We start from the raw sequence: 59883 nt of genomic DNA on the forward strand, positions 1-59883 counted from the left end.
AAAAATAATGAAACACCGAACAGCTTTACTTCAAATTCATTTTAACCATCAGAACTGCTTTCAGAGCAGCCACTCTAGTTTGAATTTTCTCATACATCCATACCTTATCATTACAGAAAACCTACATTTGACTGCCCCATTCATACCAAGAAAGCATAAAACAAATTATAATACAGCATTTGCTTGGATTTGAACTTGGGAAAAATGGAACATCCAAGAGTACTGGCCATACCCGGCATGCCTCCAAAAACCAGAACTGTCCCAGCCACCTTAATTTTTGTTGATTGTGTAACAATAAAGGCTGGATGTGGGGTGGACTGCAATAATACCAGCAATAGATAATAACTGTTGCACAGTTTGCAGTCAGCAGTGAGCAAAACAATAGCGCCGGTGAATTGTTTAGGCTGGTGATAAGAAAACTCCTAAACCAACAGACCAGGTGCCCAGAACGATCTGGAATTAGAAGCTACTAGAATCTTCTGCTCACCTATATAAGAAAACAACTGTGGAAGCGTGGAGTCACTTACCCTGGAGTCATTCCTGAATGAGTCAGCCTTGAGTGCATTAATCACGAGTGAAAGTAAGCAGGTTTCATAAGCTATAAATTTCAGTTTTGTTCCGTACTGAAGTGCAATTATAAGAAGTAAATTGACAATAAATTAATGGAATAAATTAAACAGATTATGTGATAACTAAAACATATATATACCAAAGACAATGTTGCAGGAATAATTATAACATTAAAATACATATAATAATAAAAAAAATATGGCTATGATCTTTTTGTCATAATATGATGTCTTTAAGTTGACTTTTGGACCTCAGGCAAAGAAGTAACTCTGGAAATGATAGCCAGAATCAGGAATGAATAAACATAATATAGAAACAAAATTAAAAAGGAGAAAAATTATTTATGGGACTCGCACTGACTAGTTTCAGCCATTTAGTGGCCATCTTCAGCCAAATAAAAAATTTAACAGATTATGTGATAACTAAAACATATGTATACCAAAGACAATGTTGCAGGAATAATTATAACATTAAAATACATATAATAATAAAAGTTATGGTTATGATCTTCTTGTCATAATATGATGTCTTTAAGCTGACTTTTGGACCTCAGGCAAAGAAGTACCGTAACCCAGGAAATGATAGCCAAAATTAGGAATGAATAAACATACAGAAAAGAAATTAAAAAGGAGAAAAATGATTTATGAGACTCGCCTCTAATGTCGGATGTAGAACAAGCACTGACTTGCTGGAGCAGGCAGGCCATGTAAACAAAAGAGTGGATAGGGAACAAGCACCGACTTATTGTAGGAAGCAGGCAATGTAAACAAAGGAGTAGATAGGGAGAGGAGGGGAGGGGTAAAGAAGGGATGGGAAAGGAAGGGGGGATGTGATGGGAGAGGAGAAAGAGAGAAGGGGTGTCTATTGTATTGAAAAGGTACACCCTCTTGTCAATTTATTTCTTATATGAAAGTAAGCAGGACGAAGCGGTCGCGAGACCATGACTAGTCATCCATCGGAAGTGAGTCCATCAGTCCACTACATGGAGTTCAATGAGGCTTGCTATTTTGAACTGTTTTGGAACAACTGCACTGTGAGAAGCTGTGCTCGGGACCAGGAGTTCAATGTGCTGGTGTTCACTGTAACAGTTACAGTTGTGAGTTAAAACTGTGCTGAGTAGGAAATTCAAACTCAACTGAACTTATAACTGTAAATAGTAGTTAAATGCATTTAGTGGGTAACAAAACAGGCTACTTCTCTGTGTTTTAAGGCAGTGCGCTGGCCTTTCACCGCTGGGTTCCGTGGTTCAAATCCCGGTCACTCCATGTGAGATTTGTGCTGGAGAAAGCGTAGGCGGGACAGGTTTTTCTCCAGGTACGCCGGTTTTCCATGTCATATTTCATTCCAGCAACACACTCCAATATCATTCCATTTCATTTGTCATTCATTAATCATTGCTCCAGAGGAGTGCGACAGGCTTCGGTGGCCAGCATTCTATCCTTGCCGCTAGATGGGGGCTTCCTTCATTCCATTCTTGACCTGGTTGAATGACTGGAAACAGGCTGTGGATTTTCATTTCATTATTCAGATCTCTTTTAATTTTAATGGTTTCATAATCATAAATAATGCAGTATGTTCAATATCCCTTCAATTGATGGAGATTCTAAGAGATTCTACAGTGACAGAATTTTGTCCTGTGAAATGATCTTTAACATGAATCTCTCAGATTAAATTTCTCTTTCATTAACTGAGTGCACATTTGACCTGCAATGCTAAGCATAGATGGATAACCAACTATGCTACACAGCTAATTGGTTTTAATAGTTTCTGTCATCTGCTTCATGGTGATGTGTTTGAGAAACAATGCAAGAACTACAAAATACAGGGTGGTCAGAATGGACCAAGAAAAAATGATAGGTAATGAAAGAGAATGTAGTAGGAAGTAAATTGGAGATAGGGACAAGATAGTTACATCCAACACATACTCAGATATTGTGAAAAGTTATAGTACAATGTCACAATATTCTCATACACTGTATGTATCTGTTTTTACCACATGAACATAGTCTTAAAATGAGGGAATGTATTATCAAGAATTTGTTGCTTTTATACCTGCTGTAGAGGATGAACAAGTTGCCTGCAGAGTGAGGGATGTAAACAGTTTCGCAGCATGTGGAGTGCAGTTCAAGGACATTTGTTTATGGGATGTGACATAATCACAGATGAAAGCAATATTATGTGTAGAAAGGAGATGAGCAGTCAAAGTGTGCATTGTGTTAGCATGTAAATACTTAGGTTTCATATGACTTAAACAAAACATTCAAATTCCCAATTTATTATTATTCTGTTTTTTTTTTTTTTCACTTTGCTTTATGTCGCACTGCCACAGATAGTCTTATGGCAACGATGGGATAGGAAAGGGGTAAGAGTTAGAAGGAAGTGACCATGGCCTTAAATAAGATTTGCCTCGTGTGAAAATAGTAAAACATGGAAAACCATCTTCAGGGCTGCCAACAGTGGGATTCGAACCCACTATCTCCTGAATGTAAGCTCACAGTGCACGACCCTAAATGCATGGCCACTCGGCCACTTACTCGGTTCCCAATTTAAATGAGGTGACAAATGTGATGATAAGAGTATTGATTCCTATCTTCATTATCCTCATTTTTTAAGCACGTTTTCACACCATGGTGAGTTTGCTTGGTCAATTCTGACCATGCTGTTTAGTACATATTGTAGAAGACTGTTGTGGTGCCACCTCACCTGTTTGAAGTCAGCACGCTACACAGTGAGTTTTTGGGAACATGACATATTTTCCAGCCAGCACACTGACGAGACTGTGATGACAGCCCGCCTGTGGTATATATAGGCAAGCAGGCGGAAGAGACGGGCAGGCTGTTAGCAGCTGTTCAACATGTAGCCTACACCGTAAGTTGTGTGTGGAGGTCACACCTCCTGAAAATGTGCACCGAACTGGTAGACTAACACTAGCTGGGAAGTTTTACCTCAGGATAAGCTCTTTAGCCTCATCCTATGATGGAAACAATACCTGAAAAAAAACACTGAAACAATACCTCCTGATCTCAGAGATGCTCTGATAGTTACAATCTTTAAAAGAGGAGACAGAACTGACTGTGGTAATTACAGTGGAATTATCCTTATGTCTATTGCTGGGAAAATACTCGCTTGAAATCTATCCAACTGCCTGATACCTCTCGCTGAAGACTGCTTACCTGAAACTCAGTGTGGATTTCGACCCAATCGCAGCACAACAGATATGATTTTCTGTGCTAGACAAATGCAGGAGAAACACAAAGAACATCTCCCTCTGTACATGGCATTCATAGATCTTGCCAAAGCCTTTGATTTGGTTAAAAAATATGACCTGTGGAAGATCCTAGCAAGAATAGGCTGTCCTCAGAAGTACATAAATATTCTTAGATTGCTGCATGATAATATGAAGGGCATGGTTCTTGTCAAAAATAACCCTGGAGAAAATTTTGAAATCACAGCAGGTGTGAAGCAAGGTTGTGTGATAGCTCCCACTCTGTTCTCAATATTTGTTGGGACTATACTTCATCTTGTTGATGGGAAACTACTAAAAGGCATAGAAATTGCATACGGGACTGATGGAGGTTTATTCAATCTCAGTAGACTACGAGCCAAGACCAAAAATTCCACTACATCCATCACTGAACTTCAGTATGCTGATGACAATGTTGTTCTTGCAAACTCTGAACAAGATTTACAAACAATTTTAAACACATTTGATGAAGCTAATACAAGTATTGGCCTAAGCCTTAACATCCAAAAGGTGCAGATCCTTTACAAGCCTGCACCCAACTCCACCTCCGTATGTCCTACAATCACAGTCCAAGGCAAAGTTCTGAAGAACATAGAACTTTTCCCATACCTTGGCAGCCATCTCTCAGCAAATGCAAATCTTCATGATGAGATTTAACACTGCCTCAAATGTGCTAGTATGGCTTTTGGTCGTCTTCAGATAAGGGCCTTTGATAATCATAATATCAGCACTCAGACCAAGCTTTATGTGTACAAAGCTACCGTTATACCATCTCTTACATATGGATGCGAAACCTGGACTACCTACAGAAGGCACATACGATGCCTGGAAAAATACCATCAACGTTGCCTGAGAAGGATCCTGAGGGTGAAATGGCAAGATCAACGCACTAACATCAGTGTTCTGGAAGAAGCTAACTCCATGATTATCAAGCACCAACTTCGCTGGACAGGCCACAGCGTTCGCATGCCTGAATTCCATCTCCCAAATGTACTCTCAGCTAAAGGATGGTCATAGAAAACTTGGAAGACCACGAAAGTGTTACAAAGATGCGCTAAAAACCAACACGAAAAAGTGTCAAATCAAACCTAACAACAGGGAAGCTACTGCACGTAACCGCACAGTCTGGCCTCATAATGTCTGGGAAGGAACTCAGTGCTTCGAGCAAGAAAGGTGGAGAATAAAAATCGACAAGCGCAATGCAAGAAAACAACGTAAGCTCATGAAGAAAAACCAAACTACACAGCCAGTACCTAACAGAACAAATGTGTGTCAAAAATGTGGAAAAATCTGCGGTTCTAGGATTGGCCTCTACAGTCACTTAAGATCTCACAAAAACTAGTTCTTCAGGAAGACAATCATACTCGTCTACAAGGGATTGCCCATCATCTGCTTTGCATGGCTCTGTCACGTGATACATTTTCTTTACTGACATCAGTCATATTAAGATTGTAAACTTATATAGCCTTCTGCTAGAACTCTTATCATGATTGCATTGTTACTCACTTGTAGTACTAAGTAGTTTAAGTATCTTAGTATAATTAAGGAACTATAGAATGGTATTTTTATTTTTATTTTTTTACACTTTCTGTATTGATGTCTCTACTTTTACTGTTTAAGTCACCTGATTATATCATTGTAAGTATTCAGAGTTTGTAGATCCGCCATTGAATATATTATTCATTGTACAATTCCTCTGTATGAGCCTTTGGCTCCTTGGAATTAATTATTGAAATAAATATCATCATCATATCATCAACTTAGGCAGTCAATTAAAGGGATATTAACTTGCATTGTGTTCTGGCAATGAGAAACTTATTGTACATGTTCGGTTAGATTTGTATATAAGTTATGTATCATTTCCCCAAAGCATCCTCAAGCTTATTCAGATTATGGATTTAATGTACATTCCGCAAAAGAGCAAGTAAGAGAAACTTTTATTTTGCACAGATTTAAAACGTTTCAACAATAAACATTTTATTTGTATTGTACAAATCTGCTTCTTTGTATACAACAAAGACCATCTTCTATGAACTGAAGATATAGACATTTATTAGATGACGCCCTTCTATAATAGATGTTACAGCTGTCTAGGATCTGGAAGATTGGAGGTTTCAGTTCTAAAGGTATGCACCATTTTCAGCTCATTCCTATTTAGAAATACTACCGTGCTCAATAGCTGCAGTCGCTTAAGTGCAGCCGTATACAGTATTTGGGAGATAGTGGGTTCGAATCCCACTGTCGGCAGCCCTAAAGATGGTTTTCCATGGTTTCCTATTTTCACACTGGGCAAATGTTGGGGCTGTACCTTAATTAAGGCCATGGCTGCCTCCTTCCCACTCCTATCCCTTTCCTGTCCCATCGTCGCCATAAGGCCTGTCTGTGTCGTCGTGGCGTAAGGCAACTTGTAAAAAAAATAAGAAATCTGGTAGAAATATCTAGAATTACAGAAAAGGTTTCCTTGATCATGCCTGTGGGATCAAATTTTATTCTTAACCATAAAGAGTACATGAATGAAGCTGAATTTTAGTTTAATATTGTAGCCAATCAAATATTCAAAACCAAGTATCCTTCATATCACTGAATATTTTCAAAACTAAAACAATGGAAATGCTGAATGTGTGTAAGTCTGTATAGAGACCAAGAGCTCAAGAAATTAATAATAATAATAATAATAATAATAATATTTGAACATTTATTTACACTTACAAGGGACTACAGCAATATTTACAACACATTCACGAATTCACACTAAGACATCTGCACGATTCCATACGAAGTAGTTGATGAAGAAATAATTTACAGAACCAGAAGTCCAAAATAATATGTGGATGTTTGGTACATATATTCTAGAACAGTGCATACAAGTACAGAAAATCTATTTTGGACATTGTATGAGCTCTGTCAAACTTAACAGAAAACTAGCAACGTGCATGTTTTATTTTGCTATTTTGAGAAGGACAATTCAAGGTTTAATTTGACAGATTTGCACAGTAAAACAGACAATTACAAATTCTTATAAATCTTGATTCTATTCTTTTCTCATAATTATTCCCTGATACTTATTCTATAAGAAAGCCAGAGGAGTTCTCACAAGGATAGTCATCTGAGATCACATTCAGTATTACTGGCATACCGCTTGAGGCATTTTGGGTGGCCCACTAAAACGTTTTGTTAACTGGATAATACGCTCTGCTTCACGAATGCCAGATAATCTAGCCCCATGTACAGTAGCATAGTGACCAGAACAAGTAGCTTCTCCAGCAAACAGTAAAATTGGGGGAATAGGATCACATGTTCCTGGTACAGGAGTTCCCAAATCACACTGATGACCTATTGTAGAGTCCATACCCATGTAACTATATGCACCACAGAAGTAGGGATTAGTACACCATTTAGAACGCAACACACTAGTAGGAAATGGAAGTGAAGGGTCTCCAGTAAATTTCCTTAAAATCCGAGTACATTCTTCTGCAACTTCCTCATCCGAACAATGTTCCATCTTTGCTGCTTCAGGGCCTGCTACCCAAGCACAAATTACATGCTGGCTTCCTTCAAGTTCCTCCAGTCTACAAAGTCCTTTGACCCAGTCTGTACGATCTGATAGCTCTTCTGCAGACCATGCTAGTCTTATATCTCCTTCACGCCAGACCCAGAAAGGCCTGGCGTATTCCAAGAAAATTTTATTTACCTTTCCAAAGCCCAGTTTATAAATTGCATCCATTTTCTCACATGGGAGAGTTGGACAGAACATGGATTCAGCTTGCTTCTTGAGAACTCCGAGTGACACAGTAATGAGAACGTAATCACAGGCAAATTCATCCCCATCACAGCACTTAACTAGGGCACGAGGTCCAGCTGTACCTGCAGTACCCCACCGGATACTGGACACAGGCTTGCAGTAGTGAACACAACATGAAGGAAGTTCTCTTAAGAGAGGTGCCAATATGCCTACATAACCTAAAGGTACACACACCGTCCCCCCTGGTATATTAATTTGACTACCATAGTGATTGGCACTAATAAGAGATAAATCATCTCCACATTTACAACGGATCACATTAGCCATTCCATATAGTACACGTGCAGCATCATATCGATGTTCTTCAGGAAAGTTATGTAACTCTTGATCTATACGCATAACTATGAAGTTGTGAAGACTGCCATGGGAATCACCACAACTAGCATTGCTGAAGAGAGAAGCTGCCTCCTGTTTGATCTGGCCGAATGTGTGACATGCCATTATGGTAATTGTGTTGTCAATAGCACGCCCATCACTGGTGCAGAACAGAGTTTTGCTGTTATCTGGACGGGTAAGTGGAGGCTTCAAAAGACCTTCTTGGGCAGCTAGAGTATAGATAGGGTTACCTATACATCCTCCTTGAATCCATTGTGCTCCCATCTCAGCCACTACATCTCCTAGCCAGCAAGACTGAATTCTGCCTCCTGGGCTAAAACAAATAACACCTTAGTTGAAACTAGCAAAGATACTATGCAGTAACATTAATTAAAAAAAAAAAAAAAATTCTCATAAGGTATGTAGCACTGCTAAACAAGCAAAGTAAATATCTATGAGGCTAATTTTTCAGGCTTGCTTCTTAGTTCCTTGCTTTTAAATGACTTGACTTAATGGTTGGCTTGTTATTTATGTGCTATGCACACACAAATTTGAGCAGGGAAAAGATGGGAATGTGCAGCTTGTCGTATATTATAGACCTGTCAATAGCAAATAGTTAGGATGGAGCTCTAGTTCTGTAATCACAAAATGATTTTATCAGGTTTTGTTCTTGAGGCTCCGTTCTCAACATTGTCCTATGAGGTTAAATTGAAAGTGAGGCACTTATGCAGGTCCAATGCATTATAATATATTATATTATAAATGGGATCCAAAATTTTGGAGACTTATTTATAGTTCTTTACTATAAATATTTCAGAACGCAGATGCATAACCACTGAAGCAAGTGCACCCATGCCAAGGAAAACTCTAATGTGGTCAGGCGTGTTACATTCAAGAAAATGATTTTAAAGTCGGTATTACGTAGAAGTGATAAAGGATACCATGGGTGGTATTCTACCGTGCGTTACAAGTCGCCATTCATCTTCCAAAATATTAAAAATACTACATCCCCCAGGTCTAGGTCCCCCCTACAATTATCCAATGGGTGTCCTTTCTTTGAAGTAATTCCCTTGAGTAACTACACATGTTTGCCTATCCCTGGACATTTTTTCCTAAACTATTTCTTCCAATATAATACTTTTCCCTTGTACATACTTTGTATTTCCATAAATAGTATTTTTTTCTCTTATGCATTCCATGTCAAAACTATTCTTCCCAATATAATTTACTTCCATACAATATTATATACATTTTTCTCTAAATACTGTACTTACCCTTGCATATTTTGTCAAAACTATTTTTCACCAATATCGCTTGTAATGGTCAAGGGAAAAGATGTTTGCTGTACTGAGGAATTAGTAGATTAGGGTACGGTTATTACAGGCAACCAAAAGCATTTATGTTGGCAATCGGATTGCAGGGAGAATTGATGGCAGAATAAGTTCTTGGTTCACAGTAGTCACACCTTTGTTGTTGATAGTATATATTGGCAGGGAGGAATTTAGTTGGGTGAAAATGTAGTACGTAGTTTGGGCTATGCTGATGACTTGGCTTTAATGTCAGATTGTGCTGAGAGCCTTCAATCTAATATTTTGGAGCTAGAAAAGAGATGCAGCAAGTATGATATGAAAATTAACATTTCTAAGACTGAAATTATGTCAATAGGGTAGATACCTAAGTGGACTGAATGCGATGTTGAGAATGCAAAACTGGAACAGGTGGATCATTTCAAGTATTTAGAATATGTATTCTCAAAGAATGGAAGTAGGTTATAGGAAGTGAAATTGATTCAAGCGCAACAAAGCTAATACACCAAACTACAGTTCCAAACATTAGTGTTCTAAAGGAAAGAAGCAAGCTCTTGTACAAAAATATCTTTACATCCATCTATTTTAAGACTGACTTTTATGTACAGGAGAAAATGCTGGGTGGATTATATCTTATGAAAACAGCAAGAAATTGTCAGTACAAACATGTGGGAACAATGGCAGAAGGGTACTTAGAATGAGGAGATAAAGACAAAATTAGAAATAAACTCAATGGAGAAAGCTATACACATAAACTGGCTTCAGTTGTTGGAACATGCAAGGCAAATGGAGAAGGGTACCTAGAAAAATAGTGCACTCAGGCAAGGAGATTAAGAGAAATAGAGGGAGACCAAGGTGATGATGTTTAGACACAGTTTTTAATGATTCAATGATAACAGATGTGGAACTAAGCAAAGCCCAAGAGCTAGAATCAAATAGAGGATTGTGGAGGCACTTAGCTAATTCACAGAGGTTTGCAGACTGAAAGATGAAACAGTCTATAATGAAGTATGTATGGAACAGTTTTACAAATGATATAGTTTGAATCAGCATATAAAAATTTCTGGTGTTTCAAACAGCATGTCAACAAATGCTAAAATTATCGTCTCAGTTACTTTGTTATGGATATTTATATTATAGGAGGGATATGAGAGGAGAAAAGAAGTACTGCCCTTGCCATAAGAAGCCAGAATGCACAACTGCTATTACCAAAGGTTCTGGAATTTTAATAAGTGTGTTGAAAGAATAGAATCATTTTCATGCTCCCAAACAAGAAAAAGTTCAGGCATAACATAAATTAAACTAGTGGCTGTCACAGAAAAAACTAAAAATGAAACTGATGATAAAGGAAGCATGAGAAAAGTAACAGAAAATATACTGAACTCCAGAAGACCATTTATTTACCTTTAAACTTACATTTCCATTATGACATTTATGGAATTTTTTAATCTTGGAAGCAGCGATTGCATTTTACCTCTGCTTTCCTAATCATGTACTTGAATAAAACAACGTTTTCCTGCAGCCTCCTGGAGCTTCTAAAAAACAAATATTCTGACTTGATTTCACAGAGCCATCTTCTTCTTCTTCTTCTTTTATGACCACATAGGATCACTTTAGTCAGTCCGTCGTTCAGGTCTCTTTGAAGGGATTGTTCGGGCTTTGCGGTCCTCCCAGTACTTCTTCAGACGCTCCGAACTTCGTGCCCTTTCCTCAGTTGAAAATGTGCGTGTTGTTGGTTTGTTTTGTGTAAGGGTAAAGCGGAGGTTTGTATTCTTGAGTTTTGTATTCAATTTTATCTTATTTTTGGTGTCTTCTGTTGTAAGGCCTATTTCCTTCAGATCCTCTCTTACTTCTCTGATCCATTTACATCCTGTTGTGGTATTTTTTGAGACGAGATTGTGTTGTACTAGTTGTTTCAGAAGTCTCAAGTCCTGCATCCTCATGATATGTCCAAAGAATCCCAGTCTCCTCTTACGCATAGTATCTGTAATGGGTTCTAGCTCTTTGTACACGACTTTGTTAGGTATTAACCGCCACTGTCCATCTTTCTGATATTTTTTGTTGATACAGGTTCTTCCAATCCTCCTTTCAATTTTCTGAAGTCTGTCAGTCTTTGATTGTTTATTCAGGTAAAAGAGTGTTACTGCTGCATATGTAGCTTCTGGTTTTATAACTGTGTTGTAGTGTTTTATTTTTGTATTTATTGATAGACATTTCTTTTTGTAGATATCCCATGTTAATTTTTGTGCTTTAGCTAATCTATTTGTTCTTACTTGGATTGAGATTTTTTCATTTAAGTTATGTGTTATTACTTCTCCAAGATATTTAAACTGAGTTACTGTTTTGATTTTATTACCATTAATGGTGACTTCTTTTAGCTGTGTTGGTTTTTGGGGCATAATTTCTGTTTTTTCAAATGATATTTTGAGGCCAATTTTATTTGCAATGTTTTGAAGTTCTGATATCTGGGTTTTTTGCTTCTTTTATGTCCACTGCTAGTAATGCTAAATCGTCAGCAAAACCCAGGCAATTTGTTTTGATTTTTCGGCCAATCTTTATTTTGGGGGGACATTTTCTAAACCATTCACTCATTACCATTTCTAGAGCACAGTTAAATAATAGTGGTGAGAGCCCATCTCCCTGCCGTATTCCAGTTTTAATTTCAAATGTCTCTGATGTTTCACCCCTAAACTTCACTTTTGACTTGGTATTGGTGAGAGTCAATTTTATCATGTTTATTAATTTGGGGTGTAGTCCAAGGTGTCTTAAAATTTTAAACAGAGATTCTCTATGGATGCAATCATAAGCTTTCTGGAAATCTACAAATGTTATCACCATATCTCTGTTTCTTCTCCTGTTATAGTCCATTATCAACTTAAGACTCATGATCTGATCAGGACAGCTCCTCCAGGGTCTGAAACCTCCTTGATATTCTCCTAGTTCTTTCTCAAGTTGTAAACTTATCCTATTAAGGATGATTATTGAAAATATTTTGTATGTTATGTCTAGAAGCGAGATTCCCCTGTAGTTATTAGGGTCAGTTTTGTCCCCTTTTTTGTGCAGAGGATGAATGAGGGCTGTTGTCCAGTGTTCTGGTAGTTCTTCTTTAATCCAGATAGAGACAAGTTGTTGATGGAGGGCAACTTTTGCTGAGGTTCCTGCATATTTCCAGATTTCTGCAAAGGTCTGATCTTCTCCTGGCGCTTTGTAGTTTTTTAATTTATTCAGAGCCATCTACTGAAGTAAAATAGAAAGATCTGCATAGACAACTTTCACAGAGCCCTCTATTGGGCTGGCATAGAAAGACCAGTGAAGACAACTTTCATAGAGCCATCTACTGGCAAATACAGTTAACTGAAATGACCTGAACATTGTATTATTCAAATAAATGACTATTTTATGCAAATAAAGGACTTGATAAAATAAATAATATTTTTTTAGTAATCCTGAAATGGAGACATTTCTTTTGATGTATCATGCATAGGCATTAGTATTACAGTTTGCTCACAATATTGTGTTACAAGTTCAAATTATATGTATATACACATACATACATACATACATACATACATACATACATACATACATACATACATACATACATACATACATACATACATACCAGTGGCGTCCAAGACGTGGGCTACCGCTAGACTTAGGTTACCCCTTTTCGATGGTTGGTTCAGTGAACGTCAAGCCTTCAGTGCTTTGAGCTGCAACCAATAGCCAACAGGGAAGCCTGCTGTGTTGTCAAGGCTGCTTCACAAGCTACTGCCCTGATCTCTGCTACTGTCAATGCTCAACACCTGATCAGTGGAGATGGTAGCGTAAGGTTTATCAAATTAAAGTCTGGCTTTGTGGCTAAATGGGTAGAATGCTTGCCTTTGGCCCCATAGCCCCTGTTCAGTTTTCAGAAACCACCCCGTCAGTGGTGATGGTGGTGATTATTGTTTTAAGAGGAAGGGGTCCGACACTTCGAAAAATGAAGGTAACGGGCAAAGGAAGACAAGGGCCATGAAGGGCTTGAAAATGAAAGACTCCCTAGGCCTCCATACGTAATACCATCGGAATCAGAAAAGAACAAGAGTTGAGCAAGAGAGGTCGGATAGGATAGATGAAAGTGAGGAGCCTGACACAAGTAGGTGGAAGCAATGGCAGGACTCACCTGAGGGCCCCATGGTCGCCAACCCACGCTCCAAAGTTCACAGCCCCTGGGGCCCCTATTAGTCGCCTCTTATGACAGGCAGGGGATACCGTGCGTGTTATTCTACCCCCCCCCCCCCACAGGGGGAAACCACCCCTTCATACCATTAATTCCCCTGGCTTGGGGACTAGGTATTTATGATATCCTCCCCATTAATTTTATCCTCATTAGGTCACAACCAAGCCTATACAGATGCCATGCACCATTATTATTGTTATTATTAAATTAAAATGTTCAATTTTACAGCGGTCGTATCAATCGTTCACTGGTTAATTAGCTTCCTCGGGAGATCAGTGGTGGTGTCCGATCCATGATCACGGGTTCAATTCCAACTAACAAAAGAGAACACTAAACCTGAAAGATTGCATTTCATTTTAGCAGATCTACCAATAAAAAGAAAACTACATTGCTCCTATAACAGCAGCCATGCAATGTCTTCCTACAAGGATGTAGAAGTAAATGGGAGTTAAATACCAGCACTCTGTTATCTATGTAATTAAGTCAGAAGTATCAGGTGAGGAAGTATATACGATGACTAATGCATGGTTGATAGCAGTGGTGATCTGACAAACCGAAGCCTAGCACACCTATTTCCCCAGATCCCCACGCCTGTCAGACATACAGCAGCAAGCCGTGTGAGGTGAGTCGAGAGGAAAGAGAAGAGAGTATGGCTGCAATATCAGTCTCCGATGCCTTGCTCTCAGAAGTATATGCAACGTTTTTCTTCACTGCTTTCAAGTTTTATAAATGGAGCAATGTGTCAGATGCTTACATTGTAATGTGCTTTAGATTTCCATCATTTGCATTTAGAGGTTTGGTTTCACCGATAGCCTTGGTAGCCCTCAGTATACGACACTGACACACACACACACACGCACGCACGCACGCACGCGCGCGCGCGCACACACACACACACACACTAGTGGCCTGTCGCAAGCGGCCATTGCCTTAAATTAGGTACCATCCCAGCATTTACCTGAAGAAAACAGCGGGGAAACCATGGAAAACCACTATGAGGATGATTGAGGTGGGAATCGAACCCCCTCTATTCAGTTGACCTTCTGAGGCTGACTGGACTTGTGGTTCTTGGTGGCTGGCTGGGAGTGTGCAAGCGTATTGGGGCTTGCAATAATCTTCTCTAGTGCTAGCGGCTACTAGCATTGATGTCAGTATCTTGGCGAGCAGTGAGTGAGTAGGCTGAGCTCTGGACTAGGTTCTCTGGGCTTGGTCTCTCTGGTGTGCTCTCTTGGCTGGGTGAGCTCCTGTGTCATCATCATCCTCCTCCTCTTTCCCCCTTATCCAGCTCCTGCCAGGTTAGGGCATTTATAGCACTTCTTCACCTTCCTGTCTCCTTGCATCATTCCTCTTCCATCACTTGTCCCAGTCCAGGTTTCTCCTTGTTCTTGCACTCCTCTTTATTGAATCGATCCACTTTATGCCAGGTCTCCCTCTCCCTCTTTCCTTTGAACTTCATCTCCATCTTCTATTTTAGTATTCTTTCCTTCTGCACCCTCTTTACATGTGTAAACCAGCTTAGTTTACTCCTATCAATTCTCTCATTTAGGCTTTTCATTCCAACTTCCTTTCTCCCATCTTTGTTTCTCAATCTGTCTTTCTTTATCTTTCCTATTATACTTCTTAGAAATTTAATTTTGCTGGCTTGAATTCTACTCTCCTCCCTACTTGTCACTGTCCATGTCTCTGCTGCATAGGTCAATATGGGTGCATAATACATTTTGTACATTGTCTCTTTACACTTCCTTGGTACTTCCTTATTCCAGAGAAGGTTTCTTACATTCTGGTAGAATGCATTGCCCTGTTGCACCTTCTCGATAATCACCATGCCTAGCCTTGTATTCTGCATTAATTCACTCCCTAGATATTTGAAACTATCAACAATTTCATGGCTTTTACCACCAACTTTCACAATGCCTTTCCCTAGTCTTTTTTTCTCTTGATACCACAATGATCTTGCTTTTCTCTGTGCTGATTTTCATACCATACTTTCCAATTTTCTAGTTCAGTGCATCAAGTTGTTCCTATACTTCTTTGCTGTTTATTCTCCAGACCACAATATCATGTGTAAATCTCCCTATCCCCATATGCTTCCTTTGTCTCTTTTACAATTTTGTCCATAACCATCAGAAACAAAAAAGGTGACAGTACACGCCCCTGTCTTAGTCCAGTTTCATTTCTAAACCAATCTGTCTTTCCAAACAGAGTCTGTACACTGCTCACACAGTTTCTGTACATTGCTTGCACCATTTCTAGAGTTTGTACATCCAGTCTCTCTTTGAACATCATTTCCCACACCTTCTCCCTGGGAACACTATCGTATGCCTTTGTCAGATCTATGAATGTCATGACCAGATTGTTTCCATATTCCCAATTCTTTTCCATTAATGATTTCCCACACCTTCCCCATGGGAATACTATCATATGCCTTTGTTAGATCTATGAACATCCTGACCAGATCATTTTCATGTTCCCAGTTCCATTAATTGCCTCGTGCTGTAGATTGGGTCCACTGTAGATCTTCCACTTCTAAAGCCATAACGTTTCTCTTGTAACTCTCCTTCAACTTTTCTTCTCATTCTTCTCTCTGATATTCTTTCCAGTAATTTTGTCACTTACGATAAGAGTGTGATTCCTCTATAGTTATCACACAATTTTTTTGTCCTCCTTCTTAATTAAAGACTGGTATTATTGTTCCCTTTCCCTAGTCTTCTGGCACAAGTTTCTGTTTCCATATGCACTTTAACAATCTGTACACCTATTGCAGTCCAACAGATCCAGCAGCCTTTATAATTTCCATACTAATTTCATCCATCCTTGGTGCCTTCCCCATTTTTATTTTATTGACTGCTAATTCCACCACTAATTGGTTATATCATCTTCTACTGCTGGATCATCACACCATATTACTACCATTTCCTCTGCACAATTTCTCACATTCAGCATTTTAATCAAAATGCTCCTTCCATCTTCTCTTCAGATGGCCACGAGAGTGGATATGTTAGATCAGATGGTGTGAAATCAGATCAATGACAGAGGGCTGATCATTAAGGAGGTCTGTGCCAAAAGCTCCTCATAAATTACACCACAGGGCAGCTTGTGTGAAGTGGTCAGAAACTCACAGTCCATGGAGCAGGAACAGTGAAAGTATATGTTCTTTTCTGATGAGGTCACCATTAGCTTATACCCATACAACAGGAGCAATAGAGTCTGGAGGCAATCTGGTGACATATGGAACAAGTCCTTCATCCTAGAGTGCTATCAACAGCAAGCAGGTTCCATTATGTCTTGGGGTGGGATCAGGGGCATAGCCAGGGGGGGGGTTACTGGGGGTTAGAACCCCCCCCCCCCCATTGAACTTTCACAAAAAGAAAATAAATAGAAACTGACAGTAAACAATAAACTTCTTTTATGTGATCAAGATAAACTCCCTGCAATCTACTGCTTGTTGAGAGTGTTTGCCACCCTACCTGTCACCACTGCAGCCAGTGAGAGATCATTTTCAACATTAAGACGCCTTAAAACCTACCTCAGAAATACCACAAGTGAAAGTCGACTCAACGGGTTGGCTCCCTTGAACATTCACAGAGACATAGTTGTAAAACCAACAGATGTGTTAAATTTATTTTCTAGGAAGCCTCGAAAATTAGATTTTAGATTGTAAACTGAACATACCGTTTGAGATAAAACTGCTGACCTCGATCATATTGTTCTTGTTCTGTATTTTAAAGTAAGAATTTTGTAGTGTATTGCAATCTGAATATCACATACAGTAATTCACTCTTGTATCAGTATCCTTATGACAGTCATGCATGCGCGTACCAGACACGCACAAGCACAAGCACAAGCACAAGCACAAGCACAAGCACTTTCATTATGTTATATCTTAATTTTGTAACTGTAACCCCCCCCATTGGCCGATCCTGGCTACGCTACTGGGTGGGATCATGTTTGGTTGACGTCTGCCTCTAATTCCTATCCAAGATAACATGACTGGTCTGGTGTGCAGAGACAACATCCTCCAACCTGTAGTTACAGGAGAGAAGTCAATCAGTTTCTTGAGATGCATGGCATGCAGTGGATGATGTGGCCAGAATATTGTGAGAACACAAACTGTGTAGAACACACTTGGTGGCTAAAAAGAATAACTGCCACTGTCCTAATCCTCCTGCTAACATTCAGTAACGGACTTAATCTGCTATCCAAGAGTAGGATAATCTACTCCAAAACAATTTGGATTCTTTAGTGCTGAGTGATGTGGTTATACACAGTACTGATCTGCTTCACAGTGAATTATAATTTTGGTTTCAAAATCCCACATCATGGACTTTGTACTTTTGTTGCATTTCTGTTGCTTTTGTATAGGTTACTGCATGTGCTTTCTTTTCTTGTATATACCCTTCATAATGTATAATGTAAGTACATATCCATAAGAAAATAAAATGTGCACTAAACCAGAATATGCGAAACTTTTTTTAAGCACTGTAAATACTACAGGCAGCATCCTTGAAGAAATCTGTTACTTTCAACAATGTTTATATGGAGTAAAACAGGAACATGAATATGAGAAGGGATCACAACTTATCAGTTTGGTGATATTTATTCAAATTTTGCCATAACCTAGATGTTAGGTCCCTTTAAACAACAACAACAATCATCATCATCATCATCATCATCATCATCAAATTTTGCAAGAACAAGACAGTTGTCAATGTAAGTTTCAATTCTCACTATGGCATCAACACAACAGATTACAAACCTACAGTGCTCTGATTTTAATATGAATGCTTTCAAACTCAACTATATCAAAGGATTTTAAGCCTGACGTGATGAACTACGAGAAATTATTAAGAATCTAGGCTATACAGGTACCGTAACTCAACAAATTATGCAAAAAAATTAGAGTTCAGTACACAAATTTTCTTACCGATCAGTAGCTTCAATGATTTTAAAATTCTTCATGCCACACTGCACTAATCTTTGAGCGGCAGATAGGCCAGCTATGCCTGCTCCAATGATAACTACGGAAGGTTCTGCCTTGCAGAAGTCAATTGAACAACAGTCAATTTGGGATGAGGTACTTGTAACATCTGTCTTGCAAGTAGAAACTAATGATGTTGCTGATGGTGATGACTTGCACTGGCCTGCTGATGAAGATGAACTAGTATGAAGAGATCTGAAACAAACCCAATTATTCAAAGAAAATAATAACTAGACTTCTGCATAACAAAAGCAAGCAAAGCCATCTCCATACAGGCCATGAAGACCCTCGGAAGGGTGGGCGGTACAGGCTTTCACTATCCGTAACATCGGCTCTTGGTGGGGTAGAGTGGTCAGCTCTATGCCTTGCCGCATTTGCCCCCAGGAATTAAGCTGGTAGTCATTTTCGGTGCAGGCTGAGTTAACCTCAGGGCCATGTGCACTGCCAGAAGTGGAAATCTCGTTTCTTAAATTTTTCGACTTCCTGACGGGGAATTGAACCCATGTCCTTCTGGGTGAACCGAGTTCACCTTTACCGCCTCGGTCAGGCCTTTTGCATTACACTGTACAGTAAATCAAGATGTACAGCTTCACAATATACTTGATAATATCTTCAGATGTGCAACTGCCAATTACTCATTTTATTTATATAGTGTGTGTCATACTGACAGATAATACACCAGGTCATTAATGATGGTTGAAAATATAACTCTCCCTTCAAGAATTTTGTTCTTAATCATAAAACTGGTGACTTTTGGGTTCAGAGATGATGTATAAGTGGATTGGGAATGCTTTTGGAATGGATTACTTGTTAGTTTTACTTAAAAACATAATTAAAAGGATGGCAAATATTAGCCACTATCCATTCCAGTGCTCTGTACCTTGCATTTGAATGGTGGCTAAATAATTACATAGTATTGGGTGTTATTTGTTTTTATTTACAATACAACAAGATTAAAATTAGAATTTTCATTGTTGGAACATCACAAAAATGCAATTTCAAATTGTATGAAATGGTACAAAGCACTTCAAACAGAGTGTGACCTCACACTTTGAACAGACAGGACTGGAGTGCTTTACAGTCTTTTTTGTGCTACAATGAGCACAGAGCCTGTTATTACCTCTCACAGGCATATGCTCATCTACACTGTTGAAAATTTGAGCCTGAAAGACAAAAATACCACAAAAAGCAAATATGAGATTATGTTCCATAATTAGAGTAACAGTATTATTAGTGCAAATATTATCTAAGCAGTTCAAATCCCATTTCAGAAATACATCAACTTTGATTCACAATTTAGTGCCTTGTTGTTTAGCTGAGTGTGAATTCACAAAACTGTGGATGTTGCCACTTTATGCAAAATAAAGTAAATGAAAACACAGAACTCAGCCTTGCAAGGCCAACTAAATATTTTAATAAAATAATAAATATGCATTAGATCAGCTTATTTGTGGCTTATGATGTAGGATGAATTTTGGATGATAATACACACATACAGTAAATACAGCTTTACAATTCAATTGCACTCAGCAATGAAACAGATTCTGAATGATTGTAGTGAAGAATCATTGAATCATTTATATTGCATTAAACAACAAGTTCAATAGCCTTTGTCATAATACATTAAAATATATATATTCCATATAGACTAAGTGAGCATACTACAATAATAAACCTATATACCTGTACACCTCAAATATCTTTCATGCCAATGGATACACTTCTGTATATTCAAGTAAATTGACAGATATGCAACTAACAACAAATTAATTATAATATTGTAAAAAAAAAAAAAGTCCATCGGCAGTACAGGGATGTTACAATTTCAAGAAAATGTACTTTTAACATTAGACCCTAAATGGATGGTAGCTAAATTGTCAGCCACCTTGACTTCATACTCTCCTACCGATTCATCACAACCTTCTAAATCCCATTATGTTTTCTTGATTCAGGCCTAAAGGTGTGTCATTCAGCATAATCTGTAAACAATAAAAGCTAATATGTAGGGTGGCTAAATAGTTAGCCACCATCCTATAACAAGCAATACAGTGTGTGTCATATGGACAGACTATACACCTGATCATCAACCATCATTACTGACACATTTCCAATGTATATTTTGTGTATCTAAACACTAATGAGCTGAAAAGGTAGTTATCTTCAGAATTTGAACTGGAATTCTCTTACTTATGGAGGTGAACATGATTCCATTTCACCAGAATAGTCACCTTTTGAGAGCTTCATGTTTTCAACTCATAACAAAAACATTTGAGTTAAGATAGTAGAAATTCTGTGACCAGGATACTCTGATCTGCCCTCACCCTACCCCCCCACACACAGACTAAGCCTGGAGGAAATCCATCCAGTATTCCTTTTCATTCCATATTTTAAAAGGCTTCCAGTCAAGGTGGTGATGTACTGGCCTCTCACCACTGTGTTTCGTGGTTCAAATCCCGATCACTCTACATGAGATTTGTGCTAGACAAAGTGGAGGCAGGACAGGTTTTTCTCCAGATACTCCAATTTTCCCTGTCATCATTCATTCCACCAACACTATCCAATCTCATTTCATTTCATTCGTCAGTCATTAATCATTGCCCCAGAGGAGTGGAACAGGCTTCAGCAGCTGGCACAATTCCTATCCTCGCTGCTAGATTCCATCCCTAAATCAATCAAATGACTGGAAACAGGCTGTGGATTTTCATTTCACTTCATTTCTAGTCAAGGTAAATATTTTTTCTACCAACAGGGTTCAAAACTTGATTCTAATAAGAAGACTTGTAGGACCACCTCAATGCCAAGTTTCCCAAAGAAATGACTGTGTCAAGAGATATTTGGCTTATACTGTATTTCAATAATTATGCAGCCATGAAACACCATGAATATACATAAACAGTACAAACATTCAGTTCCATAACCATAAGTGTTCTCTCCCTCATTAAAAATAACCTGTTCATTTTAAAGACATCTAGAATTTAGTTTAAATTCAAGAATATGAAGGACTATATGTGAAATGTTATACTACACTTTAAAACAGAATAGAAAGTTTTGTTACAGTGACTCAAGAGCTCTTTATGGTGCAGATCACTAGATATTTGTCCTTTAACAACCACAAGTCAATTTCATCTCTCAGTTTGTTCATTCACATAACCTCAGTTGAATCTGCCATTATTTTTTCTGAATTATATCTGGCTTAACACTCCCTCTCAACTCCCTATATGGTTAGTCATGTTGCCCAGCAATTTTTAGATGTTTCGCTAAGTAATATGTAACACACAGATTTAAGTTAGTATTACTCCTATACTATAAACCCTAAAATTCTGAAAATTTGTACACATCTTCATAGGATGATCTAGCATGACTTTTTACTTGACATGATGATTTATTTCATCATTCAGCACTACTTGAATTCCACCCACGCAGTTTAGAGACATCAGGACTGGCACATGTTCATTTAGATCACACATCTCACAATGCGGGAAGTCCTAAGCTGTACTATTATGTTCATCTGTCCACTGTCTATTTTGAACGTAAAAAGTTGGTGTGAATTAAAATCTGACTGTGGTTGGATACAGTATTTTGCACATCCAAAACCTAATCTGACCATGGTCAGATATGGGAGTGAATGTGTTAATTCTTTCGCCTTTCCCATCTGACCTCCCTTGGTGTATTTGGTGTACCATGCTCTAATGGTAATAGATTTGCAAAGCCTTGGATTCTTTCTGTATCCCACTTTCTTTGGCCTTTCTTCCACTTTGGAACTGATGATCTTGATGTTAACATCTCTATGAAACATCTTTAATCACAGATTAGTCCATATGAACCATTTACTACTATCAGTGGAAATGGGATAGATTTTCTCTATACTGGTGTTTTTCTACTCAAGTGTATTGCTCCATGATAATCCACATTAAATATGTCTTATTATATAATAATATAATCAATACATTGAGAGGAAGAATAACATGGTTTTCTACATTCTTGTATGTCAAGTTTTCTTAGGACATAAGTCGGGTTCAAATATCAGTTTGTCGATTCATGGGGCCAATGTGAAAAATATTTCCGAATGGACAACTTAGTAAGTGTATATGTCTACCTTCATAGAGAAGATGGGAAGCAGAAATGAGCTCATCGGTGTCTGGGAAGAAATGGATATAAAACTTGTATTGATGAGATGTGTAGACTGACTTTGTCCATTGGACCTTTACTGCTGCTTCCTGTTTCCTCACTGCATTCAATAATAATGTTATTGGTTTTGTACGGTTTTCGTAGATGACAAGATGCTAGCATTTTGTCCTGCAGGAGTTCTTTTACATGCCGGTTTATCTACTGACACAAGGCTGGCATGTTTGAGCACATTCAAATACCTACCATAGGACTGAGCCAGGATCAAACTCACTATCTTGGGATCAGAAGGCCAATGCTATACAATCTGAGCCACTCAGCTTGGCTGTAACTGAATTTATTTCAGAATGTGCTTCTATAATGAGGAGTGATTATTGTTTTAAGTATATGTGTTCCTTTCCAAGTTCCTATATTTCCATCAACAAATTTATTCATCATTTGTTTGTTCCTTCCCATTACCTAAATTTAATTTACTAAGAGAGTGGAACCATCTATAAATAAGGTAAAATATTATAATATCCTACTAGACCACAAAGATGAAAATAACTTTTTGTAGGCCTCTGTATATTAGAACTGAGTAATGGTATTTGAATCATAAAGGAATCAGTCCCTTAAATGAAGGGTGATGGTTTGATATTTGAGGTTGTTAAATATCTTTACCACTATCCTATCTTCCAGGTAGCTCCTGGTAAAATCAGTTGTAAAAATGAGAGTCAATAGGTTTTCCAATATAACAGACTCTTTTGTACAGGTAAATGCAGTCAAAATGTGACACTAAACAAATTAGCATCTGTTGATCTTGTTTTGTGTGTTTTGGATTCTTAAACTCATCATCACTGTCTTTTGCTAGTCCTGGGTGTCTTAAATTCACTTTTCTTTGACAATTAACACAAACATATCTTCTCATTCTCCTACCCCTGTTTCACCCTGAATGATTTTTTTCTGAAATCTTTTAATACTTTTACATTTCTAAGCACACAACAACCCTATTGACATGGAAAAAATATTTTTAAAAAGTATTGCATTATCCATGTGTAAAGACAACCAAGATGATCATGCTGGTCAGGTTTTTATTGATTAAGTAAACAAATAATTTACATAAACATACAGTACAAATAAGCATAATGCTTTACTCCTTCATGTGAAACAGTTCAAAACAATTCTGATACTTCAATAAACATAAACTCACATCACACATTTCACACCGGATTTAAGTGCATCTTTTGGAGCCTTCCAGGAGACAAATTCTGGGGAAAGGTATGTTAGAAATGACTAGCCAGTGGTCATATCTGTTATACCGGTACCTCTTCTCTGTTCATGGAAGTGGTGAAGGTATGTATATCTTTTGCTTTGTGGAGGGCACAGGGTTGTCTGTCTCTCCTTCATCTTCATCTGTTGCCTGGTCTTCTACTACTTCTATTCGCCTTTACCTTCCTGGGGAAGACAGAGCTTCTGACTGAGTAAGTTGAAACTTCAGGATATCTTGTATATCCCTATTTCTTGCCCAATTAGCATGGCTATGTTTGTGATACAGTGATACAGCATCTAACAATTAACCGTGGTGAGATCCAAGAAGTGTAGTACCACTTCAGAGCCCACTTTGGTTCTACACCATGTTCGGTAAGATTCAATCATTTGATCGCAGACATTTACTCCTCCCATGCATCTGCTGTATCTGCAAATCACAGTTGGACACTTCACCTCTACATATTGCCTCTCTACTTTGGACCAATGCCTTACTTTTGCTTCTGGTTATACACCATCACATATGGATGCCATTACAACCTTCTGCGTGTCTTTCCATTCAACAACCACTATTTTATTGTCACTCCTGACATACTCTCTCGAGTCTCTCTTAATTTTTTCTTGGGTACATTTTATACTTTATTCTATTTTATAACTGTTAGGTTCTTCAGTTTGCCAAAACTAATTTTGAATAATTACATGTATAAACCATGTTATAAAGAAATTTTTCAGGTATAATTCTGTTACCATATGTTTTCTTCTTTTGGTAGTTTATAAATTTACTCATTTAAAATTAGTTTCAGCAAACTGGAGAACCTAACAGTATAAATCACCTGAGTCAAAACAGAAAAAAAAATGGCTTCAGATGTCATAAACAAACTAAAAACCTGATTTTTACTATGACAGTACCTGAACCCTCAGTACCATTCTAGCAAGCTTGTCAAGGAGTGGAATTGTTGTTAAATACCTATTGAAATAGCCAGAGCTGTCAAGGCTTAGTGAACAAACTAATTGCATCAGAGTAGAGGGTCCAAGTTTTCATTTGCAAGAGGTGTAGGCTTGCCTTGATATATTTCAAAATAAAAAACCAGTCCTGAGGAAGAAGTTACAACAAAGTTTCTACGGCCTACAGGTCATGGCTCATTCTTCACATACTGCTTTAGTTTGCCCTGTCCCATGAAGGGTATCATTTGCTCATCAATTGAGTATGTCCTATTATCATAAGAAGTTGCAAACAGACATTTCTAACAGCATCAACAATGGGCTGAACTTTCCACAGTCTGTTGCTGCATCTTGTGGCCTACTGACTGTGTCCACAAAATATACATTTTTCCTTAATGCCTAGAATCTATCAATAACCATGCATGAGTTAATCACCTTCAGTTCAGTTCCCTTCTGCCAATACATCAACAACCTAGAGTATCATATGGATCACATAACCAAGTGATTATCTAAAAATTTCTCGAGTTCTGCAACTGTTGTCTTGAATGACTTTTCTGACATAGTTTACTCACTCACTTAGTCAATCCTCTTCTACCTGAAAGTGTAGAGGTTTTTCAGAGAGCTTTCTATGTAGTTCTGCCTTGAGCCCAACTCCTGACACTGTGCCAGTCTACATCCCCTTCTCTCAGACTGCTTCTGATGTTATCTTCCCAAGTCACTCATGGTTGACCCGGATTCTTGCACCAAGAGCTCTGGCTTCCCATACTCTGCATGGAAGTTGAGTTTTCTCCATCCTGACCATGTGCCCACACCACTGAAGTTGGGTTTCTTCAAATTTTGACAGCAATGACTTCGTGTTGAGCAAAGTCCTGATTGTCAGGTTGCATACTTTATCTCTCTTTGTCTATCCTTCAATTCTTCGAGGATAGTGCATTTCTATTGCTTGCTCTGACATAGCAATGGAATATATATTTGTTTTCCTTCACTTGTGTTTTCAAAGAAATCAGTATTGAAGTACATAATCATTGAAGTACATCAATGGTAATCTTACTACAGGTGGGCTCTGGAAAGAAAAAAATGAATAACATGCATTACCAAGGAGAAGGAACAGACTAATCAAACAACAGAAACTAAGAAAGTAAAAGTGTATTACAATATATGCATACTTCTGTAATCCTTCGGTACAGGGTGAATCTTGTACACAAATGGTTTCATCTTCTAAACAAATTTTCTCCCAGCAAAGGCCACTTGCTCAGTTGCAACTGGTAAGACTATTAATTCATCTGGTTCACTATCTCCCTTGCCCTGACATAGCAATGGAATATATATTTGTTTTCTTTCGCTTGTGTTTTCAAAGAAATCATTATTAAAGTAATCATTGAAGTACATCAATGGTAATCTTACTACACATGGGCTCTGGAAAGAAAAAGAATAACATGCATTACCAAGGAGAAGGAACAGACTAATAAAACAACAGAACCTAAGAAAGAAAAATTGTGTACCGGTATTACAATATCTGCATACTTCTGTAATCCTTAGGTACAGGATGAATCTTGTACACAAATGGTTTCATCTTCTAAAAATTTTTTCTCCCAACAAAGGCCACTTGCTTAGTTGCAACTGGTAAGACTATTAATTCATCTGGTTCACTATCTTCACTATCAGATGATGAGTCAGCACCTGTAGGGGTTTGAATCTCTAACAGAATTGGAATTTCATCTTCATCAGTTGATAGATCAGTTGATGTCAGAATTGTCCACTAATTCTAAAATTGTATTTTCATTAACAGCATTGCCTGAAATTATAAAATTGATTAAATGCACTAAAATATTAAAATTAATTCCTAACACAAGCATTTTCTATTTTAAAACACATATTTGAATAATTCTTAATAGATTTGTACTTAAGTAATATTCTTACATAGTGGAGCAAGTGATAAAAATCATTGTTGTCCGTATTGAAGATACTGAATGTAGGATGTTAAAAGGTTTGTTTTTTTCACCTATTCAATACTGAATATGTATTGAATAGGTGAAAAAAAAAAACCTTTTAACATCCTAGTGGAGCAAGCCGAATGTTATCACGTGTAAAAATATGAAGTAAAACCTAACCTGCATGGTCATGCTACCATATACCGTATTATTTACTCATGCATACAGCCACTTCTTCTTCTTCTTCCTGAAACATTTCTGCTTATGAAGGTCATTCATACAGCCACTTAAAATATAAAATTATCATTATATCAATGCACAATCACATTATTTTGTTATTTAAAACTAGAAAAGGCTAATAATGATTGAAATACATTATAATGCAAGAAAGGAAACAGTAATACCTTTCCAGCATGTCGAGCACGTGGTCGTACCCAGTTTAATAATAACTTCTGCCACTCTGTCAGTGTTGCAGGGAACTAAAAACACCTGAAAAGCATGTTGGGAGACCCACACAAACATTGCAGCCCATTTAGAAATAAAGAAAAGATACGGTTTACATGAAAATAACTTTATAACCGAACCCACATGATCATGTAGGCCAGAGCAGAATGGGTTACCAACTCCTCTCTTCCATGATCTTGAAGGTATCAACAGTTGAAAGGGAAAGAGACATAGAGAGTGTGAATGAAAGAGTCTCTAGGCTTTGCAAACCTAATACCATTATGCTCGGAAGAGGAGAACAGTTGACCAAGGGAAAATCATATTACAATGATAAAACTGAAGATCCTGGCACAAGTATGTGGAAATCATTTCAGACTCAGCTAGGGAACATATCATCACCACCCCAATCTCTCAAGTTCGAAGTCCCTATGGGTTCCCATTTTTTGTCTTCCCTTATGTCAGGCAGAGGATATCATGGACATATTCCCACATATTTACTCACAGGGAGTGGTCTACCATCAAGTCTTTATGGTCTGCTACCCAGGTTAGCTGGTTCAGATCCTGTAAGTGGAGAACATTTTCACCATCAGAATGTTGGCCAGCAGGGTAGGAGAGATGGTGGCACACAATTTCTAATCACTAGATTGTGTGTCAAAAGCCTAGGTTCAATTCCAAACCTCTCTGCAGTGTTCATATGGAGTGAGGGCATATAATACTGTCGATTATGATTCGTCAGTTGGATGGGGGGTGTTGTGCCTTGAGTAGACCCCTTGGTGTTTTTCAACAGGAGTAGGCTACATGCCGACACTGGGTTTGACCCTCTTTCTACCTTGTATATGTATGTATGTATATATATATATATCACAGACGTACATGTCATCCTCCATTAGCATTGATACAACCTTGATCAACCTTCTGTCGCAGCGATACATCAGCATATCCAGGACACAGTGCAATGACAAACATTTTGAACATTTCATGAAAAAAGTGTTTCATGTGGTATGCTGGTATGATTAATGTACTATATAGAGTTGTAGAGAATAAGCTCTAACATGGAAACAAAATATTTTCAGACCCATGTCCATATAACATAGGTTCTTCTTATGAGTGTGAGGAGGGTGTCCAGAGGCCATACCTTATTGTTAGACCCTATATATTAGATTGGCACCCCTCCATTAATACATATGGAATAATGCAACGTTAAAATCCTAGCTCCCAAAAAAAAGCATTTGTAGGTCAGTCATCACATAGTCAACATACAGTAGAATGGGGAGTGAAAGAGAACCATATTGCTATGATTGCATTACACAAGTGTAACAAGACTTGAACAGAGATTTTTCAGTTGTTATTGTCCTTACAAATAGCAAACAAATTTGTAAACTGGGTCAATAAAAGGTACAATGAGACCTCCTCTGTTGAGGGTAGGATCAGAAACTGTCAGCCACGTGAGACAAGCACGCCAGCAGCTGCCAAAACTGTCCCTGAGAAAGTTAGGGGAAATCCACTAACCAGAAGAAAAAACAGCCATATTATAGGAAATTAAAATTCTGCCTTGAACTAGGTCGCACATCATTGTGGAAGATCTTGGGGTTGGATCATATGGAAAAAGCACAGGCCAGTGAATGACAGCAGTTGTATGTCACATAAAAGCCACAAGAGTTAAGAAACTGTTGGAAAAGCATCCAAATGTCAGTCGCTGCCAAAATTCCCTCCATGAATGAGAAAACTTTTACTGTGGAAGAAAAATGAAAATGAAATAGCGTATGGCTTTTAGTGCCGGGAGTGTCCGAGGACAAGTTCGGCTCGCCAGATGCAGGTCTTTTGATTTGACACCCGTAGGTGACCTGCGCGTCGGGATAAGGATGAAATGATGATGAAGACGACACATACACCCAGCCCCCATGCCAGTGAAATTAACCAATTATGGTTAAAATTCCCGACCCTGCCGGGAATCGAACCCGGGACCCCTGTGACCAAAGGCCAACACACTAACCATTTAGCCATGGAGCCGGACGGAAGAAAAATAGAACCTCCAGAATGACTGAGAGTGTTTTCACAATGTGCGCCAACTTCCCAAAAGTAGAAAGAGGACATATCGTGGCATCAGTGATGATTTGGTGGGGAGTGCCAAGTGAAGGCATCAGATCACTGCATTTCTACAAAAGAAGGGTGAAAACATGTGACGAACTACCAAAGTGGATTCTGAAAAAGTTGTAAAGCACTTAAATACCTCAGATGTACTGGATATACCAACAAGACTGCATCTGCCCACAAGATGATGTTGAGTGTATTATACCTATGTTCATCACTCTTGTCAATTGGCTCTTGGAAAGTTTTGACTTCAAACCACCGGACAATAAATTGAAAAATAGCTACAGGAGAACACCTGTTCTGAATCTCATCTAAATGTAGTGTCCTTTAACCCTGACAATTACACCATACGACTTTCTGACGTGTCATGCGAATGAACGCCATTTAGCGCGTTTTTTCTCGTTTGCCTACATCAAATTCAGATTTATTATTGTAGTCACTTCTTACAAGGAAAGTTTTTAAATTGTTCAATATCAAATGGTAATATAGATATGCTAGCTGAAACAATTCTTTTACTTTTTCAGTTGTTCCATTTCTCTGCAAATTAAAATGATCAAATTCAATAAAACTTGCAGTTGGTGCAAACTATTTCTAGAGCATAACGCCTACCAAAACGTAACTTTAAATAATAGGCTTTGATTGGCACGTCTTCGAGACATGCGGTGTAACTAAAGAGATATTTATAGACGTGTTACTCTCACGGTTAAAACAAATTTGGTGATAACAACAGTCTCAATACTGCTAGAAATGGTGTGTGCCACAATAGATAAGTGGCTGGATTACTTGACGAAGTGTGTCAAGGCAAAGGGTGGACATTTTACATAATTTGTGTATGGTATACTATGTGTAGTCAGTAATGAACAAAGAACATATAAGTACTTGTTGTAGCTGTCATTTCTCAACACATTACCTGCCACTGTATGACACACAGGACTTATGGTATGACTAGGCAGATCACTGTCAGTGAGAAGTTACAGAAGTTTTATGATACTTTATGCTTTTATGGAATAATCTATCACAGTTTTGTAATAGTACCTATAGTATGAACATGCTAGGACATTACACAGAATAATTTAGTCATATACATACTTCAAACAGGTGGGTAGGGGTCTCAGTTTTAAGCGAACCATTTTGCCTTTATTGAAAGTAGTAACAAGTGAATTTTCTTTACATGTGGAATGTTAATACATGAAAATTTTGAGAATAGATGTTCAATTCCTGTTACCGTGGTAGCATACTTTTAAAAAGGACATACAAGAGTTATTGTTACAATTGGTAACATTGTTGATTTTGCTTACTGTACTGACTGTGTGTCCATTTAAGTTATTACAAGAAGCAGCTCAGTTGAGCCTCTGATACAATTAAGATATATTCTGTAAACTAGCTGATGTGCCCGTGCTTTGCTATGGAATTCTCAGAAAGACTGTCTTTGTGGTTTTCCCAGCTGAAGTCAACATAAATCATTACAATGACGTCAGTAGGAATGTAGCGATTAAAAGCAATGTTATCATATAAAATACTTGATCAAATGAAAATCCGCACATTTTCTCACTTTTAACGAACAGTATTTCGCTGCCGATCTAACAGTCCAAAGTTCCAGTGCGGTAATGATCATGAAGCAGACAGCTGCGAGCACTCCTCTGTCATTATTCTGTTAAATGTGCACACTGCTCATTTTAATCAGTAGGGACTGAATAGCTGGAATGCTATGATGAATCAGTGTGTTATGTACCAGTAGTACCAGAAAATTTATGAATCAAGAGGAAAGTAAGGGCAAGCTAAAGAAGAGAGATCTAACTCCACAGCTACTTCTGCCAATATTCAGACAGGCTGTTATACTTGGTACACAGCAGTAATCCCATCTATCAAAGATGAGTGGAAGCAGAAGACACAAAGCACATCACAACAAACAATGGTCAATGTAATGTTATTGTTGATCAATTTTATGAGCTTCCTATATTGTAGGCATTCACATTTAGTTTTTTTCCGACTCTGTGATATTAAGGCATCTTATAAAATCATTTATAGTGTAGACTGTAGTTCCTAATTTCCCAACTTTACATACCGATTTTCATTAAAATCTTTTACCCATTTTTCTCGTGCCTCAGCGCTGATATGGACTTGGCAACAAAAATCCAATTTCATGAATATCTCTGTTATCATAGCCAGTACAGTAAAAATGTATAAGACATAAATGATTGGAAATTTAATACTATATAACTTTAATTATGTAGTATTTATCGATAGGACCACTAGTAACATAAATATTTGAGTATTAAATTTTAGGCCTTCCTCTAAGCTACTATTTCACTCAGCATGAATACAATTATTTATGGCCTAGATTGTAGCAACTTATTTCCCGACTTTACATACCAATTTTCATTAGATTCTCTTCAGCTGTTTTCTTGTGATGCATGTACAGACAGACAGACAGACAGACAGACAGACAGACAGACAGACAGACAGACAGACAGACAGACAGACAGACAGACAGACAGACAGACAGACAGACAGACAGACAGACAGACAGACAGACAGACAGACAGACAGACAGACAGACGTGACGGAAAATTAAAAAGTGCATTTCCTTGATACTGTGGACACGACCGATACAGAAATACAATTATTTTTAAATTCTGAGCATTGAACAGACAAAACTCTTATTTCATATATGTATATAGATTACTTGAACAGTACAGTACATGATGTTATGCAATACAGAATGAATTAAAGCCAAATGAATAAAGTATTCCTTAACAATAAAAACTGAACTTCTGATTTACAACTAATCCTACAGTATGGAAGCTGCTGAGGTATGAGTGGTACTTAGCAATGATATTCGGAGCATGACTAGTGTTTTATAGATCTTGTTGTGCTGCAATAGCATTATCTGGCCCAGTGAGGACAGCAATGCCAAACTATTTCACTCCTCATTATGCCTTGTATGCCTCATTATGGTATCAGAATCTTATTTTACACTCTCCTTATAATCACATAACTACTGAGGATTCAACCAGCCTTTAGGCAGAAGACTTAACAGACAGTTCTATTATAGAAAAGATATTAACTCCTTAGTTGTAAAATTGGGCTCAAAGTGTACAGAGCCTTTCCAAATTTTGAGTTTTCAGCATCAAGAGTACAGAAGAAGTTTGTCCTCTTTTAGGATCTTGAACAGTATTAAGCCAAGTCAAGTGTCTGTAATATATGACTTCGTAAATCAGTTATCACATTTTTCTGTGGTAATAATAATGTGCTTTCAGAGCTAAAGCAACTTTGGCAGAAACCTTGAAGAAAAAGTTACACAACATAATATGGAGTGTAATATGAGGCTAATTGTAAAGCTTGAGTCTTTCACAATATCCTTCACTAATTATAATGAAAATTAAAATCCACAGCCTGTTTCCAGTCATTCCACCGGGTCAGGAATGGAATGAATGAAGCCTGCATATAGCAGTGAGGATAGGAATTGTGCTGGCTGCCAAAGCCTGTCTCACTCCTTCCTCTGAGGCAATAATTAATGACGGACAGATGAAATGAAATGAAATTGGAGAGTGTAGCTGGAATGAAAGATGACAGGGAAAACCGGAGTACCCGGAGAAAAACCTGTCCCGCCTCCACTTTGTCCAGTACAGATCTCACATGGAGTGACGAGGATTTGAACCACAGAACCCAGTGGTGAGAGGCCGATGCACTGCCACCTGAGCCACAGAGGTTCACTAATTATAAATTTATAATACTATTTGCAAATAGTCTTACCTTGAATTTTATTCTTTTTCTTTGAAATGAAATGGCGTATGGCTTTTAGTGCCGGGACTGTCCGAGGACATATTCGGCTCGCCAGGTGCAGGTCTTTTGATTTGACGCCCGGAGGCGACCTGTGCATCGTGATGAGGATGAAATGATGATGACAACACATACACCCATCCCCGTGCCAGCGAAATTAACCAATGATGGTTAAAATTCCTGACCCTGCCGGGAATCGAATCCGGGACCCCTGTGACTGAAGGCCAGCACGCTAACCATTTAGCCATGCAGCCGGACAGCTACCGGCTACCAGCAATGCATGTCATATTTTAAAGAAGTATCATTCAAATTTTAACATGTGAAGTTTTTTTACAAGAATTGATGGTCAGTTTTAAGAAAAATAGTGTTTATTGTCTTTAGTATATTCTCAAACAGTTCATAAAGGACATGGGTTCTTCCATTTTTAAAATTATTAGACAGCAACAATGATGTAATCGTAATCTGTTTCGAGACGCTATGGCTGAAGAGTCTTAAATTAGACGAAACATATACCAAAGAATATTTCAAAATATTTTAATATTGAATGTGTTCACTTGTAAAGTGAAGTGTAGCCTATTGATTGGGTGGACCATTAAATCTAACACTAGTTCTTAAATTAAACTGTATCAATACGGATCTATATGATGAAGTTTGTAAATTGTACTCTCCCAGTAGCCATGAATCACCTCGCCATGACCCGAAACTTGTGACTGGGGGAGAATGAAACCTCCATACACATACACTCGTTCAGAAAACAAACATTCTACCTGAGACAGAGAGCCTGGCTAGTCAATTAGAGAAATGAAATTTAAGGAGGTTAGAATACGAGAGAAAGAAATGGAAATAAAGAGAAAATGGCACAAACACCTCTCAGGCAACTCGGCAGACACCTTTCTAGTCTTGCCGTACTTCAAGGCCAATCCAGCATGAGCTGGTGGAGCCCTCGGAATGAAGGAGCACACAAGCCCCCACACCAACGTCAAGGTCCTGGTGTCCCTAAAGGGGATGTATTGTCAGGCCAAGGTTCAGATTCCTCACTGTCGTATGTCCGTTTTCAGTTCGCAGTTTAATTGCATTTAGAGTCCTTCCCACGTCCCCCTAAAATATAGGTGGAAATGCTTGTAGCAAAATGCTTAGTGTTACAACAAGATTCATTATAGGTCCTCAATTTCATTTCAACAATCCCTTGACAAAATGGGTTACCAGTACTGGTACCATACAGTACCGAGGAAACAGATCTAATAGTTTATTGACCAAACTCAATGATCAATTTAATGATCAAGAAGTTGTTTAATCCTTGGTTTTATATTCCCAAGATAGCTGGCCAATCTTGGCTAAGGTCAGTGGAATTTAAGGGCACCTCAACGCTACAACTCCTATGTCGTTGCCTTTCGGCAGAACAACTGCTAGACAGAATTTCAACACTGCATCGACTGTTGTTACAACAGAGGATATTTATCCACTGGATATCCACTAACGATCGCCAAGGTCTGTATACTATACTGGAAAAAATTGGTTATTTGGTTTTGTGCAAAACTGCGTGCATTCAAACTAGTATTTAATTGATCCCATTGCTTGTCTAAATTACTTCTTCTTCTTCTTCTTCTTCTTCTTCTTCTTCTCCTTTATCTGTTTACCCTCCAGGGTCGGTTTTTCCCTCGGACTCAGCGAGGGATCCCACCTCTACCGCCACAAGACGCAGTGTCCTGGAGCTTCAGACTCTGGGTCGGTGGATACAACTGGGGAGAATGACCAGTACTTCGCCCAGGCAGCCTCACCTGCTATGCTGAGGGATGGGAAGATTGGAAGGGATAGACAAGGAAGAGGGAAGGAAATGGCCATGGCCTTAAGCTAGGTACCAACCTGGCAGTTTGCCTGGAGGAGAAGTGGGAAACCACTTTCAGGATGGCTGAGGTGGGAATCGAACCCACCTCTACCAGGGAATCGAACCCGGGCCTCCGCGAATGGCAGCTAATCACACTAACCACTACACCACGGAGGTGAACTGTCTAAATTACAGGTCATTAATATAAAAGATCCTTCGGTACATACGGTATTATATTTAAATGAAGATGTGCTTATAACCTATATTATCCTCGAGTGATACTGTAGTATTTTTTTGCGCAGATGAAGACCTACAGCGCTTACGGATTATCAAACATGGCACACTCCCTTGTAAAAAGTGTTTGGAGCCCACTTACAACAATTGTATGTTGTATGTTTAGTCCTCAGCCCGAAGGCTGGTTGGATCCTCAACAGCTCTGCCATCAGCTGTCATAGATGGCCTAGGCATCACTGAAGAGGCATACTAGGGAAATGAGGAGTGAGGTAGTTTCCCGTTGCTTTCCTCACCGGGCCAGAAGTTGCTATTACATATCAGTCTGCCAAGCCCACTGAAATGCATGCACCAACCGACCCTATGAGCAATATTTTCACACCATTCAGAGCAGGGACTGGCTGCAGAAGGAATGGCATTACTAGCATCACTCATACCTCAGTCACTTTCATTTTGTCAAAGCCAAGGATAAAGCTGAGACAGATCAATGAAAGTAACAAGATTGCTCTAGCCCATACCAGAAGACATAGTGCACTGTAAACACTAGGTCCCGCCAGCAAAACCATTACAAAATCTGTATTGCAAATGCAACATCCTGACTGTTATTATCATCCTGACTGTTAATCAACAAAAGTCAATTTGCATTTGCCACAGTACGTGTGGCTCGTTGGTCTAGGGGTATGATTCTCGCTTAGGGTGCGAGAGGTCCCGGGTTCAAATCCCGGACGAGCCCAGATTTTTTAAAATATGGTTTTAACAAAATTCAGAATACTTTAATAACTGTATACACAATTTAAGGGCTAATTATGTTGTTCACCCTATTTTACTCCCACCTATATTGTTCTCTCGGGCACAAGGTGAACTCAAAGAGTATGCAGTAGGATGAACAATTCCAAATATTTTCGGTATGACTATATTAAGTTTGCCGAGCCTGAAGCAGTGAGAAATTATTTACAAAACATGAGAAGACATCGGAAAGCAACACTGTAAAGAATAGAGAAATGCGAGGAACTGTCGTAAGCAAGAAAGCAAGGCACTTTCTCCCACGATGGCGATTATTTAAGCAGAACACTGAAGTTGTCAGATTGTTTTCATGTTAGACCCGTGGCTCACAGCTCATTATAAGAGCCTGGAAAGACAATTGCAGCGGCTGCGACAAAGATGTCTTGCAGATAATGAGAGTTCACGTTATAGGCCTAAAATCTGTTCTATCCTATTTGCTTATAATGTTATAATTTATTGGTCCAAGACCGGGACTGGAGCCTGTCTTGATTGGTCAATGGTCAGTGACCAGTGTATTCCTTGTAGGCTAAGATTGTAGTCGGTCTTGGTGTAACGATATTATTAGTCACATTGCTATCGACCTATCGAAACTGTCCATAATGGCGGCAATTGGAATACTAAAATGTGTTTGTTTTGATTTGTGGAAGTCGTGTTGTTACTAAAAGTTTACGGAAATTTGAATGTTATTTATAACCTTAAGAAAAAGGCTACATAGCCTTTTTCACTGTTGTAAGAACTGTTTATTGTTAAAAAGCGTATTTATTCGAACAGTTCCGATAGTGAATAGGTTATTTCTCTCGTGTTCATGTCTAAAAGTGTGTTCTCTATATTTTCAGTTACCGGTGCAGTATGTCTATAGTTTACTAATCAGAGGGGTCGTGCAAGGGCGCCCATACCCGGGGGGGGGGGGGGCAAGGTGGGGCCGCCCTCCCGCCCGCCCCTCTCAGGGAAAGGCAAAAATCTAGTGTAGTCAAGTGTTTTCCTTTCAAGAAAATGATTTAAAAGTCAGTATTACGTAGAAGCGGTAGTACCGTCCCCCACCAACAGGCAGGGGATACCGTGGGTTATTCTACCGCAGAATACAAGTCACCATTTATCTTCCAAAATATTAAAAATAATACCTACCCCCAGGTCTCCCCCCCCCCCTACAAACTGTCATATGGGCGCCCATGGTCGTATGTCACGTTGGAGTCACCACTTATGGGTTTTTAACACTTTTATTAGTGATTAAGAAAACCTACATGGTGTTACACAATAGGAAACATACATCTTATTGTTCGTTCATCAGTATCTCCATTTGTTTTTATATTGAGCCAAATACAGTAGAGACAATACGCGACACTTCCGGGTTTAGCCTTGTTAAAATGGGAGACAAGTCGCAAGTGGCGCTCCTACTGGCTTGACCTGAAAATTCGCGCTAAATTTAAATATCAATGTAAATATATGCACGGAAATGGACAAATAAATTACGTCTAGAAAGAAAGTGTTACTAAGATATTAACTTTAAAGTTGCTAAAGCAATTCTGGATAAATGAATGAAGAATTATTTAACAGGTTATTATTTAAAGACTGAAATTAGACATATAATCAAGATGTGAAATGGACTGCTGTGAAAGGGCTTGATCTTTCATTTATGCATTACTTTTCTTTAGCTTTAGAATTCCTGCCTGAACGTTCAAGGCTAGATTGTTCTTTTTTTCTCATTTAATATAATAATATTAAAACACTTGTCAACAAAAATATCGACACATTCCTTACACACATGATTCAATGAATTTACATTTAAGAGGTGGACAATTTTCCTTTTAACTCAAAGCCTACTAACAGAAAGAAAATCTATAAATTTAGCCTCAAAAACATTCAAACTTTCCCTATAAGCAATACTTACCATAATGCCATTACATTAGGGTAAAACAAATTTGCATCATCATATTGTTTCAACAAAATATGTACATTTCTTAAATCACCCATATTTCCTTCAGTGCTTGACAACGCATTACGGCATTCCAAATGGGGTAACTTGGAACACAACCAGCCACACTCATATGCATATGCATTTTCCTGAATTAAATCAAACCCACAGATCACACCTACAACGACACATCGGTATTGAAGATTAACTGCTGCACTATACAATAAAATATGCGTATTATACTTTAAGCCAGTTAAAATATGGGTGAAGCAGGTCAGAAGATTGTGAAGTACTATAAAAATCTCTTTGTCACTGGAAGAATATATATCCAAACACAATATTACTTACATTTTCTTGTCACGAGGGAAACGGGAGAAAGACCGCGCATTCTACTCTACTTCATAGTTACTGCAGCCAAACACAGCACATACCTTTCCCCTCATGTTGAGAGGAGATATCAAGGAATGCCACACGCTACTATTTAATTATGTCAACTCACTGAAAACGCATAAATAACACCAAAAACTTAACACACAAATACACGTGCTCTTATGACAGAATCAGTAGTTCTCAGGTCAGTCCGCTAGAGAGAGCTCTAATAGGTGTCCCTCGATATCTCGCTGAGTGTCGCGTATTGTCTCTACTGTATTTGATTGAACTGAAGGTCTCTGGAATCCACTTCACTATATTTTTTCAAAGAATCTCTAAGTCAAAGCCAACTGTGCTGCGATCATAGAAGGCAATGTTCACACAAATCAATGTACCCCATACTGTGTGTCTGGATAGGCTTATAAGTCCAATTATAGGGTAGTGTACAAGCATTCGTAGGGAAAACTTCGAAACAGATGATAGTGTTGTGTGCATTAATAATTTTAAATGCAATAGAAATACAAGAAATATAGAATAAATGGCTGATCACATAATTCTTTCAAGGACTTCCTCTTCGGGCACTTATCGAGATGGTATCGATCACAAGTGTTATCGCCGGGAGAGCATACACAGTTCACGGTAGGTTTATGGAACTTTGTTGTGCGGCAGACTTTATGGTGAAAACCATGTACGGAAAATCTAGTAACAAGATGACGTAGCTCGTACGTTAGTTGAAAACTGACCAATCTCAACTGATCATAGCGTCAGTAGAGTAAGTCACTCCAAATCTCTGCTTTCTTCCAATAATGCTCTTGCAGTAGTTCCCGATAAGGCGTCGTAGATGGTAGTGACAGGCTGAATCTCAGGTCTTCCATGAACATTGGTTCTCGACATAATTCATAGAGCAGTCTGGATGGTGTTCACTTAGAGACACAAAGCACCCTTTTCAGAAAAGTACCCTTAAGCTACTCGATAATTTTTTCAAATTTGATTTAGTGAGATGTTCCCATATGAAATGAAGTCCATATATGATTATTGGTTTTACTTTCATCTGAAATAACGCTAGTGCAGTTAACTCATAGATAATTTTTGCAGGTGCTGAATATCATGAATAGCAAGAATCGCTGCCGACACCTCTCCTTAACATAGATAGTGAAATTTGTTTCGTGAGTTTGATTTGTTTTTTACAATTTGTTTTACGTCACACCGACACAGATAGGTCTTACGGTGACGATGGGATGGGAAGGGCCTAGGAGTGGGAAGGAAGCGGCCGTGGCCTTAATTAAGGTACAGCCCCAGCATTTGCCTGGCGTGAAAATGGGAAACCACAGAAAACCATTTTCAGGTTTGCCGACAGTGGGGTTCAAACCCACTACCTCCCGCATGCAAGCTCACAGCTGCGCGACCCTAGCCGCACGGCCAACTCACACGGTCCGTGAGTGTGAAACGTTATGCCTAGACATTTAAATTTGCTAACTGTTTCCAGCTCTTCATCCTCGTACATAATGGTCTCAGACTCGCTGCGTCTCCCACCTCGTTTGAATGATATTATTGTTTTCTTTTTGTTTATATTGAATTCGTTGATTCGAGCTCAAACTTGTGGTGAAGGCTTACTGAAGTGCATCTCTAGAAGCTGATGCGAGAAGCGTATCATCAGCATAGATATAGGTTTCTATTCCATTCATCTTCATTTCGTCTTAATTGCTTGCGTCGCATTATGGGTCGCAATGTTGAATAATATAGGACTCAAGGGATCCCCTTGTAATACCCCAACTGTCTGATCAATGTTGATACCAAATTTAATATAAGTTATGCATAGAAGGTGGTGATCCCATTCTATTGCTACGCAAAATTCCGAGGTTAACTAACCCTCACCACCTTACTACAAAATTAAATTAGATCCGGAAAATTGTAACCAAGAGTTAGGTCTGAGAGGTGAAAATAATTTTAAACGGTGGATCAATAAAGATGTAATTGATCATTTTCAGTGTTCTACAATGGAGCCGTGTAAACGAACCCAAACCTCATTTCTTGTGAGTGAAAATGAGGATTACGTTATTTTTCATAAACTACAAGAGGATGATGTCATCAATTCCGGTGAGTTTTAAGGTGACCAGTGCTTTAGATGTTCAAGTGTACCCTACAGATATCACTGTTGCTACTCAACAATTCAGTTGAATTTTGTTAGAGAAATTTGTTTTCATTTTTTATGTTATGTTGCATGGTGTTTCATGTAAGGTTAATAATGTTATTTGTCGACATATACAGGGACTTTCATGTAGTCATATGAACTAAGACTGAACGCACGGTGTTTGTACTCTGCTCTACGGCAGTTGCCTCAACCGAACTTATGTCGCGTGGGGCCGCCCTGCTTTAATCGTGTATACTGACTCTGCTATTTTTTTGTTGCTATTTTGCTTTACGTCGCACCGACACAGATAGGTCTTATGGTGACGATGGGATAGGAAAGGCCTAGGAATGGGAAGGAAGCGGCCGTGACCTTAATTAAGGTACAGCCTCAGCATTTGCCTGGTGTGAAAATGGGAAACCACGGAAAACCATCTTCAGGGCTGCCGACAGTGGGATTCGAACCCACTATCTCCCGGATGCAACCGCACGGCTAACTCGCCCGTTTACTGACTCTGCAATCCTACCTTAGTCCTCTAGTAGAAACCCCTACTTGTTGTGCTGATTTTGCGGGTGATTTATTCGGCGACCGTTTAAGATTCTCACCAGTGTCATCTAGCTTCTCCTCCGTTAAAATTGTTCGTGTGCGCACATGTTTCTTTCTTATTGAGCACTGAATCTGTGCTCGTGAAGGTGGCACTTCACTAGAAAATTGCTGAACAAATGCATCGCGTATCCGACGAGCCGACTCGTACTTAAAATAACTTTTACATACGAAAATACGGTGTTGCAATGATAACAGCCTCACAATGTTAATAGCTGAGATTCAGACAGGCGACTAATGCTTGCGAGGTCGAACATGTGCACTCTGCTTTCAAGGTCAAGAACTATGTGCGCCTCAAATACTACAGCTTACGTATCGAAGAGTCTTAATTTATGTGAGAGGCCCTGCATTTATCTTATTTGCCGGCCGGAGTTTCAAGTGAAATATTTTTGGTGTGTGTGTGTGTGTGCCTAGCGTTGATAAAGTCATTCTCCGCTATTTTTCCACTGACATTATAATTAGATTTAAGATAGAATTGTGCGATAACGCTACTTTTGGTGTATAATTGTTTATATTTTGAGTGAGTTGCATTTCATGACGTTCGACTTGTGATGAAGTTACTCGGAATAAACAGTATAATCTTCCCTCAAGCTCTCATGTAGCCCATCGATGTCCGCCATGTTTCTTCTGGGTTTCGGCCTTATTTATTGTATTTGGTCTTACTTGACCGGACCAGAATAGAGTTGATCGACAAATTATTCTTATTAGTAATGATAAAGTCGCACAATGTACATTAAACAGAACAAAGTTTCGTTAGTTACGTTTTGCGTTCCCTACATACTAACACATGATATATCGCACAAATTTCTCTGCACAATTCACACATGCAGCTCTGATCTGGCTGATGATAATCCTGTTTTACACAAATCCTATGGTGCACAGCCAGACGTGTTATTACACGGCGGAGATCGATTTGAATTAATCCATTCACAGGTCATTATGGCATCACTACAAAAGAAAGATGGACTTCCTCTCGTATTGGAGTTTGCTGAGAAGATGATCGTAGGTTCCGGTAGAGGGAAGCATCGGTTGAGTTTGAAACTCTTATATAAAATTCTTGCCTGGCTAGCAGATAGACAAGACGCTACAAATAATAATGATGATAATAATAATAATAATAATAATAATAATAATAATAATAATAATAATAATAATAATAATAATAATAATAATAATAATAATTGTACCGGGCGGTACACCTCCACACCGCTAATTTAAAATGTGCGCCAGTTGAAACTCCTCTGCTGGAGGAAGTCTGAACTTTATTGACGGTATTAATTTTCAAGTTTCTCAGAAGATGTCACTACCTGGAAACTTTGGAGTTTTTGAACTGTGTCATTTTCGACGTATTTTTGTTTCGCTTGTAGTAAGGAGTGCGAACTTCCTCTTCTAGAGGACACTACTGAAGATCAACAATAGTGCACCCTAGTGCGGAGTGAAAGAACTGTTTTTTTTTTTTTGGAGAAAATTCAATTTCAAAAGTTTGTTCTTTGCTAAATTCCTTTCAGTCATTGTTTAAGTTGGCAATATTAACCCTTTCTTTCCCCTTGTTTTGTATCTAGCCAATTCCGAATTTCTTTAATTAATTTTCCACTAATAATGTGTTTCTTCTTCATATTGTGTAGGGGTTTTCTCGGTTAGCCAATAAAGTGTTTGTGGGAGGGTGTTCTCATTCCCCTAACGCCTCGAACCTTCCACGAGAGTATATAAACTGCTGATTTTAGGGTCTCCGGGCCACTTCTGTTCCATCTTTCAGTGTGTAAAGTACATAGCAGGGGGCGGGAAGCGCGTCTTCCTTCGGCGGCGGTCAACAACAAGGTAATGGCCAATTAATAACTTCTTTCTTTGCTAGCTCAGCAGTTTAACTCTCGGGGCGGGTCCGAAGTTTTTCCATTATGTAACCTTCCTTAAATGTAAAGAATCTTGTATCTATTCTATCTTTTAAACTACATATTGGGATAGAGAGTGCTTAACCCTCTCGAGCTCCCACTCATATTGTTTCGAGGTGAACTTATTTTCTCAACCTATTCTTCCTTAACATTATGTAAATTTGTTTCTTTTCTAAAGTCACCTCCGTAGCATGGGATTAGCCCTTGCGTCAGTGGCCTAGAGCCAAATTAGGTTTTGAAACAAATACATTAGGAGTGCAAATCGCCTCCTCTCAAATTGTTGTTTTAGAGGTCATGTAATTAACCTTCTTCTTATTTAATAGACCTCAGTAGGTTGGGTATTTTACCCCTGTGTATATGTCCTTAGAGGGCAGTTTGAAAGTGGAATTAGGTGTGGCCTTTGACAGGCCTGAATTTTGAGAGCAAGTTGCTCTTTTCCCGAAAATTTTGTTTTCTGCGCGCCTCAAGGAGGCCTTACTTGTGTATTTTGGAGCAAGTGCTCCTAGGCATGAATGGAGTTTTCTGCCCCTCTGTTGAAACTTGTGTTTGGGGTAAAACTGAGCTGATTGCTCAAGGATTGTGATCGCGGGGCTCGAAGCCCAAATCCTGTAAATATTGTAATTGTACTTTTGTTGCCTTGCTACTCTGTACCTGCCATGTTTGTTATTTCGTGATTTGGAAAAGAAAATATAACCTTGTTAAATTTTAAATTCACTTTAATTTCGTAGCCTGAGACCTATTCACCACCCCGCACCTTCTTTCACCTCTAACTACCACGGAAAACTCCGTAACAATAATAATAATAATAATAATAATAATAATAATAATAATAATAATAATAATAATAATAATAATAAAAGCACACGATTTGTGCACCAAATTCAAACACTACCAGTTAGGGAAAAATGCTAGTACTCGTCTCTCTCGTGTATACTCGACAACATGACAACATGGTAGCGGCCACAAAATTGGTCACTTTAGTTCACAGTTGGATTCGGGCTCGTGGAAAAATGCCGACTTGCTGACTCTTGCTGGTGGTAGTCATGCACTGTGCACTGCTAAAGAATTGACGAAATGTCGCGGGTTCTGGTTCGCATCTGTTCACGCCTTATTCATTATGGTTTATGTGGTGTAAATCTCAGGTCAGATCTCCTTTATTTTCATTTTTCTTCCTTCGAATAGCTTTTTACAGTTCTCCGTAGAAGGAAGAGGAAATTTGATTCTCTGATCTTCAATTAAGAAGGGCTCCCAAGCGAACTCATATAGTAGTCTTGGGCGTGTTTACGCCAAGAGTTGCCTTTAAAAAAAACGCGCCTTGACCTTTTCCCTTGAATTCAGGTCACTCTTACTCAAATTTTCCCATATAATTCCACAGATAAGAATAGGGATTATTTTTGCCTGGAATAATGCCATTGTAGTTTTCATGGAGAGTTTGCTTATGCATTTGAAGTCGTAGATTGCCTTCGTTGCTGCTGCTTCTCTCAGTCTTACGTGGAGTGAAACTATTCACAGTACATAAAGGCACTTGCCTAAAGATCACTCTCTCATGAGGGAATATTTTTCCACCCTTTCTGAAAACAGGTGTTCAGCTTTCTCTGCGTTCACCTCTAGTTTGTTCACATCTGCCCATTTCTCAACGCATCTATTGCCGCTTACACTGTAGGTCTAACGATAAAAGAACCGCATTTTCCTTCGAACATCTTGAATGGAAGTTTGGGAAACTCATTTCAAACGGTTCTATAGGCAAGAAATACAAGACCAATCATCAAAATAGCAAACCAGAGCACCAATTATGTAGTCCCTTTCACAAGAGAGGAAGTTGAAATAGCTGTGAAACAGTTAAAAAGCAAAACAGCGAATGGTCCAGACCAGATTTTTAATGAACACACAAAAAATAGCTTTCATGAAAAGAAAAGGAATGGATATCTCTCCTCAACTAGTGCTTAGTAAAAGCAAATATCCCGGATAAATGTCAGCGTTCCACAACTGCATTTTTATATAAAGGAAAAGGAGATGTAGGATGTCCAGGCGCTCACAGGGGCATTGTCCTGGAATCCTCAGGATCAATGTTGCTTACAAATCAGTTTACAAGGAGACTGACAGAACTGATACACCTCAAATTTCCCGAGGAACAGTTTGGATTTAGAGGAGGACGTACGACAATACACTCAATAAAATGCCTCAGGACGCCATTGCAGAAGTCGTAAGACACAAAAGGGGCGAACTAAGCGCTATTTTCATTGACTGTTCCAAAGTGGTTTGAAGGATTCTCAAGTAAATTATCTACAAGTAAAAGCAAGTGTAAATCATAGGGATGCTTTTATACATTTTCTGAAAATGGAAGTTGAAGAAACTGGCAATTTTTGTGACAAGTGCGTGTGTGTGTTGTAGAGTTAATGACTACTGTGTCCAAGATCCGTATACTTTGGGAAATACTTTTTGTAAGAGTTATTTAAAAATAATTAACAAAGAAATGTACTCAAGTAAGTGTAAGGTTATTATTTCGAGGGATTAGTGATCATCGTACATCCCAGGTGAGTAGTCTTCATTCGAACATTTTGTAATATGTAAATATGTAATATACCTTGTGGGCATATATTTGTGTACTTGTATGTAATTTCTTTTGATACCATTTCTTCTGTTTTAGTGTGTTTATAGGCGTATTATTGCATTCATTTGTCATATGATGATAAAACTTATCGTATTAGTAGTATAGGAATTACACACGACGGCGCAGTCTTGGCACTACCCGTGCAAGGTCTGTCTAGGAGGTCAAGTCACGAATGCTACTTACGGAGACGCCATATTGGGTCTTTAAGCGACCGTAAACAAAGGCAAGTGTATTCGAATTTAGAGGATTTCGGTACCGTACATTGAAATAAAAACAAAATACCAACTATTTTTCATATAGAATTTAATTGGGCATCTACTGTTCATGTATATATAACTGTAAAACACTCCTACTCTTTGACTTCCTTACAACTTGGTCTTACTGTGTTTCTTATTAATATCATCTGTCAAATAGGTAATCTTATTGGCAGAAACATAGAAATATGTACAATACCTGTGTCATATTGTGATTACCGGTACATGCAGTAATGAACTTGAAGACTAACCTTGTACCCGTGTTACGTCACAGCTATTGGTAGCAAGATTCTATATCAAGATGTCTGTGCATCGGATGATTTGTTCCAAATTACATCTCTTCGTCAATTTCGTAATGATACCTTTTTTCCGTTCTTATATTCCCTAAGCTAAAAATTCATAGATTCGACCAACCGACAGCACACATTCGTAGCTATTATTGTAGTAATCGTACTGTAATGATATTACCATACCTTTCACACATATGAGGGTGCCTAATATTAGTTGAAGATGTCTCCTGACAAAATGGAAACAGACACTCAACAAAGGCATTTTAACCAAGTCATATTCCTGCAATATATATAACAATCACGAGCATTGTAATGAGAAGCAACAATACATGTAAGCTTATGCACGGAATGAAGGCAATAAATAATTACAAATATTAGCCATACTTTTAAAACTGCTCTGGTCTAAAAAAAAATCAGAGAGCTCCTATCAAATATGTCGATATAAATACAGCACATTACATCATAGGCTACATATCACTCGCGAGAGGACCACAGCCTTTCAACATGCAGAACACAAATTTGACTCAGATACAGTAAAATGCTGGTATTTATAACAAGGTTAAATTATGTACCCTGGGGGCATTGATGGTGTAGTGAAAAATGTTATCAAAGGTAGAACATTTGACTGTTTTTTCAACATATATTTTTAGCATTGTTTGAAAAGTGCTTCTCTTTCATTAAAGGAACTTATTCTGTAGTAGGCCTACCCATAGTCAAAATTATGGCCCAACCTTAACTTGATTAAAGTGGTATACGGCAGAGTTGGAGTATATGAGGGAACAAAGTCACGCTATACTCTATATATCAGAGGTGCTCACGCTGGGCATTTCTTTCCGAGGGCGCACGCGATGAGCCTATGCCATTCAACCACTGTTGCACTGTCGTTACGGCACAGCCCATGAAGGTCGGTCGAATTTCTCCCAGTCACTCTCGATCATTACAGCGATACCCGAGTTTCAAATGGAGGCAGCAAGGGCAGAAGTCCACGCCCACCTTATCAATTTACGTTGTAAGAAATAAGTTATTTATATTCATTGCAGTTTATGTATTTTAACCGGACACAATAGAGAGTTAGGTCTACAACCTCAAATATTTTTGTAGTGTACTCAATGACTTACACTTTTCTATTATTACATTTTAAAAGGTGCTTTAGAATTATTTCTAATATAATACGGAGTTACGGTGGATAAGCTGTGGCTTGTGATTGCTAGGATTTAAATGATCTGATAAACTCACCACCAATCCAGTCATGCTTACCGAGAATAAAATCAGTTAGGTTATTTATTTGAAGGCATACTGTACATTTATTTTTGGTTAAATACATCTCATCGTTGTTGTACTTTAATCTAAGATATTAAATATCTATGTCCTCACTCGTGATGAAACCCCCTTGCCATTTAGAGGCTAGCTATTAAATTCGGACGCCTCTGAAGTTAAAATACTGTTTTCGGAAATTCAGTGAACAGGTAAAATTGCACAACACTTTGTAAAATCAAGCAGTAAACTTGTTGAATCATGTAAATGAATTCCTTTTTGCTGAATGAATAACAGGAATTTTACTTTTTAATGGAAGAAATACTGTCATTTCCATCCAAGGAATTGTAAATCGTAGCTTGTACGCTTAAATCCCGTATCTTTGTAAATTGTAAAAAAAATTATAACTTGTCAGTTTTCGTTGAATGTATAAATATAATAAAATAAAACTGACTCTTTATATCGAGCGCAGTATAAGTCAAACCGGAATATCTTGAAAAGGCCGGTTTTCTTGGGATTATAGCATTTTATTTTACATATTGTACCCCAGTCAGCATTTCGCTGTGTAGTGGAGGAGAGCTTCGTAATCACAATCCAATGTCACTGCTTCACTTCCCTGCAACGTGTGTTCGCTCTCTAGCTTCATTGTGACGTATGCTTGCTACGTAAGCTGCCCGAATTTACGTCAGGCCAACCCGGCTGCGATGGGCTAGCCCCAACGGGCGCCCAACTGAGCACCTCTGCTGTGTATTGTCAAAGAATCGGAGTAGAATGATACAAGAATGTAAGTAAAAATAAACCAGTAATAATTCGCAAAGTTGGAAGCCGGTGAGAATTTTATAGCCGGGGCAGTCAATAAATGCAAAGCAACATTACCAGTAATTAATAAGCAGAGTAGTAGAATCAGGAAAAGCTGAAATATCCCCCGATGATTTGAATTATTTCATTCAGTCAGTAGATGATGTATATGTAAACATTGGTAAGTTCCTATATGGTTGGACTTGATTGCATAAATCCATGCAGCTCAAAAATGCTATTTAAGACTATTCGTGTGAAGTTAAACATATGGTGAACAAATTTAAAACTCCACACAGCCAATACATCTACCGCTTACCAAGTAATTTTCGGAAATCAATACTTGATAATGTTTTTAAACCTCTCACTCTCTGTGGTAATGACAGTTTGGAAACAGGAGTATTCGCAGTAACTCAAAAGTATTCAAGATTAATCTGAAAATTTAAGAAGGGTGATCAAAATAAGCCGAGCAATTACCGAAAGTTTCAGAAGTCTCAGTATTTGGAAACATTCTAGAATGTGTTATGGTAGAACAGTTGGTAGATATTTTGAAACTAACAATCTCTTATGTGATGAACAGTAGTGATTGTCAACGCTCTCGCTCGAGACTCGAGACTGATGTCACAGATCTCGAGTCCGAGTCTCGTGTGCTGCGATCCGTGGGACGTTCCAGTAACTACGAGTGTAAGCTTGATTAGTATATCAGTAGTTATTGCATGAAGTAACGTTCTCATATGGAAACGTGTGTTCCGATAAATTTTGTCAAAAGCCTGGAAAAGTACTGCATGTTCAACTATGAACCCCTTAATACCATTAACGAAAGTGAAAACAGAATGTCAGTATAATAAACTGTTCATGATTACTGTATTTGAGGTGGACATGTTTGTTGAATAACCCTGCATAATTTGTGAATAACTGTAGATAGGATTTACACCTACCTGGATACGAGAGGCGTGCACCTTCTTTAACATTCAAACGTGCGCCTTTCTGCATACGCAACCACCTTTACGCCGCACGAGTGGAACGTGTATTCTAAAATGCCTGAGTTTGCTCAAATTCTTTCGATAGGGTAGCGATGGGCAATACACTCGAGATCGATTCTCCGGTGCTGCGATCTATGAGACGCCCCAGTAATTACGAGCGTAAGCTTCATAGTATACCATCAGTGTTCTCATATGGAAATGTGTGTGCCGATAAATTTAGTCAAAATCCTGTAAAAGTACTGCATGTTCAACTATGAGCTCCTTAATACCATTAAAGAAAGTTAAAAATCAGTATCTTAAACGGTTCACGAGTTATTTGAGGTGGACATCTTAGCCGAATAACCCTGTGTAATTTGTTAATAACTGTAGGAATATACACCTAGCAATTGTTGACAGGATAGCTTCTTGTGTTGCAGGCCGGGCCGGAGGTGTTCTCTGAAGATTCCCCTTCAGTTATATGTGTTTTCAAGTGCCGGATCATCCCAGAAGTATTTCTGCTAGTGATGTGCGCGAAATGACGCCTGGAATCGCGAGAATCGGTTTCTACGACTCCGGATTCGCACTCAATGTCGCATGCGAGGAATCGGTTCCCGATGACGTCACCTGAGTGTGCTGAGCGTACTCACTAGGGCGAGTCTTCCGTATATACGTGGGGCAAATTCGAACGTGCAATGTTTGCTATTTCTTTTGTATACAGTGAAATGTCTTATTGGTTGTCATGAATGAATTATGCCACATAATGAAATAATTTATCCTGGTTGTCTGGAAATCACATTTCACAGTTCGATACTGGGTGTAGCAATCTACATTGTTATTTATGCTTAGGCCTATATTGTATTTTTCGAATATGGTTTACAAAATAGCGAGTATAAACGTAAAAAGTCTGTGGAATTAAGTCACATTCTTTTAAGCATACAACTTGTTTCGTAGCGTACCTGTCTTTCGTTTAATTTGCAATGAACATTTCGTGCTGCTGTCCGACTCATTGGCTGAATGGTCAGCGCAGAGGCTTTCGGTTCAGAGGGTACTGGGTTCTATTCCCGGCCGGGTGAGGTATTTTAATCGCATCCGATTAGTTATTTTGGCCCGGAGACTGGGTGTTTGTGTTCGTTCCAACATTTCCCTCTTCATATTCAGACAACATATTACCAACCACCACAGAAACACTCAATAGTGATTACATCCCTCCACATAGGGTTGGAGTCAGGAAGGGAATCCGGTTGTGAAACAGGACCAAATCATGTGCGATGCAGTTCGCACCCGCGACCCCACAGGTGTGGGGAAAAGTGGTAGAAAAAAATAACATTTCATACTACTGCTAAATATCAGACTGCCCATCACTACCTACCAGTAGTGATGGGCAGTCTGAGACGAGGTCTCGAGATTTCTCGAGACTAGGGCAGGCACCATTTCTGGCGAGAAATTTCGAGAAATCTCGAGAGCGTTGTCCCCGCATTGTGCGGCGAGCAGCGTGTCTTAGGCCTACAGGTAGTCGGAGCTGAATGTTGTTTGTGCCGAGTATGCGAATAGCCAACCACGGGCTTCTCAATTTCGTAAATACGTGTCAACAAGGGACTAGGGCGTTCATTACTACCGAGGTCTATTTTGACGCAGAATTATGGCATTGAATGCACTGGTAGGTACACGATTGAGTGGTTTAAGTACAGAACCTGACGGATACTGTAGGTACACTTACCTGGATACTAGAGGCGTGCATTATTCGAACTCGAGACAAGGCAAGATGCGTCTTGCTGCATATGCAACCACCATTACGTGTGAGTGGAATGTGTAATCTAAAATGCTTCAGTTTGCTCCAATTCTTTCGACAGGTAGGTGTGCATCGTTATCAGACGCCACATTCAATAACATGGCCACTGCTTATGTTTACCGATATTTTGGTGGCGAAGGAAATAATTCCTTACAATGTTACAGAGTATTCGCGTCAAAATTAGGTACTTCGATACATGACGGTTCAATGTGAAATTTTATCTAGTTGTACGCGACAACTTGAAGACGATGTCCGAAACGCAACGTAAGTCGTGGATGTCGGTTATTTTTAAGAGATGTCACATAGCACAGCCCGCTGTGTTGCTTATTCAAAAGAAGTAACATACATCAGCAGAAATACTTCTGGGACGATCCGGCATTTACAAACGCATAATATCAATGAAGAGGAGTCGTCACAGAATACCTCCGCCCGGTCTGAATCACACGAAGCTACCCTGCCGACAACGATTGTGCGGCATCCAGGTAGGTTTACATCCTAATAACAGTTATTAACAAATTATACGGGTTATTCAGCTGAGAAGTCCACCTGATATAACTCGTGAACAGTTTAAGATACTGGCATTCTGTATTCACTTTCGTTAATGGTATTAAGGAGCTCATGCAGTGCTTTCGTAGGCTTTTGACAAAATTTATCGTCACACACGTTGCCATATGAGAACTGCTGATAACTATCAAGCTTACACTCTTAGTTACTGGGACGTCGCACATCTCGCAGCACACGAGAATCGGTCTCGAGACCGTTGCCCATCATCCCTGATGAAAGAATATTGGTGCAAAGTCGGGCATTTTAGATTACACGTTCCACTCATGTGTAATGGGGGTTGCATATGTAGCAAAGCACATCTTCCCCGTCTCAGGTTCGAATAATGCACGCCTCTAGTATCCAAGAAGGTGCACATCCTGTCTACAGTTATTCACAAATTATGCATGGTTATTCAGTTAAGATGTCCACCCCAAATAAATCGTTAACACTAAGATTCTGACATTCTGTTTTCACTTTCGTAAATGGTATTAAGGGGTTCATAGTTGAACATGCAATACTTTTCCAGGCTTTTGACAAAATGTATTGACTCACACGTTTTCATATGAGAACGTTATTTCACGCAATAACTGCCAATGATATACTATCAAGGTTACAGTGGTAGTTACTGGTACGTCGCACAGCTTGCACTACAGGAGGATCGGTCTCGAGATTCTCGCGAGAGTCTCGAGATCTGCGACGTCAGTCTCGAGAGTCTCGAGAGAGAGCGTTGCCCATCACTACCTACCAGTGCATACAATGCCAGAATGCGTATCCTTGATAATTATGTTATAATGCGTCAAAATAGACCTCGGTAGAAGTGAACGCCCTAGTCGCTTGTTGACACGTATTTACGAAATTGAGAAGGCCCGTGGTTGGCTATTCGCATACTCGGCACAAACATTCAGTTCCCACTACCTGTAGGCCTACGACACGCTGCTCGCCGCACAATGCAGCGACAACGCTCTCGAGATCTCTCGAAATTTCTCGCCAGAAATGGTGCCTGCCCTAGTCTCAAGAAATCTCGAGACCTCGTCTCAGACTGCCCATCACTAGTATAGATGTGAATTTGAGTCTGCAAAATGATTGCCGGTATTCGTCTGCTCGCAGTATATAGTACATGTGAAACGAAATGAACTGTTCCTGCTTTGTCAGATCCAACATGAAATAATTTTTACTCAGGATTTTCTGCAAATGAAAAATTTTGAGAATTTAATTTTTGGCATACATTTAATCACAAAATTTCCATCTTCATTATACAAAGTTTCATTTATTTACAGAATTACAGATTTTTGTGTTGTTTTGTAACATTTACTCTGAAAATATAGGCATACATAGTTCATCAAATATATACAAAATAATTTATTTTCTGTGCTCACTTTTACTTAATTTACTTACGGATCAGTTTACATCAATATTCCAAGAATTTAGAAATTTTAGAAATTAGTTTTATTATTTTTCATTTTAATTCAATTTCTACGTAGAACTACATAGTTGCAAACTTGTCAAACATTAATAACAGAGTACTTAAAATAACATTTTTTACAGATGATGTAAGCGGTACTACTTAAAGAAAATGTAAAAACATAACTTTTCTTATACATTTTACACCTCTATTTAACTTCAGTAAACAGTTATAACTATGATTATAAACTTACGTAAACAATTTGAAGCTTCTTTTATGGAACAGTTTTAATACCTAGAGTAATGAGTCTGCGAAAAATGCAGTATTTTACTGTACATACATTTTCGTAACTTTATTCCCCTGTTGGTTTGATTTGTTCAGTTACATTTTAATGTCTTAACATTTAAAACTAACCTTACTTACGCGATTTGCTACTTCTTTCAATTCGTTTCAAAAGAAACACGTAATCACTAAGGAAATCTTTAAAAATTCAAAAGTAATGTTTTAGTGCTGATTTTACTTTCAGAAATCTTAAGTGATTGGGGAAATTTCTGCTCAAGACTGCTTAATGAATGTGTACTACAAAATTCTGTTTATGCTGTAATATTTATAACTAGATACGTGCAGAGTTGTCTAACATTAACAACAGAGTACATTAAATAATATGTTTTTCATATGCCGTACTATAACAGTAATTTACATTCCCAGCAGTCAGCCAGTCTTAGCCTGGACTGCCTGACTTGCCACTGAACCGCAGCTGATTTGTTCCAAATGTGATTGACAGCTATTTGTACCGTACCGAAAGTGGATCGTCCAGGCGATCCAGTCTACCAACAGAAATACCCTGCAGTTAATTCTGACACAAAGGTACTGGGGAAGAATGTACTGTATCATTACCTGATTTTTCATCATAGCCCATCTAGAATATATAGGCTGGTTAAAATATTGACTAATCATCCACCAAGAATTTAGAAATTTTCCGTTTAACGCCATATGCTGTGTTAGGTTCCACTCCCACGTTTCACAGTTAATCTAGAGAGTTTGGCATTACATTTTACTACCAAGCCAAGGGGCTTTGATTTTCCGTTAAAGGCACGTTTCCGCTTAAGGGTCCGTTTAATACAGATTTTGCTGCCCACAATTGTTTAAATATCTGAATGAGTGCTTACTTTCTAAAAAAATAGACATATTTGCAGTATATAACGTTACAGCATTCTAGGAAGTCTAACTACAGTATATTATCAGATAGAAATGCAGAATCCGATATGGTGAGAGTCTTGGGGCATTCCCTTCGGCGTAGTTTCACTGTTGGTGAAACTAGCGGAAAGTTATGGCAAATATTCATAAAATGTTTTACTCTGATAAAGTTCATAATTGCTGCAAAGAATGGTTTTATTCAATACACCCCGTATCTGCAAAGTTAAGAAACCATGAAATAATATTACTGGATCGTCTGAAAACTTTTGAAAAATCTTTCGACCTACATACATACCCGACAACCAGCAAAAGTTGAAAATCACTTTTACCAACATTTATCAGCAAATCTGAGTGTAAAATATATTCAAATATAACATACTAACGCCATTACCATGAAATGTTCTCTTTACTATCAAGTACAGCTTCAAACGAGCACATAAAGATATATTTTGAAGAATCAGTCTATTTTCAGTGACACCACTTAATGAGGAAAAAGAAACTGACACGTTATGCTCCGAGGATCATTTGCTGACAATTTTCAATATTTGGCATTTCTTGCCGCTACTCCTGGGAGTTTACATGCACCTTTTTCAATTTGCTATACATCGCACCAACGCAGATTTTTTGGCGACGACAGGTTAGGAAAAGTCTAGGAGCAGGAAAGAAGCAACCGTGGCTTTGATTAAGTTACAGCCCCAGTATTTGCCTGGTGAAAATTGGAAACCAGTTTACATATACCAGTTATCTCTTCATATTTTATGTCTGGAGTTTCTTAGCAAGTTCCTTTGGAAGATACTTCCTAACAGCAACTTTATTGATAAAAGCATTTGCTTCCGCCCTAAGTCTACGTTTAATGGCTACTTTCAACAGATCATCTGAACGCTCATCAAGGTTACGCACATTTTTCTTAGCCGAATTCCTAAACCTACATGTGGATCTCTTTCGTTCTGCAACTGGAGAAATTCATGTTCATAATCGTCGCTAATTAACACCTGGAGGTCTGAAAATACTGCAGCCTAAGGACACACATTGACAATGGACGGTACAAATCATTCTGATCAATATGTTGAAACAAAGATGTACCTGCATTTAGAGCCCGGTTCATGGAAGAGGTTGGACATGTTTTATGAAGAAAATCGTGCACAGAAAGGCGTGTCATTAAGCCCAACCTCTCTACGATCACTTTTGGTTGGTTTGTCCCTCAGGCAGAATTCCTCCATATGCTGTCTCTTTTGCTTAAGTTGTTGTAGGAGTTTCTTATAAGCTAGGGTGGCTGGCAGAAGCAGCTTCAGCACCATCCTATCCTCCCCCCACCAACAATTATCCACCACTCCCCCCCCCCCTCACATCTATTAGACCTCCTAATAATATTGCAGGACTATAAACTTAGAGAAGTTCTTTCCCTGCTTAGTCTCTGCTGTCTACTCCAAAGCGGTGATTGAGATTATTTTCAGAGTAGCCCTCGAATGGTCTGGTGAAGGGACCTAGGCCACCCGCACGTCCGCAACATTTAAGAATCCTCTTCTGGGACTCTGATTCTCTACTTGATAAAATCAAAGATCTCACCGAGCAAGCCCGTACACACCACGCAGACATAAGTTGGGGAAACAAACATCACCTATGCACACATACAAAATGATATTCCGTACCGAAAAGATCGCCCCGGTGATCTAACCGGAGGAGGCACGTGCATAATTTTCTGTGACAAAAAAAAAACCACTACGTCACATACGCATTACAACCATGGGTGGCCTCACAGCACTAAGACAATCATAGAAGTGCAGGCCAGTAGAGGACACCTAGCTGTTGCATCGTGCCATTTATCGCCTCATACTGAGATCGACTTCATACCAAGATAGATTTAAATTGCAAGAACGTAAGACGTAAGAGCCGCTTAGCCACCCAAAGATGAGGTGCACTCACCGGGCACTGCGATAAAAACGTTCTAGTACATCCCACTGCTGTGAATGTTACCAACGAAATGTGAGATATTTAAGTTCGTAGTTACATGATTTAGCAATATAGCAGTAGTTTCTGATGTAATGGATATATACGTCAACGTATGCATATAGCCCCTTCCGAGCAAGTGACCGCACGGTTTGGGTCACGTACCTGTCAGCTTGCATTTGGGAGTAGTGGGTTCGAACAGAACTGTCGGCAGCCCTTAAGACTGTTTTCCGTGTTTCTCATTTTCACAACAACAAATGCTGGGGCTATACCTTAAGGTCACGGGGTCACTTCCTAGTTGTACTTCCTCTTAAAACAATCACTACCACCACTTCCCACTCCTAGCCCTTTCCTATCCCATCGTCGCCATAAGACCTGTGTCGGTGCGACGTAAGTAAAGCAAGTTGTAAAAAAATATATATGGCTCTAATCACGTAACTTACACCTACTCCCCTGTCTTGCTGCGCAAGACTTCCTGGACCCGCCAAGTGTAACAATCTGATTTGCCAGAAATTTCGCTGAGTGATAGAAGGGCCGAAGTAAGCGAACACATGTTTTAGCTTATCCGTAGACTCAACCGTTTCCGGGGAAATTACTCGAATTTTCCGACGTGCTGTACGTGCCTATTAGCGCGTAGTGCAAGTTCAAGCGACGCGGTGGCGCAATGGCTTTCGCCGCGACCTCACTTTTGCGCCTCGTATTCAAATCCCGATGCATTTTTTTCAGTTTCATTTATTTGCTTCTGTCCATTGACGATTGCTACACGAATGGTTTTCTTTAATGCACTTTGAAATATCGTTGTCCGTCTATTAATGTTCTGCTGGTAAATGAATTTTAAAACATCAGTTCTACACACTGTGCCCGTTCACACGTCCGCGACAGCTTTCAAAATGGCGCCGACTGAAGGTATGGGCCATGTAATCTATAGCAAGCAAAGAATAGACACCAGTTGCGATGACACAGAGGGCCATACACGTCATGGAACGGTCAAGTATTCAGGGTGAAACGGACAGTGGACGGTCTGCTGTATTGTTTTACAAAAAAAAATAGAAAAACTTGATTGTTAAGAAAACTCCTTAAATTTTCACAACGGAGAGTAAGGACGCAATTACCGACCGCGGTATAATTCTTCTAGGAATAACAAAGGATCTAAACGTATATTAAAGGAAAAAGCATCGGAAAGGAGAAGAAACAAGTCAAATCAACGAAAAATAGCATAGTTGACTCGAGATATTAAGAAGGAATCACCTACAAGAGCTACGAGATACGCGTGGGTGGATACTCAGCGCAGTGATCTACAGTCTGCAAAAGGAGACCAAGCCAACATAAAAAGGATCACATACAAGAAGAGAAACATCTCCAACGGTTGAATCAGAATAAAAATAAGTTTTCGTCAAGATCTACAAGAAGTGCAGACAGAGAATAGACGCACTGAATTCATTACCAACGAAATCGAGGATACGTCGGAGAGCCACGAAAAAAAAAATTAAGGACTTCAGACGTCAAAAAAGAATTGTATAATGGCTATACACTGCATTATAATTATCAATTTAGAGACTGACAAGAAGACCATGAGGATGATGTACTAAATACACATGATGGACCAACCTGGGGACCAGTACATCTTGCTATACGACCGAGCCATGATGAGGAAGGCGACGGGAAACCATCCGACCGAGCCATGACGAGGAAGGCGACGGGAAATCATCTGACCGAGCCATGATGAGGAAGGCGACGGGAATCCAGACAGCACTTCCATAATGAAGAAGCGGATGATGTACCAGATGTCCAACCCATGACCTAACCGAAGACCCAACTACATCCATTTGGGAACAGAATAGCTGGACCAGGGACAACCATGAGCGAGCTAAGTCGTTTACAATATTTAATCGCATAATTTTTGGTTTGCCTACACATGTACCTTAGGTATGTGCCGATGGGCCAATTGTAGACCGATACATAAGAAATGCAAGTGAATGTTACCAACGAAATGTGAGATATTTAAGTTCGTAGTTACATGATTTAGCAATATAGCAGTATTTTCTGATGTAATGGATATATACGTCAACGTATATCGATCGAAATACTCGTATGTAGCGTGAGGTTTAAAAGAGAAGGGTGGAAACAGCTGATTATAATGACATACTGGCAGATTACAGAGATTTCATAGAGGTAATGTTACAAGTTGACGTCACGATTGGTTGTGCGCGGTGTAAAAATAAACAGATGGAATAACGCATTGTTTTGCTACACAATAAGGGCACTGAACTCAATCATAGGTTATGAGATATAGCAACTTTTAAATGTTGTCTTAAGAAACAGTGTGGTACGTTTGACATAGTCGTGAATTTGGGAACGCGACGAGTTATTATTGAGGCTACGATGTTAAAATATTAGATGGATGTTGTAATAAGGATACGATTGTGCTAACTGGAGCAAAGGTATGAGTTATATAGTGATATGAGAAGTTTTATTCGCACTACGCAGGGGCCATCGAGTGCCTGCAGTATAAGATATGCCACACTACATTTTTTTTTTTTTATGATTCGTATACGTAAGATTGCCCACACCGCTGGAGCGACCTAAGCCAAGGTATGAACAGAATTTACTATTGTAGAAGTATGCTCGTGACGGAATCGTATGTCAACTTTAGATGTGTTGTAATGAATATCGGAATACAACGATACGTTTGATAGCTGTATTCAACCAAATGCATTCACGACACCGATGTTTATGAGAGTATGTTTCTGAACACCGCGGCATAGCGCTTCCATAGTAACTGCGTAAGAATAAAGTAGCTTGCATTGAAGTAGAATGTTATGGAATATAACGAAGGAAAGGGACATTGAACCTAAAAGGACATGTGTATGACAGCCAAAGATTATGTTGAAATTAGTTAGATAGCTAAATAGATTAACATTCTTTGTTTGAACTTACATTTTCTCAACGAACTACAGCTAGGAAAAGGCTAGAATAGGAGCCGTATTTATCAGGCACTAGGAACGAATGCCTTAGTTCGTAAGTAGTTATCCATGCACAACGAGAACGTAGCAACAAAAACATGACTTCGGATTTACTCAGATTTATTTGGATTTATTGAGATTTATTCAGATTTATTCAGATTTTTTCACATGGAAGTATGCATTTAAGTTCACTCGTATAGATTCGTCCAGTTAAATTTACGCATCTAGACTTATTTCAGTTTGCTTATATGAATTTTTTTTATTAGTGACTCGTCATTGACTGAGTATTAGCTACAATTTACCATTTGATGTTCTCAACGCTCAATTTTAACTGGATCGACGAGTAAATATATCCGTGATACAGTTCAGTCCTCAGACTTAAAAAAAAAAATGATGTTTGGTTCAATTTAAGGTTGAACTGATTAGTGGACTTGAGATACACTTCAGCTTAACATTGTGTCTAAGTGAGACTTGTTTAATTAGACTAAAGGAAATGAGCTATCCTAACAAGTTGATCGTGTTGGTATTACACTTATGTCTCAACTGCAGTGTGGACCTTAGATGTCCAGTGATCTATTGTAAATATGTAGATACTCAATTTTTACTTCACGAAGGAACTGATCTTCATAATTTAAATACTGGATATTATTTTCGTTTTTACGAGCCAGCGCTGACTCGTATTCCATACTTGTTTTTACGCAATTCCAAATAATGCCTCGCATAATATGCCAATTTAATAATCCAATGTTTTATCAATAAATATCTTATTATTTTCTACAATTGTATGTGTCATGAGTTACAGCCTAGTTCATAAGTTAGTTGATAGCTAAGAGAAGTACGGAGTAATTAAGTGTTCCATTTAATCATGACCAGTTCTCACGTAGTCAAATATTCAGATAAAATTTGTCGACGATTACGTCGTGTGTTTCTGTAGGCGTCACCCGTGAGTTGGTAATCTCTTGTACTCACATTAAGCGTATCCTATAGTAAGATTACATGTCTTACTTGCCATTAGAAAACCCTGAGGTATACGCTGAGCGACCCCATTTCGTCTAACTAGGCTGTCCAACGACGAGTTGAAATGGAGGTATCGGGTAAATAATGTAACCTTCGAACGGACCAATCGTTACAACACTG

The 59883-nt window shown here is 38.7% G+C and overlaps 1 protein-coding gene and 1 non-coding gene across 6 annotated transcripts; one reads left to right on the plus strand and one right to left on the minus strand.

The window, feature by feature from the left end:
* Positions 1-6486: 6486 nt before the first annotated feature.
* Positions 6487-33929, minus strand: LOC136871698 (peroxisomal N(1)-acetyl-spermine/spermidine oxidase). 5 transcript variants are annotated; one of them, XM_068227191.1, is made up of 4 exons: positions 25917-25983; positions 25323-25813; positions 18385-18633; positions 6487-8265 (listed from the first exon to the last, which is right to left on the minus strand). In XM_068227191.1, the coding sequence occupies exons 3-4, from the start codon at positions 18417-18419 to the stop codon at positions 6939-6941; spliced, it is 1362 nt and encodes a 453-aa protein (XP_068083292.1). In that variant the 5' UTR covers positions 18420-18633; positions 25323-25813; positions 25917-25983; the 3' UTR covers positions 6487-6938. The 5 variants fall into 5 exon arrangements, with proteins under 5 accessions (XP_068083292.1, XP_068083290.1, XP_068083294.1 ...); XM_068227189.1 differs by lacking the exons at positions 25323-25813; positions 25917-25983 and adding an exon at positions 32973-33929; XM_068227193.1 differs by lacking the exons at positions 25323-25813; positions 25917-25983 and adding an exon at positions 31590-31697.
* A 1787-nt stretch (positions 33930-35716) lies between these two features.
* Positions 35717-35788, plus strand: TRNAP-AGG (transfer RNA proline (anticodon AGG)). The gene has a single exon. It is a non-coding gene; the product is annotated as a tRNA-Pro (tRNA).
* Positions 35789-59883: the final 24095 nt, after the last annotated feature.

This window comes from Anabrus simplex, chromosome 4 (genome assembly GCF_040414725.1).
Source record: "Anabrus simplex isolate iqAnaSimp1 chromosome 4, ASM4041472v1, whole genome shotgun sequence".
NCBI classification, from domain to species: Eukaryota; Metazoa; Arthropoda; class Insecta; order Orthoptera; family Tettigoniidae; genus Anabrus; species Anabrus simplex.

Excerpts from the sequence above, each read along its gene's own strand:
- LOC136871698 (XM_068227189.1), bottom strand. The coding sequence starts at position 18,419 with ATGAAGAATTTTAAAATCATTGAAGCTACTGATCG. Across the intron at positions 8,266-18,384 it reads ATCATTGAAGCTACTGATCG|CCCAGGAGGCAGAATTCAGT; the intron begins GTAAGAAAATTT and ends TATTTGTTTTAG.